The following is a 72,089-nucleotide window of genomic DNA, read 5'->3' on the forward strand; positions in this document are numbered from 1 at the left end:
CAAGAGTCTCTTAAGGATAATCGACCCCCTCAAAATAGTCACATGTATCCAAGAAGGGAGCAACAATGGTGTTCCATTTGCTTAGGTCCACATAGCACTAGTGAGTGCCCTACGTTTAGAGTAAAATTTAATGGAACTTGCAACGCATGTGGTAGGTATGGTCACCAAGCTAAGGATTGTTTAATGATCAAACGTATGATGGCAAATAGACTACCTGTAGCCTGGACGGATGCGCCTCGAGCTCCTGTATTGATGCCTACTCCACCTGTTGAGCAACTACCGCAACACATGGTCCCTAGATCTCAAAATGTTGTACAAGCTACACCGTTACCACCTCCTGTGCTAGGACCGCAGCCCCCGCATCCAAGAGTCGCCCCTATGAACCAAGTGGGTTGCGAGCCATCAAATGCTTATGCAGATGGCTGTGAGGAGGAAATAGACACTAGTATTGCCTACGGACTTGATACATTGGAAGAATATCCTATATACTACATGGAAGATTGTTGGGGACAAGTCAAGCCGGTTTATCAAGCTGCTGCTCTCGCATCCAGAGGTCAAAATATCAACACCCAGGCTAGGAGGCCACCTCTTCAATGCTACGAGTGTGGTGGACCACATCGAGTAGCGGAGTGCCCTATTAGGCTGCAAAAGAATGCTGCACATATGCAAATGAATCAAGGGAGCACGTCTGCAATGCCAATACTCACATGTAATCGTTGTGGCATAGATCACTTGATTGCCCAATGCCCCTATAACCCAAATGCGCCTAAAATCACACCCCTGAATTTGGTCGAAATTGCTAGTGTGACATCACCAATACCACCCGTCGCACCCGCTTATGCGATTACACGGTCCATGCTTCAAGGGCCAGGACATATCCTCGAAGAGAGAGATACCGCGTCAGTTATCCAAGCAAAGAAAAAGAAGACACGAAGGAAGAAGTCGCAGAATACGGAAAATTCAAAGCCAAGTTCCAAAACAAACATAGGAACAGGAGATGACCCCGTGTATATGAATGACCTCGAGGATGATTCAGATTCAGTCGAGACAATGGAGACTAGAACCAATACCACAAAGGGAAAGACCGACAAAGAAAACCGTAGCATGGAACCAAATGAAAACCGAATAAGAGAAAACCATAAAGAGCCTCTGAAAACACCACAAGTGTTTCCAAATCCAATCCAAGACCCCCAAGATAAACCGCAGGGGCAAAAAGGGAAGAATCGTAAAAAGAAGATTGGGATGTACCCAAACCCAGTAGACGAGATTGAGCAGGTGAAACATCTAAGAGGTTTAGTGGAGGAGACTCAAAGGAAACTAGAACCAGAACCCATGCAGGTCAAAATTCATGACACAGTGTTTCCCACGCAAGTTCATCCACCCCACATGAACCATAGACCGTTAGCCATATCTAGTATCATCCAAGAAGGGAGTGAGGACAGGACATCAGAAAGTGAGCATACACCCTTCTTGTTGGAAAGGATGTTTAACGAAGGAATACCTGATCCCATTGAGGAATATGAGATTCCATCCTCACCAGTTCCTAATCAAGGACCTACACCCTACAAAACGCCAATGAATGTTGCCAAACTAGTGGACTTCATGTCTTCTGAGGTCCGAACCACGATCATAGCAAAGCTGTATGGAGATCCTGAGTTATTCCTTGCACTTCGAGCATTCCTTAACGGAGAGCTACGAACGGGATTACCGCAGTTTGCGCAACCAAATAGGCCTGACTCGATTATGATTGATGAGGAAAATCATGTGCAATCACTTGACTTAGATGGACACGAGTCTGTGATCGACGTACCCATTAACGAATTAGGGCAGTATTTTGAAGGCGACGAGTCTAATGCGACCCTACCCATCACTACCAAGGGATTAACTATAAAGGGAATTCTTGATGGTGGTGCGGGAGTTAGCATCGTTACAAAAGATTGTTGGGAATCCATGGGAAAACCCCGCCTCAGTGTTACTAACATTGTGGTAAAGATGGCAAATGGTACCATAGCCAAACCTATGGGGATGCTCAAGGATCTTAAGATCAAAGTTCTAGGACACAAGGTACGACATACGTTCATTGTAATGGATTTCTCTAAACACCTTATGTCATATGAAATGATTTTAGGACGACCATTCATGAGGGAAGCACAAATGGTTCATGATTGGTCTAAAAATCATGTCTATTTGCAATTCCAAGACTCTGTCCTTAGAGTGGATTTGGTGACTGGTAAGGTACACCCCTTAGGGAGTAAAACCATTATTGATCATCGCTCTGACACCACAGTTCACTCGGCCCCACTACAATATTGTTACACTTGTAAGAAGGATACAGACATTGGCCAAGATTCTCCTTACATGGATGTGTTACCGGGTATGACGGAATCAGACAATGTGGATTGGGTACACCTAGCATCAACCATAGACACTTGGGGAAATAGGGGGACGACCTGGGTAACACCTGAGGGGGATGAAATGCCTATACCCTTAAATATGCTACAAGCAATGCATATTGCTTCCGACAAGACTCATCCTAATGTAACGAAGAAAACATACAAGTGGGTCCCTAAAGCTTCTTTAGTGACCATAGCTAGTGCAAAAAAACAGAAGCCTTGTAAGAAACGTACCACTCGCTCCAAGAAAAGTAAGAAAATGTTGCGATGGATCCCTAAACGACTATTGGAAGCCCAAGGCTACTATCAAGGAAATGATCAAATCTGGGTGCCAAAAAGTAGATTGTGCTCTTACCTATCACCTGACCCAAGTGAGCCCAATCCCGTAGCTCCAAAACGAATCAATGATCGTGGAAAGAAAAAAATCACAGAATGCTACACACCCGCTCCCGAGCTAGTTTGGGTACCAAAGAAAGAACGATTTGTTCCACCTAGCTCAGGAAGCTTAGGGGGGAGTCCCATGAAGCTTCTAGCTCCTCATGTAATACATCCATAGAGGTAAAAGCTTCTACACAACCTCCATCTATAGTAGTGGACCTCCATGAAGCTACAAAAGAATCCACACCTCCCAGTGTTCAAGAATCACCTAATGAACCACTTCAAGTTCAATCCTGGGAGAGTACCTTACCACCCTTGCAGCTTGACAAGGCACCTAGGGTAATAGAAAACTACTGGCAAAAATCCTCATCTATTACCAACTGGAACAATTGGTTTCAAAGGGTGACAAGCTCATTTCAAATGGTATGATCTACCCAAGGAAGGGGGGAGTGTTTGCTGACAGTCATCATTCATTTGTTTCCCTCTCAACCTTTTTCCCTGACCTCTCAATTCCAATCTTAGGGAATGTACATATAAAGCTTTATACTCACAAAAAAAAAAAAAAGAGCAAGAGCAATTAGCAAACGAGTATGCACAATAAAAGTCAAAACATTGACTCAGACCTACACATGTCACATCTGGTACAGTGAAACAGAAACCTATGCCATAAAACACCTTTGATCCTCATCACTTGAGTGATGGAGGGTAGGTAAGATTAGTACGATCGGAGTGTTTCTGTTTTAGAGTTGAGTGATTAGCAAAGATCTCTTTTCCCACTAATGTGCCTCCTGGAGGTAGTCCTTTTGTTTTCTAGTGTGTACAGGAGCATGTTGCTATTGATAGGATTTGGACCTTCATGGAACCTTCAAATCAAGCACGACCATCAACACAAACAGGTGTTTCTTGTCCATTAGCATTGCCGTTATCTTTTTGCATCTATGATTGTCTGCTTTGATTGTGATTGGTAGCATAATATTCAGCGCATTGGCTTAGTATCAAACATTTAATTCAATGCAATCTTTTGTCATAATCACTTGTTTAGGTGTAAAAATCAAGCAGTTCGACTAAGCTAGTTTGACCAAGCTAGGTATTAGAAATCTTCTCTTAATACCATGGGAAATGCCTTCCTAATAAGCAATGGTTACGTAGGTTCTTAATCCGATTTAGGCAGCATTGTATGAAATGTACTAGGGCTTTCTAGTGGGCTTAACCCTATTGACCTTTAGCTTAAGTATTATAAAGGGAGTTTACTAATGTGATGAGCCTGGGGAGGGTAACAATGTTATATGACCCCCCAAAGTTACAAAATTTAAATGCTGAAAATGAACAAGCAAAAAATCAAAGTGCCACAATGTAAAATTTTAAGCTGGAAGAGAAATCTCGGCTTGATTTGGTACTTCACTCACATGTATTGCCTATGGTACTAGAGCCCTAGAGGTTCCCACTGTGGGCGCTTTTCCTTGAAAAGCAAAAAACCCAAGGCATACAAAATAAGCACACACATCATAATTGAATCAATGTGAAAAGACCTTGGGGGGTCAAAGAAAAAGTAATCAGTCAGGGGATGATTTCATGAGAAATTCCTTTTATGGTAGCTTAACTACAAGGTTTTCTAGATATAGCCTCTAGTCAGCCCTCGAACATGAATACTTGGCTCTCGCGATTAAACAACTTAATTGACCACAGAAAATTAAGAAGCTTACCCATGGTATTAATATTCGATCTCTAGTGCTTTTCGACCGTCAAATTAGCGACCCCAGACTTGTTTAATTTTCTACCTTTACATCTGTTTATGCATTTGATTACATTGCAATTTAATGTTCATTGCTAACAAATTGTTTGAAATTCTTTTACCAATCAATTTTTCTACCTAAAACTGCATATGCTTTTTAAGAGAATGCAATTACTGTGCCAATGTTGTTTGATTTTGCAGTGACTGAAGAAGGCTAAGGACATTCATCTCAAATGCTCTTCCACCTCGACGAACCAGCTTCAACTCAATAGCTTCCGAGGACGGAATCTACATCAGGAAGGGGGGCATGTTAACCCTCACGGCACACGGACACCCTATGATCTATAAACGTTGTATTATTTAGAGTCAGGTCCCGGGCTTGTCGGTCCAATAGGAAAAGGGTAAGAGTGATCGCCGTTGAGAGGCGCACTTTAACTTGGACATTCAAGGGATTAGTTGGTTAAGCATGGGCGCCCAAGTGTGAATGGGGTGAGCTCCTATAAAAGCCAACTAAACCTAATTTTTACTCATTCTCTCATTTGTGCAATTGAAGAGTGCTCTTGCTCCATCTCCATCTTCTTCTTCTTCACCTCCTTGTGTGTGTGTGTGTTTTTAAGAAATTGCCAACTTGCACGTTGATTTTTGGAAAATCCGAGTAGGATATGATTTTTTTGCATCACACGATAGTCGAAGAGCGCGACGAGATGAACAAATTTATGTGAGACAAGCCCAGACAGATTCAGAGCCAATTGAACACTAGAAGCTCTTGAAAACAGCCTAAAAGTCTCCATATTCTTAATCTTTGAGCCTAATCCTAAACCATTAGCCGAGCCTAAACCCATTCAATTCTGGAAGACAAATCAGATGGCCATTGGAAGAGGAAGTTCCTAAGCCATAACGGGAAGAAGCAGAAGGCAGAGTTAAGCAAGTCATTATCACTTTTCTTGATTAGCACCTGGATTAAGCCAGGTTTCATCTTGCAAGGAGCATTAAGCCTCCATTAGTGATTGATTAATCATGGATTCTGTCGATTAATTGGAATTAGGCGAACTGTTTGTTTTGAATACTATTGTCATTAATTGTGCCGGATGCACCTCTTTTCCCGCACCTCTCACAGCCAGGGTCCCGGTGCCTTCCCGGCTCACCTTTCACACATTTCTCTCTCTCTCTCTCTCTCTCTCTCTCTCTCTCTCTCCGTCACTATATTGCATGGGTTTGGGGCCAAAAGGGGATCTAGGTCCCAACTTTGGGGGCATGGAGTGACTTTGATCTCAAGCGTGTGGTTGCTCGTAAATTAAGGGTGGGTAAACTAGGGGTGATTGGTAAACTAAAGGTGAAGCGATATGGTGACCGTTTGTCGTGCCAACATGGTCATCAACACACGTTAGCGTGGTGGTAGGGCTTTTGTGTGACAACCAAGAGGTCTCGGGTTTGTGAACCGCGTCCCGTGAGGCCGGTAAACTAGGGGTGAACTCGGGGTAGACTAAGAGTGAACTTAGTTCATCCTTGTTCATGAACTTAGAGCGCCTTCTCATAGCCCTGATAAAACTGCTCTTGAAAGTGCAACTGAGTTGAAACGTCATCCCCATACTCCATCCAAAAACGCTACTGGACCAAAAAGTGCCTCTAAACTGGAGGGTGATTGAACCACCCTCTACAATCGCATTTGCGCAGCTTAACGGGCTACCTCTAGTTCATCTTAACGCTCCACCTACTGCACGAGCCATATTTAGCCCTGTTTTTTGACTGTTCGGTTGCAACCAGTGCCTTCTCCCTCTCTAGAGCTTCTTTTGCCAGTTCGCTTGTTTTGTATGGGCACGCCAATTGATTTTTGAAGGGCCATCCGATTTAAAAGGCCCTTCCGTAGAGCTGCAGTCCTTTCCTGCCTATGAGAAGGCGCTCTTAAGACCCAGGCCGGGCGGCCGGTCTATATACATTCTTGGCTATTTTTGGATTGTCCAATAGAGAATGGCGGAGGGGCTAACGGCCGAGCAGATTCAGGAGTTCAAAGAAGCGTTCGACCTCTTCGACAAGAAGAGAGATGGTGCGCTCTCTTCTGTTAGATCCATCTTCACAAAACCCTCATCTCTCTCCGCAGACACCTGCATTCCTCTGCCGGTCTCACACACATATGCACATCAATGTAACACTACAAACTTGCGATCTCTCAAGAGCACAGGGAAACAATGGACATCCCCGTACATACATGAAACCCTTAAATCAAGGGAAGCTATGATTCAGCTTTCTGTATGTGTATCTCTCTTTCAGGCTCCATTGCAACTACGGATCTCGGCACTGTCATGCGTTCCTTGGGGCAAAACCCGACAGAAGCAGAGCTGCAAGATATGACCAGGGAAGTGGATCCACAAGCAAAGGGCACTGTTGATTTTGGTGATTTCTTACCGCTCATGGCACGCAAGATGAAGGTTAACTTAGCCTCTTGCCAGAGTAACATCAGAGAGTCAGTTTATTGACAATGTAGCGTCCATGATGCGCTTTCTCTCTTGTGTCAGGATACTGATTCGGAAGAGGAGCTGAAGGAGGCTTTCAAGGTTTTCGACAAGGATCGCAATGGCTTCATATCCGCCCCGGAGGTATTTATCTTTCCTCTGTAAGTATTCTGCTTGATTGTTTTTTGTGCTCTTGAAAACTCATTTCTGGCTCTGAATGCAGCTGCGGCATGTTATGACTAACTTGGGCGAGAAATTGACTGATGAAGAGGTTGATGAAATGATACGGGAAGCGGGCATTGACCCTGAGGGTCGGGTCAACTATGACGAATTTGTAAAGATGCTCTTGTCAAAATGATTTGGACTTGGTGCTTTTGCTTGCTTCTTCCATTCAGCACATCTAGATTCATATACATTTGGATTGGTAACCTTGTTGCTTTGGCCTTTTTTGTGATTTGTATTTGTATACCGGCTTACATCGAACTACCTTCATTTCATGCCCATGTATTTTGAGAGCAATGGCATCTTGATGTCCCAAAGCTATTGAAATTTGTACTACCTCCTCCTAAGTTGTTGGCTTTTGATACCACCAATGCATTTACGAGTCACACCCGTTGCTCTCCAAGAGTTGTTCCAAGCATCATTCAATAAAGACAAGTTTTAATAACTTGGGGTTTGATTTGTCAATGCAAGAGGTGACTATTACTGTTACCTATGCCTTAATTACGTCAAGCTTGTGATTGGCATCACTCTTTAAGGATGCTATCTATATTGTTGATTATCTCACGTTTTATTTCTTGCACTAAATGCTCAAGTCTGTGAAAAAAACATGTCGCATGCGCATGGACTGTGATATATGGTATGCTTCCAATTTGCTTTGGCTCTTGTGTAGCTTATGTATTGTGTAAGTTCGGTGAAAGTATCATACATACATAAAAGATTATGTTTCATAAAGCCTATCAATGGCATCTGGGCCAAGAGTGCATTGAAAACCTTCTTGTTAGTTATGCAATTAGTTACAATTGTCTTTGTCTTTTTTTGCTTTTAAGATGGTTCGATGGGATTATATGGTGGTGATAGGTATATGTTGGTCATATGCTTATGAAGCCAAATGTACTGGACTATCTCACGACCAGCAAGGAATTCCTGGAAGTTATGTTGCAAAATTACCACTTTCTATTAATAGTTGTAGCAAGTATCTTTCACTTGCATGTATGATAAGAAGCATGAAAAGCTTGTGCATTTCCTTATTCCCTTATTGCATGTTTGATAAGTTTGTGCCATATATTTTGAGGAGAAAAGGAGAGATTTTCATCCTAACTATTTATAATACTAATGCTCCTTGCATTGTGTTGCTTTAGGACTGCAATCTGAGTATCAATGTATTGATTTAGCCATGCTTACCTTTTCAGAAAGGTCTATTAGGTCTCCGTCACTTCAACAAAATAGAGAAGCTTTTCGAAACATCTAAAATGCAAAAGTGAAGGGGAAGATTGTAGTAAATGAAAAGCCCCTTGACAATGGAAAGTCAAAACTTTCTACTCTCTATACAAGATAGGCATATGTTCATCTCTAGAGTTTTAGAGTTTCCATATTCATTCATTCTTCTTTGTATTGGCTTTTTAATTCTTGCTAGAGTGTCCATTAAGTATGTGTATTGATTTTATTGGTTTGGAAGCTAACGGGTTTGTAGGATTTTTAGAAAGTTACAAACAAGGTCGTCTACTCTAGATGAAGGCATTGCCTTTCATTGATGTTTGCATTAAAAAATAGAAAAGAGTGAAAGGACAATTCAAATACAAACCCATGCTTCGATAGCATAACCCACAATTTTAAAACAATGGAAAAGAGTGGAAGGACAATTCAAATAGAAACCTCATGCTTTGATAGCACAACCCACAATTTTAAAAAACATAAAGTAATAAAAAGAGATGCCACGCAAAAAAACATTACATGCTTTTTATTTGTGAACTAAGCAAAGAATCATGTTTTCGTACTAAGAAAGTGTTGTGAAATAAACAAGATAGGGGGGTGAGGCATAGATGAGTGCGCATGTAGCAAACTAAAGTATTTGAAATAGTACAAGATAGGGTTTTAAAATAATGGGAGTAAGGTGGTGAAATGGTAACCAAAATTGTCATTTGTTCATATGACATAATGGGAATGTTGATTATGCACAAAGTGTGGTATGGGGTGGACTCATAGATCATGGTGTTTTATTACATGCAACTTAAATTTAATGAAAACAAACATATGTTCACATTATCATTTATTCATATGAAGTCATGGGAATGTTCATTATGGTATGGGGTGGACTTATAGATCGTGGTATTTTGTTTTATGCAACCTAAATTCTATGAAGACAAACATATGTTTTAATTATTTATAGTTTGGATTTGCAAAATTAGCTTCTATCATAAGTTACTTAGGAGTTTACAATACAATGGCATTACTGTACGAACGTTTAATGTTTTTGACAGTCATAATCAATACAATATTGTCTAGCTCATTGATTGAGATGATTTCATGATCATGTATTCTCATTCCACCTTGAAGAAAAGTGACATACCTAAGGTACACATAAGGTGAAATAAGGTAATCAAATATTTCTATTTGTATCACGACAAGGTATATGTGAAGCCACCAAGCTCATATGAAGAGTTCAATTGTTATAATGTTATTTCAAGTAAACAATGCTAATAATTGTTCTATTTAGTGATTTCTAAGAAAGGGTGTGTTGTTAAATTTAAAATACTTTTCCTATGGGGAATAATTCAAGAATTGATTGCATTTAAATGAGTAAGCTGAGTAAATATGCCAAACAAGTTTTATAAGAAGATAAAGATTGGATGGCTTATTCATGCCTATAGTGTTTAGTATATTAGTAGTGCGATCTTTTAAAATAGTCAAAAGACCAACGGACATCTTTGTATTTCTTTGTGAGTGTACTATGTTTCTTGGATTGTTTAAAACCTACGTACCCTTCAGATGAAATGCTTTTCAAAACATCGTTTATAACTATGATCAAGCCATTGACACCTTCATGGGGAATGGCTTCATTGATATCAAACGAATGTATAGAGAATATTTGTGTAGGTAAATTTATAAGGAATTCAAACTCACTATTGATCAACCAATAATAGTTTGTCTGTGTGAGCGAAAGATTTATACTTAAGATGGAAGTGCTTGTTAATTTCAATGAAGCCAGTGTTTATAGCAGACAACATAGTTGAAATTCTAGCTGTAATTTGTGAGAACAATTATGCGCATTTGTAATCCAAAGAAACTCATTCCTGTGAAGCTTGGAATGGTTAAGCGAGGTATCTGCATAAGCATGCATAATTCAAACAACACATAAAATTCATCACCCACAAGATAGCAATGTCTCACAGTCTAAACCAAAAGTGATATTCCTCACAAATGACTTGTACTTGACTAAGGGGACTTGAACAAAGTTATTGCATGCATTGTTTTTCACTCCATATGAATCAATTCTTTCATTATCATTAAAATACAAGAATAAGAGTTTAATAGTCCCATTAAGGGTGGAACGATAGTAGAACTCACTGGGACATAGTAATGGAACACTCACAAAAAAACTTCGTTCGTAATCAAAGCGACAAAAGCCTACTTCCATGTATAATTTTTTTGGCTTGAAGGCAATGATCTCCATGACCATATGCAAGTTGGAAGTTCATCCGACATGGCCCTTACTTCGTGATGACACACCGTTCACAACAGATTTGGCAACCTACCACAGTAAAAAATAGAAACTCTGTAAATAAAATATAGCTTCAATTGGAGTTAATAAGGCCTATGATTGCTAATCCCTCCTCTTGCAATAAGATATACATACATACATCAAAGTTTCAAAAGTATATGTCCATACATCAATAGATACACACACGTATACATACTCACTTCTAGCTAACACTAACTTCACAAAACCATGAGGTATATATACCTCTTCCTTATTTGATTCACCTTATGTGAGGTAGCATCTTGAAAAACATCTATAAGGTTTCTAGTTTTTGAAACCTTAAAGATTGTATAAAGCTTAATCAAATTGATATGATTATTGAAAAAAAAATGTAGTATTGTCCGACCGTGGCAAGTATTGGTATTTTTGGAACCGTAATCTAGACTTTACTATGGTTAGAAATTTTCAAAACTGAATTCTGATAAAAACTGACATAGTTATGGCCACTAGAAGTTTATAGTGTTGATTAAATTAATTAAATAAATTGAAACGTCTTGGTAATCGTTGCTGTAAAATACTTTTATCATAAAACCCTCTAGATATTTACAGATATTTATAGATATTTCAAACTTAAGCATGTAATGGGTCAGAAAAATAGCAGGGTCGATTTGGAGCATTTGGGGGCCGTGTGGAGCAGTGATGAACTTGCCCATGCCAGATTAAGCAGTAGATGGTGCTAGGGGGAGGTTGGGGGCTTCCTTGAAGTGCAAGGAACTGCCAAACACAGCCTATGGGCCCTAAAAATCTATAAAAAGGTCCCCCCTCTCCACAATTAAAGGCAGACTCAGAGTCCTGATAGATTTTTCTTGCGAATAAGAGAATACCTCTCGAAAATTACTTAGAGAGAAAAAAATCTTTGTAATTAATCGAGGTAACTAATTTAATTTCAGTTAATGAAGAAAATAACTTAGTTTTGACTAATTTTTCTAATTAAACTATTAATTAAAAAGATTAAGCACTCTCTATTTTTAACTACTCTCTAAACTATCATTAGGCTGCTGATCACTAATTTCTTAAGCTTGATTAGTAATCTAATTGATTAATTATTGCATATTAAGTTGAAAATGATTAATTTATGAAGAAAAAATAGTTTTTAAGCCTAAATAATTATAGTATATTTTTTGGAGCTTGGTTATGCTATGTAGAAGCCAAAGATATTAGATTTTAATTTTTTGAGTAATCTACCTAATTAATTAGACAAAAATTAATTATTTTTAATCATATAGTGGAGAAAAAAGTAGTTAACACACTTAGGTAATTAAATCATAATTATCATAGCTAGAAAACCTTGTTAAGAAGCCAAGGTAATTAGGCCATGTACATAAAACTAGTCTAGCTAATTAATTATGTTAAAATTATCTATTTTTAAGATGAAAATTAGCTAACTCACTTAGATAATTATAAAGTAATTATCAAAGCTAGAAATCACTGTTAGAAAGCTGGGATAAATAGGTCATGCACAAAAAATTATTTTAGCTAATTAATTATGCTAAAAGTATCTGTTTTTAAGCATAAATTGAAGGGAAAAATTAGCTAACTCACTTAGATAATTATATAGTAAATATCAGAGCTAGAAATCACTGTTAGAAAGCCAAGATAAATAGGCGATGTACAAAAGAATTAGTTTAGCTAATTAATTAGACTAAAATCATCTATTTTTAAGCATAAATTAAAGGGGGAAATCAACTAAATTACTTAGATAATTATACAATAATTATCAAAGATATAAATCACTATTAAGGAAGCCAAGATAAATAGGCCATGCACAAAAAATTAGTTTAGCTAATTAATTAAGCTAAAATTATCTATTTTAAAGCATAAATTAAAGGAGAAAATTAGCTACCTCACTTAGATAATTATCCAATAATTATTAGAGTTACAAATCATTGTTAGAAAGTTGGAAAAATTAGGCCATGTACATAAAATTAGTTTAGCTAATTAATTAGGCTAAAATTATCTGATTTTGACTACAAATTTAAAAAAATTAGCTAATTAGTTTATATAATTACACAATAATTACCAGAGATAGAAAAAAACATTAGAAAGTTAAGATAATTATGTTAAGTACAAATAATCAGTTTAGCTAATTATCTTAGCTAATATTGTCCGATTTTCACTATAAATTAAGAAGAAAAATTACGTAATTAGTTTATATAACTATATAGTAATTACCACAAATAGAAAATAGCATAAAAAATCCATGATAATTATCTTAAGATTAAAAATTTATATATATATTTATTTAAGTGAAATTATACTAATTCTCGCTGAAAATTAAAGTGAAAAATTAGTAAATCATATTAGATAACTATATGCTATTTATTAGAGTTGGATTACATGATAACGAATTCGTGATAGTTATCTTAAGGTTAAAAAATTAGTGTAGATATTTATCTAAGTCAAATTATACTAATTCTAACTAAACATTAAAGGAAGAAACTAGTAAATCGTGTTAGACGATTACATGCTATTTATTAGAGTTAGATTACATAATAAAAAATCCGTGATAATTATTTTAAGGTTAGAAAATTAGTATAGATATTTATCTACATTATAAAGAAGCTGTGATAATTATCTTAAGGTTAGAAAATTAATATAGATGTTTATCTAAGTCAAATTATACTAATTCTAGCTGAAAAGTAAAGGAAAAAATTACTAAATCATGTTAAACGATTACATTCTATTTATTAGAGTTAGATTATATGATAAAGAAGCCGTGATAATTATCTTAAAGTTAGAACATTAGTATAGATATTTATCTAAGTCAAATTATACTAATACTAGCTAAAAATTAAAGGGAGAAATTACTCAGTCATGTTAGATGATTACATGCTATTTAACAAAGTTAGATTACATGCTAAAGAAGCCATGATAATTATCTTAAGGTTAAAAAATTAATATATCTATTTATCTAAGTCAAATTAGCCTAATTCTAGATAAAAATTAAAGATGGAGATTATATAATTAAGTTGAAAAATTAAAAGATAATTATCAAATGTCAAAAATATCATTATCTACTTTTGATCATTATACCATAGTTAATTAGTCAATTTAGAAAATTATAATTGACCAAAAGTTCTAATTTTAGCAAAAGATTAATTAAAATAAATAGACTTTGCGGTCAAAAGTTTCTAAGAAAATTATAGTAAATGTAAACCAGTGATATAAAGTTGCAAAAATGAAATCTTTAAGAGAAAATAAATAGAATAAATATTAAGCTAAAATAAAGCAGATTCCAAGCTTAAAATTCGATGAGAAAATTAGGAAAAAGATACAAAAAATTGTAAAAAAATTAGGAGAGCTTAGAAAACCCTTAGGGAAGCTTTGAAAAAAAGTTATCATATCTATATAAGCAAATAAGAAATTACCAGGTCAAGAATTTACCAATTAAGACTATAAATTTAACCTTGACTGAGTTACGATTGAATTACAAAGGTTAAGTTTAGCTTTCGGATAATTTACCTAATGATTAGACGTCCTTTTTTATAAGGATAAGAAGTTATGACACCCAAAAGGACCCGAGAAAATCCTATATCTGACGATGAGGATGAACTCCAAAAAGAACTAGAACGTCACACGACGACAAAGCCGAGCCTAGTATTAGGCCTACTAATGAGAGTGTACAGGCCCCGGTGCTACAAAAAATGCCAAATCAGTTCCAGGTGGGCCTTTGTTATAATTTAAGTTTTGAATAATTCAAGTTCTTTTTTAAGTAATAACATTGCATACATAAAAGAGAGAGTAAGGAATTAGGAAAGGTGAAATTGGCTTAAAAATAGAAGGCATCTTCCAGAAAACCAACGTATACTTGTTTGTAAATTAGGAAAGAAATGTTTGGATTAGCCTGGATTGAACTAGGAAAGATATGTTTGATCATCCTTAAGACAGCTTATCTCAAGACACCTCCGACTCCTTTGTATATTTTGATGAATAATGATGACTTTCCAGCCATGGATAAGTCAGTTACCCCCATGAACGATGAGTTTCTACTTCGTGTCATGTCTTGATGTTTCTACATAAGTTAGGATACCGTTTTTATCCTAGGGGAGCCGTCCGGTTGTATGAGCAACCGGTTTGGTGTATGGGCAAGCTCATTAGACCCTTCTCCCCGCATGCATTCAAGTACATGGGTAGTATTTTGATAAGTGTCCTCCTTACCCTTGAGAGAGAGAGAGAGAGAGAGAGAGAGAGAGAGAGAGAGAGAGAGAGAGAGAGAGAGAGAGAGAGAGAGAGAGAGAGAGAGAGTGTTGAGCCAGCAGAGAATCACACCCACATTTTTGCTCACACTCATCATTTTTGTAACCATTGATTGTAATAAATGTCTTTCCGACATTGATTTTGAATTGAGCCATTCATTAAGTAACGGGACTCAATTGAGCTCGTAATGAGCTTCCACATGCTGCAAGCTCATTAGACCCTTCTCCCCGCATGCATTCAAGTACATGGGTAGTATTTTGATAAGTGTCCTCCTTACCCTTGAGAGAGAGAGAGAGAGAGAGAGAGAGAGAGAGAGAGAGAGAGAGAGAGAGAGAGTGTTGAGCCAGCAGAGGATCACACCCACATTTTTGCTCACACTCATCATTTTTGTAACCATTGATTGTAATAAATGTCTTTCCGACATTGATTTTGAATTGAGCCATTCATTAAGTAACGGGACTCAATTGAGTTTCCAGCTTGTAATCTCGAAGTAATTTCACTTGCTGATGTAATTAGTTAGAGATGTTCTCACCTCCAAGGCTGAGGTATATAAGCCAAAGTTTTTGTAACCTAAGGAGATTCAGTTTTTATTGATCAAAGTGAGTTTTTGAGCGCCGTGACTGTGTCTGAGAGAGAGTGAGTGAGAGAGAGAGAGTCTTATCTACATGCTACGCGAGCTACGGAGCCGCCATTGGAGAAGCGACACCACCATTGTGTTAGCAACGGCAAGAGCTACGCACAGATACCAAGAGTGCGCGCTATCGGCTTCTATGTGTGGTAAGTTCCTACGAGCTTCGGTGTGAAATAATTTGTACCCTTGTGTTGGAGTTCAAGTTGAACCTGTGGGTCAGAGTTCAAGGCACATGCATGTGGCAAGGAGCCAATCAGACATATCTAAAACACTATGGATGAGCTCATCAATACATTATTGTTGGCCTAATTATGGATATGGTATGTTTCAAAGTTCATTATCTAGGATTATTTGGACGTGATGCATTCACAATTCACAAATGAGGACATAGTGTGGTCTACAATTCAATTTCCAAAGGCAAATGATGCTCAAAAAGGTATTTTTTTGAGGTAAAAGGTTGAGGGTAGCATAACCGCTAGTAGAGTCTTCAAGTATTCGGTTGTCCATGGTAGCTTCTTCATCAACTTGGTTTTAGTATTTATGTCCACTATGAGTTGTGGAGAGAGTGTTAAAGTTATGGCATCTCAAGTGAGCTGTTGAATGTGATCCCATTACTTATTTTCACTTTTAGGTATCTATTTTGGCTTCTTGATCGACTTACTCTCAACATTTATGTCCACTATGAGCTACACGGAGGGTGTTAAAGTTATGGCATCTCAAGTGAAGTGCCCCAAGTGATCCCAGTATTTATTTTGGCTTTTAGGTATTTATTCCAATTATTTGTCAAAGTCTAGGTAGGGCCATTTACTTAGGTGGGCATAAATGCAACCCATTTCCTCCATCGTATCATGCATCAATTATTCATTGGCAAGGTTGGTGGGTTCAAGAGAATCTCTCTCTCTCTCTCTCTCTCTCTCTCTCTCTCTCTCTCTCTCTCTCTCTCTCTCTCTCTCTCTCTCTCTCTCTCTCTCTCTCTCTCTCTCTCTCTCTCATGCATTCTCCCCGTGGTCTCTATGCTTTAGCATTGTAGACTTTGACACTTTGAACCCAGGGGTTCAAACAATGATAACTTGAACTCCAATACATGGGTCCAAATTATTTATAGGGAGCCTCCTTTTGCCCTAGGCTCACTGCCACTCACAAGCCTCTTCCTGATTGAAGCTAGTGGTGGCAACATTATCTTGACTGGAAGGCTAGAACCCTTGGCAGTGTAGTCTCTACCACACCAAAAAACTCTTTATTGTCTTTCCCTGAGTTATTACTATTGCTTCCCTCATTATTCTTGCCATTGCCTTTGTCGTTGTAGAGCTTCTGTCTTTGCCTTTGGATCTATAATCTTTAGACAAATGACCATGCTTCATATAGTTATAACATAGTTTATTATTCTTCTTTCTAGATTTTGAAGCAACAAGTGCTTCACTACCTGGAAAATAGCATGAACATAGTGAGCATTTCATTAGAATAGATTCCTAATGAGAATAACAAGAGTGCTTGGGTGGAGAGAGCAACAAAAAGTATAACACCTAGCTAGATAGCATGAACAATACTTCAAAAGAGAGAAAATTAAGCAATTGACAATAGTTGAGGACCGGATTTTCATGGAGCCGGTCCCCCCTCCAAAAGGCTTTGTATTATGGTTTCTCCCATCAAGAGAGACATTTTACAATACAATTCTTTGTGTTCCTTCAATACTAGCTAGTGCTACATAGATGGAAACTTCAAGCACTAAGCACAACACTTATTACACACAACATCAATTTCCTCACGGTCTCAGACCCAAGACCTCACACACATTCGAAGATGGTGAGAGCTAGCGGGGTATGAGAGTAGATTGAGAGGAAGGAGTATTCTTACGAGAAATATGTACATCTCCTCACATAATCACTCATATTAGCATGGATTAGCTTAGTAATTAGCATGGTAGAGGAGATGAGCATGCATTGAAACTTGGCTCTTGGTTGGATTTGCATCACAAAGCCAAGAGTTGTTGGTGTAGGCCTCCCTTCTCACAAGCTTGGAGTAGGTGGTAAGCTTTCATTAAAGCTTGAGAAGGAGAGAGAGAGTCTTCTTGCTTCACATGGATTTTGTGAGTGTGTAAGTGAATAATGCCTTGAGAAAATCAGCCCCCTCTCTCTCTCTCTTGGTCGACCCCTCTTGCTAATTGCTCATGTTCACATCCTATTGGACCTCCCTAGCCTCAACCAATGGAAATTAAGCATCATAAGTGATAGCCTTCTGACATGTGTCCCCCTTTCCCCTTTTTTGAGAGCTTTAGGTAATTACTAAATGCAACTAAACTCTCATTGGACCCCTTTGCCTCCTGGCCAATAGGAATCAGGCAAGCCATTGGGCTGTTGAATGCTCATTGGACCCCTTGGGAGACTGTCCAATAGTCTTCTAGAGAGATTAATTCTAATTGGTTCTTTTATTAAGTGTTTTTAAATTAATTAAACTAGATTTACTCTTGCCTAATTCTCATTGGTCCACCTCCAAGGCCATCCAATAGGATTTAAGTACACCTTGTGGGCATCTAGGCTAGGGAGATGACATGTGTCCCTCATTCCCTTTGTGTAAAGGGAGCTTGTGTGTGTGTGTGTGTGTGTGTGTGTGTGTGTGTTTCTCTCTCATACCCTACTTCTTGGGCTCGCCCCCTCCTTTTTAGGCCTTTAGAAAGACTTTTGGGACACACACAAAGCATCCAATTTCCCTAGGCTTTTGACCTTTGGACACAACCTTTGAATTTTGGAACCTTAGCATTTTGGAAGTCTTAATGGGCTGAACCTTAGGGTCTTTTAAGCCCATTGTTGCACATTTCTCTTTTGCAGATGGCCCCCGCTTCGGATCCCTATTTCCCCTCCTTTGGATCCCTATTGTGGCCGGTCTACTAGCTTAACCAATATTCTAGCTTTTTCTCCCCTGGCACTTCCCCATATAGTTAATTAATGATCAATTTAACATGAGAAAATCATTTAGGAGAATCAGGTAGTGATTATTTTGACACTACCTTTGTTAGAAATTTGAATTTTGCTTTGAGTTATCAGCATGTCTTCCTCCTCAATGAGAAAAGAGTTAAGATCATCAATTTCCAATGTTTCCTTTGTGATTTCTATAACCAAAATGTCCTAGAGACCGTTCCGTACCCCTCATGCAATTTTGTGAGTATCAAATCAGCTAATTGAGTATTGATCACTGCAATTTTCATAGCTAATAGTTGATTATGGATACTACATTAGCCTTTATAAGAAAGATTGCATAGAACTTCCAATTGAAAACTTGATGGCAAATAGCTGTACAAGAAGTGTGACCACTCGCATTGTAGAATCTTGATCAAACATTTTGACGAGCTTGAACCACATATCATTAGCAGTCTTCAAAGTCTGTATGGTAGGAGAACATTCCTCTATAAGATATTTAGCAATGGCTAACATTGCCATTCTCATTGCTCACATCCAAATCAACACATGATTTTTGATGCTCATCATCCTGAATGTGAGTGTACCTGCTGTTGGGATCCCTCATAGGATGTGGCTCTGAGCCATCTACAATGTCCCATAAGCCTTTCCGCCTGAAGTAGAGTTGCATGATAAAATGTCAATGGACGTAATTATATCGGTGTTCAGTTCGTCAGGTTGATGTTCGATCTTTCTTATCTCCACCCCTTGGAGTTTGAAGATCATTGCTAATATATATGCTGATAATAATCCCATGCATCGTCACAATTTGTGGGATTGGCTGCAGTCTGTTGACCTATCTGATGGATTGGTAGGGGATGATTTTAACATGATATGCAACAGAAATGTTAGTATCTCTATTGGCACCATTATAACCGGAATGGAAAGTGTTGAATGGGATGCACTAACCTCAGTCAAGTGGACTGATTTCTGGTTGTCAACTCATGCAAGAAATCCTAGGTTCACTTACCATTCCCAATCCCACACAACCTCTTGGTCTAGATTAGACAAAATTTGTTTTTTGGGCTCAGACTGGCTTCCTCCCTCTGCTCACTTGTTTGTTGATATCCAAATGCCTTTGTCAGGTCATTTTCCTTTGGTACTAAGTTTATCTGATGCAACTGTTGTTAATGCTTTAAAATCTTGTGGTCATGCGAGCCGCTCATGATTAATAACTTGCTGTTAGAAAAACAAAATTTTCAGAGTTCTGTGCATGAAACATTAATTGGCTTTGGCTATGTCTAGATATGGCCTGGATAAATCGGTTTTGACTTGTATTTCTTTCTCTTCAGAGATGCAACAATGAAGATCTGTAGGCAAGAATATGGCTCAACAGACAAGGAGCTAATTTATGTATGCTTCAGAGTTGATAAACATAGTAGTGGACAAGAATGTAGACACTTTGAAGGATGAGGATATTGCAGGGCTGCTTCAGGCCAGAAAAGTGCTTAGAGACTTTGAAGTTGAGTAGGTAGTTGGAGCTAGATTCTTGTGCAGGCAACATGAGCTTAAAGACATAAAATGCTTCTCCAAGGTGTTTTTTGCCAAGCGTAAGGCTAAAAATGATAGACAGAATCTACATCGGGTAGTAAAACAAGATGGGAGTGTTATCACTGACTCATGCAAGAATAATGGAGGAATGCCATCAGTTTTACCAAAACATTCTCAATAAGAAGGAGGATTTTTCTCCTAAGAGGCAGCAGTCTATGGATATCTTGTTCTCAGTGGTGGATCCATGCATTGAGGAATGTAATGCCAGAAGATTGGAAATCCCCTTTGATGGAAAAAATTACTATGGGCATTGAAGAAGTTCGGTAATGATAAGACCCATGGTATATGTGGTCTGAAAAAGGAACTTATGAGAACGTATTGAAGCTCACTGATCCCACTGGTTGTGGCAACTATTGATAAGATCTAGCTCACTCAATGCATGGACCCTACTTTGTAACAAGGGATCATTGAAGAAGACATTTCCTGCCTCATTATCTGACTAGAGACCCATCACCATGATGGGTATACAGAATACCCATCACCATGATGGGTATTCTATATAAACTGATGGCTAAAGCCATTGCAGTGAGAAGCTCCCCATTAATTTTAAAGAAAGGCATTCATGTCACTCAATCTGGATTTATTGAGGGTAGATCTATACCAGATAATATACTGACAGTGATGCTGGGAGTTGAGGCTTGCCAAAAGACTAATAAAAAAATGGTGCTAGTTCAGATGGACTTTGCTAAGGCCTTTGACTATGCCTATGGGATTTGCATCATCCACAATCTCTAGCTGTTCTATATTGGAAATCTCCTTTGGAGGAAACCTTGAAACAATGTAAGCCAAGAAATTTAAACAACATTGCACATAGTCCATAACTCACATAAATGCCACTTCATTGCCACTTTAGAAATTAAAAACGCACCATAATTACAATAAGACATCTTGCAACATCACTTAATCACTTGTTTAAGCGGTTGCTTCATAGTACAAAGATACACCCAATCACCTTTCTTAAATGAGACCTCGTGATGATGCTTATTAGCCTGCCTAGAATGAGATTCTTGAGCCTTGCTAAGTTGAAACTTAATACTCTTAACAACCTCACCATAAGGTTGGCTACTAACATTAGCGTCACACCAGGCTTTTTCAACAAAGTTTCAAAAGGCCTACCAAATGTACCTCATACGGAGTCCTTTCAATGGTACTAAAAAATGTGTGCCCTCTGGGTCCTTTGTTGTTTGTTGTGGCTACACACCTTTGTTTTTCTTTTTAAGTGCTCAGCCTAGAATTGGTAATTTCAAAGGTGGGTTTTGCTGATGACACAATTACTTTCTTACAGGATGACAATCTGAACATTGGTAAATGTCTAAATTACTTGAATTTGTATTCACTGGTTGTTGGGTTATAGTTAAATTTGGCTAAATCTCACCTCATTGATATCTCATCTAACAACTTTGACAACCTGGTACGGACTAGGAAAAGAATTCCAAGAGGAACAATGTTCATGCACTTGGGCTATCCAATAGGGATAAATGTAACTTGTAAGTAGTTGTATGCATGGGAGGAAGATAGATCAGTACGTAGGAAAACTGCATCGTGGCACGGTGATGAATGGCTCTTTTATGTACGTGTCAAAATATTGCAGTCTATTTTGATTCCTTATTTATTGTACTTTTTGCCACTTTTGGACTGGCCTGATTCTGCATCAGCGAAATTCAAATCTCTGTTCCTTAAATTCCTATGGGGATCTACTAGTAAGGCTTAGATTGCCTGGGAACATTTGTCTCATTTTGTGCACTGCATGGGAGTTCTAGGGGTGATAAACCTTAAGAATCACATGCAAGTGAGAAGAGAAACCTTAATTAAACACGGGGTGAAGTCTGATACTTGCTGGTCTAAGTTGCTGTGGTGGTTGATAAAGAAATCGATCGTGTACTTCCATGGCACATGGGACATGCATACATGGGATAAATTGTTCACTTCTGCACCAATCAAACTCTGTGGTATGACAGGGAATGCACTTGTTCAATCATGGAAAACTGTTTGTAATGATCTAATGTGGCCTGTCTATATAGGTACAGATGAAACTCTCTAGGCATTGAATCTTGTTTTTGGAGCTTTGTGTTTAAAGAATGTCTTGTGATGCTATTAGGAAAGAAGGTCTTGACCCTATTTAAGAGGGCAGTCTGCTCAATTAATCAAATATTGGACTCTAATAGCTAGTTTATGGCTTTTCAGGTTGCCAGGTACAGATTCAAATTGGGACATGGATTTAGAATTCCATGGGTCCTACTCGGTGCTTATGTGTTCAGTCTGCCAATGCCTTCCAATTTGGATTCTTCTCAGAGGTTCAAAGACTAGAAGATGCCTCTTCACTCTGTGCACTGGTGGAATTTTCCTACCAAATTTTTTTACAAGATGCTTCAACCTAATCCAAATGAAATCCATGTGAAATGTATTTGGATGTGGGGACTCTCCAAGAGTTGCAAATGGTGGCTACAACGACTCCAACAGGTGTGGGGTTACTGATGTGCGTACAAGCGTAAACTCTTTCTATGGAGAGTTCTTATGGGAGCTTTGCCAATAGGGAAACTATTGTCCCCAAAAAATGTAATGAATGGATTATGTACTAATTGCAAGAGGGTGGAATCCAAAAGGCACATTTTCATGAATTGTGTGTATGTCAGATCATGGTGTAAGACACTAAATGTATGTGTATGCTGCACTGGAAGGTTAAAAGGTCTCTAAATTTTAGTTGATCTTTGGTTTAATTGATGTGGATGATATTGGCCTTAGATTTGTATGGTGCACCTAAGGGTTTGGATGTTAGTGACTATTTGGGAAGCAAGAAACACGCGGTTTTTGACGGTTGCTCCAATGGTTATACTCTGCCTTGGACCTATTTGAAAACTAGAATTCTAGAGGACTACACTGCTTTGCCATCTCACATTCAGAGGCAGATGCATGAGTTCATCCAACGAATGTGTACAAGATAATATAGATACAAAGAGTTTCCTCTGTGTGTGTGTGTGTGTGAGAGAGAGTGAGAGAGAGAGAGAGAGATGGAGAGATGCAAAATGCGACTTTATTGGAGACAGCTTGCTGGATACAACTCACACTCGAACTGGAGAGGACAAAAAAGGGCTAATCAATATATACAGCATGGTCAAGAGGAAGAGGGCGGCGTCTGAGCGGCGGCGTGGTTTCGGCGGAGGCTGAGCTGGCGGAGGCGGTCACCGGCTGCGCTGAGAGAGGGGGAGGAGGAGGAGGAACGAAGGATGGCGTCGGTGGATTTCTGGTACTTAAACTTGGTGATGGAATCGCCCTTGCGCAGCAGCCTATACAGAGAGGCACCAAGCACACCCCCACAGCAGGGCCCCGCCACAAACACCCACACGTCCTTGTCGAATGTCCAACTCGCAAAGGCAGGCCCCAGCGCCCTTGCCGGGTTCACCCCGCCGCCCGATATAGGACTGCACATATACACAGGAAATAAGTGATCCATCATTCCTTCAATATATATGTCAAAGAAAGCCCAGCCGCCACTTACCCAATCACTGCCAAGTCTATCGCGATCGCCGTGCCCACTGCCATTCCGGCAAACTCCCCTATCTGCCACCCACAAGCCCCTTCAGTATCAAGACGTGCATCCATATCCACAATGCTTCATCAATATCTTGCCAGGAGCCTCAATGTTAAATAACAAAGACTAATCTCTCGTTTTTACTCCCATGTTCATTTTGATGATACTTGATCATGCCCACTAACCTCTCTTTTTCTCTTTCATGTTGATGTTCAATAACAGACACTCTTACCCTAATTGCTACTAAAACGAATTAACCCAACTACTCCTAATGGCTTAAAAAAATTTGAAAGGTATTCCTAATGGCTTCAGAAAGATTAAAAGGTATTCCTAATTCAAAGATTCTGAAAAACGATGCGTTAGTTTATAGCATATAACAACAGGCAATGACAAAGCACATAGATTTGCAACAATATTAACTCAAAAGAACGGATACAACATTGAGAGAGAGAGAGAGAGATCGATCAACAAAGAAAACGCTAAAGGAAAAATGAAAGAGAAGAAAAACACCTATTTATATGGGCACAAAAGGTCTTTTGATTTTCCACCTTCATTTTTCTTTTGACTTTTCACCTTCATCTGTCTTTTCATTTCCTAAACTCACCCTTCATTTATGCACTTAATATGTTTTGAAAGAATTTTTATTTTTTTTGAGATTAGGGAGACCTAATCCTATACTCTTAAAGAAATCATTAATATGCTAGATTCCTAAAAATTAAGGTCTAAAGAAGTTATAGGAAATAAATAAAAATGAAAAGCCAATTGTATGCAATTTTGTATAGCTAATGTATCAACTTTTGACCTTCTGTCTTTCATCTTTTAGGGTCTGTCACCCTTCAACTCAAACTTGTTTGAATTGAAGTGAGTTTTTTATTTTAGATGATTTGGCGTCCTACTCAACTCTTCTCTCACAACAATTCATATATCCACACTAAGGTCATTTTGCATTTAGATGCTTTGGCATTTAGATTATTTGGCACAGGTAGTCAACTCTTCTCTCACAACAATTCACATATCCACATTAAGGTCATTTTGCATTTAGATGTTTGGCATCTTACTCAACTCTTCTCTCACAACAATTCATATATTCCGAGATTGGGGAGACCTAATTTGCTCTTAACTTGTATTAAAGTTAGGAGTTGAAGACTACAACTGACCCCTCTCCTCTCCATGTTCCTCTATATTTAGAATTAGGTGCATTGAGCCCATTATGCACCCATCAAAGCAGTCAAACCAGCCTACATTCACTCCTCAACCCTCGCCCTCTCTACTTTCTCAATCCCTAACTCTAAAGGCTTACCATTGTTCCCTTGCCTTTTCGTCCACCCACTAGAGGTCTCTAGATTTCCAAAATTTTCAACACTAGCATCTTTTTTTTCCAACCACTTATACGAAGAAGCATGTCTTACTTGTTCCTCTTTCCAACTCACATAATTGTACTATCACTTTATACTTTTTTCTTGGTTACATGGGTCCCTACGACCTCAATTCTTGTCATTAATATATCTGTCTATTGTTCTCTTTATTTTACAGAAAGGATTTTAGTGAGTAGCCATGAAAGTCCTTGCTTGCTAGTAAATGGAGCTCATTGTGTAATGGAGCTCCAACTCATCTTCAAATTTATGATCTTTACCATCATATCAAGCTTCAATGCTCCTAATCAACCACTTCATTGCACCTCATGAACTTAATTACCTAAATCTTGCACCAAATGTTCAAATTTAATATTTATATTTGCATCAGGTGCATGTTCCTTTGTGCTTAGGTGCTACCAATTCAGCCATATTCTATATATAAGTTGTCATAAATGAAACATTACCGCTCGTGAATCTGTGTAGACTGATGAGGCAATGAAGAGGAGCATGAAGCCCCCAAGCATCTCAGCACAAAATGAGTGCAAAACTGATGATTTGGGTGTCACCAACAAAAACCCCTCTTCTGGAGCACATAAGAACTCCACTAGCAGAGATGCAAGTGTTCCTCCCACTAAATGAGCCGACACATACATTGGTGCCTGCGTCAAACAATGAAATCATGTCATAATGTTTGAAACCATGCTACTTGAGACATTGCCCTTGCAGCTTGAAGGATTTTGCTAAGTGAGTAGAAGCGATACTTATGTTTATGAACATTTTCAATTCCATATCTAGGGATATAGAGCTGAACTAAGAATTTAGAATATAGGATTCGATAATTTTAATTGAGATCATACATCTTATTACTTGGATATTAGGATTTAGCAAGCTACATCCATGTAGAAGGTGCAACTAGATAGGAGGGTAAGTAATATGTACGAGTGACAAGCATAGAGAATATAATTAGTACTCTAAATTAAAAGAGTGAATCACCAAATTGCACTAGTCATTTGCCAAAATGCCTTCTCATAAGGTAAAAGACTAGATAGCTTGATCAATGGCATAAAGTGTTGCTAATTGTCGAAGCTTCTTTGAGGCCCTCCTATAAATGAGTGCACGTTGACTAATCAATGATATCATGGAATATCTTGAAATATCCCAAAGGAGAAATTGGTGTCATATATGAAAAAAAGTAGTTAATTAGTAACATAACTCCACAATAGTGAAGAATGCATTGTTGCTTAGTCAATAGACCTTGGATGCATGTCATGCAGAAATTGCCCTTAAGCTTGTTGATAATCACATAATTGCCCACAAAACATCTTAGTCTACATGAGTTAGGGCATAAACATGATGAATATGCATAAAATATAAATTTACCTATAGTATGTTGGGGTTAGGAAGTTGTTTGATTGATGAATTAATGACTGACAATATAGCCCCAAATTTTATGGGTCAGCATGTCTTGAACCATGAGAATTATAATGGAAATGGGCTTTTAAAGCTAGTGAAGGTGTATAATTTCAGTAAGGAGTGTGCGATAATTAGTTGGAGGAGTGGTTTAATCAAGCTGGGGTATATTTATTGATTATATGCCATGCACTAGCATGCGTTTTATGTATACCAGACGTAGTGGGAAGTGATTAATGGCAGTTTGAGCGACGGTGACGGTGGGGTTGATGTGGGAGCCTGAGACGTGGCCAATGGAGAAGATGGACACCATGACGGCCAGTCCGCCCAGCAAGGAAGTGGCCAATGACGTGGCGGCGCCGCCGCCGTAGAAGTTGACGCTGACGGCGCAAACTGTGAAGACCACAAGGAAGCTGGCCATGGTCTCGCCTGCAAACTGCGAGTAAAATTAAAAAAAAGAGGGAAAAACATCAGAAGGGAAGCATTAGCATGTTATTCTTTTTCAGATGGTAGATCGGCAAGATCAAAGGTTGGTTTGAGCAGATAGGGTTCCACCTTTCTCAGCAGCTCGATGATCTCAGCGGTCCGTGCGCTAATACCGGCCTCGTCATCCTGAGCTTTAATGGTGATGGGCAGCAAGGGGTCTTTCAGACATTTGGTGTCGGTCAGGGGGGTTATGATATCGTACTTGGAGTTTTCGGGGCCCATTGTGAGGCACAGGCTATGGATCTGGACGGCTGACTGGTTGGCGCTGCAGTAGATTGATCAATACAAAGCTGGCAAGGCACTGCCCTGCAGGAGCATGCAGCAGCCAGCCATATATATACAAAAGAAACGAGATTGATCCTTGTATCATACAAAGTAAAGAAGACACGCAGAGGCTCCGAGTACTGAGTCTAGAGAGACAGAGAGAGATGCAAAAGGCGAGGAGAGCTTTTTGGATAAAGCTTGCAGTACTAGAATTGGGGAGGACAAAAAAGGGGCATCCATTGTACAAAATCGTCAAGAGGAAGAGAGCGGCGAATGGGTTGCGGTGGAGACTGAACTGGCGGAAACGGTGACCGGCGGCGGTGAGGGAGGGGTAGGAAGAAGAGGAGCGAAGGATGGCGTCGGTGGCTCTCTAGTACTTATTAAGCTTTGTGATGGAATGACCCTTGCGCAGGAGCCTGTACAGAAAGGCGCCGGCCAGCACACCCGCGCCGCCACAAACAGCCACACGTCCTTGTGGAATGTCCAACAGCTCGCAAAGGCCGTCCCCGGCACCCTTGCCAGGGTCACCCCGCCTCCTGATATAATATAGGCCTGCACATATACACAGGAAATAAGTGATCGATCATTTCTTCTACTTGTCTTTTCTTCTTTTTGACACACAAAAGAAGCCCGCTAGCCGGATGGCATGCAGCCAACGTGGCCCTCACTCACCCAATCACTGCCAGGTCGATCGCGATGGCTGTGCCCCCTGCCATTCCGGCAAACTCTCCTATCGGCCCCCCACAAGCCCCTTCAGTATCACGACGTGCATCCACATCCACAGTGCTTCATCGTGCCTCGATGTTCATTAACAACTAGCCTAGGCTTCAGTAAATCTTCACGTTATTTTGCAAATATGATTTGAGTGACTATGTGTGTACGATTTCTAGAATGCACTCTTTGAATGAAATCTTGGAAGATTCCATTGAAAGAGAAAAGCATGCACAGTCGACTTCTCTCTTTTATACGTTGTGGCACCTCTCTTTCTCTTTTGAGACGTTACTGCACGGAAGTCCATTTGGAGGAAGGCCTTTCTGCATGATATTCATAGAGAGAGAGAGAGAGAGAGAGAGAGAGAGAGAGAGAGAGAGAGAGAGAGAGAGAGAGAGAGAGAGAGAGAGAGAGAAGAAGAAGAAGAAGAAGAGAATTTAGAATTACAACACCTTCCTCCAGTGCTAGGGGCTAGCACTGGAGGAAGGTGTTGTGTTTGGTTTTCGGGGGGGGGGGGGGGGGGGGGCGCCTACGGGAGGAGGAGATTTAGAGGGGTAAGAGACGAGGCAGTAGTGAAACTTCCAGAGACGTCGTGTGTGGGGAGAGGACTGCAAGGGAGGAGAGAAATGTTCTTGACTAATGCATTTTTTTAAAGGTAGCATATGCTACACATTTAGAGAGAGAGAGAGAGAGAGAGAGAGAGAGAGAGAGAGAGAGAGAGAGAGAGAGTATGTGTTACACATTTTGAGAAAAAAAGAGAAGAGAATCTAATCAGATTTGCTTGTCGTGCAACTATGGAATGACACTTTCAAAAAACTATTTCAGGTTGGTGGTTAAAGTTAGTTCAGACCAAACATAAGACTTCATATTAGACCACATAACCAGTGAAAGATAAGACTAGAATTGAAAAGAGATTGACATTGAAACTAAGAAGTGAAACTAAAGCTGTATTATTCAGATCATACAATTGTGTACAAATGTAGTTAGTGAGACAAGTAAGCCTTTAACTTAATGAGACTTACAAAGTATGAATGGCTCTTAAGACTAGGCTCAGGATTGCAAAATCAGGGATTCAGTACTCCGTCCCTACAAATGAAGTATGGGCCCTATTTTTAGCTCTTTGGGTGACTGCTTTCTGTGCCACTTACTCATATAATTGGTTTTGGTAATTACTAGCCTAGGCGCCTGAGTCTGGTAGCCGTTCCAACCATTTACAATCCTTCTTCCCTTTCTTAGATTTTGATGTATACCAAAATTTGCCAGTGAGTAGTCAACTAGTGTCAACCCAGCAAACACAACACTTCTTGTTTGGTGCCTTCTTCTTTGGAGGTTTATATAATACCTTGTATGATTCTAAAGCGCTTGGCCTAGGACCCTTGTTCTCCTTCTAATCAGGTAGTAGAGTGCCTCTTGCTCTAGCTGGTCTTTTCTAACTGTCATCATTTCAGCTTCATAAGGCGTTAATGCATTCCATGTCTTTGTCTCAGGGTCTTATAGAACTCTTTTCCCTTTGGTTAAGCGAGCTTTGGCAACTAATGACAATTTGAGGTAGTTTTAATCCACCCTTGAGGTAAGGGTTGATTACACTTGACCTGGGATTCAAAGAGAACCTCGACCATCTCTCTAAACTATAGTTATGAGAAAGCCTTGTTGGCCAGCTCCTTTTTTGGTATCTTTGATGCTTCTACAGTGAGGTACAGGAGTTGATTGGTTATTTTAATTAACCATCGGATTTGATTCTTCCATTGGCCCATCCTAATCTGAAAGTTTTGAATTGATTGAAGCAGACAAGGGACTAAATATGTCTTTAGGGCATCAGTCGGGACTTGTTTCCATGTATTCCATTATGTGGTGGTTTCTTCATACCACTCTTTGAGCTCTTCGATATTTTTGATTTAGCTTTGTTGATTTGCTGGCTCAGGTATGATGAATATAATGTAGGAAAAAACATGGGTAGTTCAGAGTCCTTAGTTGGAAGAGCATAGGGCAATGTAGGTGAATATGGAATAAACTCTAAGAAATTCATTACCACTTGATTTTCCTATTGCATCATTTTTCTAGTGATTCTGACAATGTGGAAAAGACATTTGAGATTTCTTTCCTACTCTCCCAAACTCATTCTAGTTCTAGTCCCTTTGCTAGAAGCAACATTGTTCTCCGGTAGCATTTGAACTTTATGGTCCAATATCTTCATGGCACTCTGAAGCTAGAGCAATACTTCTTTGATTTGTGCCCTAATGTCTTTCATACACTTGTATGTTGGTTTATTCTCCAAGAGAATCTCTAGTTCTAACCTAAGAGATTTCACATTAATGGTGGAGTGATTTTGTAATGGGGATTGACCATGAGATCTTCCTTTGTGAAACACCATTTAGGGATTCTGTTGAGGACTTGAATGCAACTTGGATGTGGAGGTAGCTAACAAAGCTATTGATTTCCAAGAATTAACCATTCTTCTAGGTCCCACAAACAACATATGAAAGCGTTCCAAGGTATAAGCATGTTAATGTGTCACTGAAAATGCTGTCTTGAAAAATGCTAACTAGGCTTGTGCTTGTTAGCATATATTGAAAACCAAAGAGCAAGCACAGTTTGAATTTAAAATTTCCATAAAAAATATTATTCATTCTCTCCCTTTTGCCGTGTGGCATGGTTTTTAGTTACTCAAGACGACGTGGGGTACTGGACTTTGTGTGTGTGTGTGTGTGTGTGTGTGTGTGTGTGTGTGTGTGTGTGTGTGTGTGTGTGTGTGTGTCCAGCGAAGACTCCCTCTCTCTCTCTCTGTCGTAGAGCATCGAAAACTCTCTCTCTCAAAGAAACAAACGGTTTGTTGAGTCCCCCCCCCCCCCCCCCCTCTCTCTCTCTCTCTCTCTCTCTCTCTCTCTCTCTCTCTCTCTCTCTCTCTCTCTCGTGTTCGTCCCTTGCGTAGAGCATCCTGCCTCGAAGTTGAGTTGTCAAAGCTGAGCTCTCTTCCTCGCTTTGGCAAAGAAATGGAGAACCAACATACAATATTATTGTCGCTAGCTCCAAAGTTGGAAATGGAGGTGCGTTGTAATATGATGGTAAGAAAATATTTTAGGTAACCCACTCGTTTAGTTGGTCATATCATTGCATGTTTGGAGCTGGCATTAGGGAAATTTTGGACTCTCAAATGGGCCCTATAAGGACTTTGAATTTATTCCTCTAGTCCAAAACGGGCGCACGGTAAAATTTTTACAAATGAAATCAAAACTTGTTGGACCCTTTGAAAATTTAGAATGTACTCATCGAGATCTATCCATTGATATATAGCATGCCATGATATTACTTATAGTCTATAAGATTCCAATTTTTGATGTGACAACTACGTCTTATAAATGGAATCTCTCCCCACATTTCAACTTCAGTGGGGAGGCCATGCCATAACTTCTGTAAATCAACTTCAAATTTGTCGGAGTTTGGGGATTTAGAACCTACTTTCTAAGATCTTTCCAATGATATGTTGGTTGATAGGGTTTTGACAAAGCGTTTATGTACTTCACTGGGTTGCCCACTTTGGACAAGAGAGGCAAAGTCAAACCTCCTACTAGGGCCCCTATGAGAGTCCAAATTTTCCCTAATGCATGTTTGGAATTAGAGCATCAACTGTTGATAGCTACTCAATTAAGTGATTTCAAATAAGTAATGTAATGTCAACACACCCTGTTACATGCATGTTTCATTGGATGCATGTCACAAGCAACACCTTCATAGCCCTATTACACATGAAATTAAGGAATTGTTCTACACATTTTGGAGAGAGGAGACTTGTGTTTCACCCAAAAAGGAAGATGTTTGTTGAAAGAGAGTGATAAGGAAAAGCTACATAAAACACTCTGTGAACCTCTTAGACAAACCTTAGGTGATTGATCAAATACTTATGTTGTAACTTATGCACTCTATGTATTGCATCTCTAGTGTATAGTAACTTGTATATGATGATCAATAGCATACTCATCTGCAGATTGATACTAGTAACCACACTATACATAACACTCAAAATTCTTGTTAACATGCTAGGTACAATAGGTAGTATGGCATGAGTATGCTAGTTAGATTTCCTAGTAATCTACCTAGCATACAAAGTATGGTGGTTAACACAATATGTTATGCTATTTAGCACACCTAGTATACTCTTAAGCATGCTGAGTATGTTATTAAACACAACATTTATACTAGTTAGCATTCCTAGTATGTTGGATATGCTCTTCAACATAATGAGTATTCTACTTAGCATGCCTAGTAATCTACCTAGCATATAGAGTATACTAGTTAAAACTTTATGCGAGTTAACATACCTAGTATGCTCACTAGCATTCTGAGTATGTTGTTTGACACAAGGTCTATGCTAGTTAGCATTCCTTGTATGCTAGGTGTGATGTTTATCATAATGAGTATGCTAGTTAGCATGCTAGTAATCTTACAAAGTATGTTGGTTAACACAACATGTATGCTAATGAACACCCTTTATGCTAGTTAACATACCTAGCATGCTCGGTAGCATTTTGAGTATGTTGTTTGACACAAGGTCTATGCTAATTAGCATTCCTTGTATGCTGGGTGTGATGTTTAGCATAATGAGTATGCTAGTTAGCATGCTAGTAATCTTACAAAGTATGTTGGTTAACACAACATGTATGCTAATGAACACCCTTTATGCTAGTTAACATACCTAGTATGCTCACTAGGATTTTGAGAATGCTGTTTAACACAAGGTTTATGGTAGATAGCATTAGTATGCTAGTTAGCATGCCTAGTAAACTCCTAGTGTGCTAGTTAACGCAATATGTATGCTAATTAACACCCTTTATGCTTGTTAGCAAACCTAGTATGATCACTAGCATGCTGCTTATACTATTTAACACAATATGCATGCTAATTAACACCCTTTATGCTAGTTAGCATGCCTCGTAACCTATCTAGTATACAAAGTATGCTAGTTAACACAATATGTATGCTAATTAATACCATTTATGATAGTGAACATACCTAGTGTGCTCACTAACATTTGTATATACTGTTTAACACAATGTTTATGCTAGTTAGCGTTTCTAGTATGTAAAGTAGTATGCTGAGTATGTTGTTTGGTGTAATGAGTATGCTAGCTACCTTTTCTAGTATGCTAACTAGCATAATGGGTATGCTTGTTAGCATACCTAGTATGCTAATTACAATGTTGAGGATGATCAATTGCATAACTGGTATGCTAATCAGCACACCTATTATTCTTGTTAGCATTGAGGGTATGTTGGTCAGAATCTAGTCCATGCTAGCTAGCATACTTTCCATTCTACTTAGCACACATTCTATGTAGTTTAGCATGCCTCATATGATAAACAACATATTGATTATGCTTGTTGGGTAAAAGCATGTATTGGCGATACCACTTTTTGCACCTTTTGGTGGTACCCTTTGAAAAAAGTGGGGATCGGTAAATTTTTTGCAAAACAATTCAAAACTTGTCAGACTTTATGCTTTTAGATTCTACATGAAAATATATATCCATTGATATATACCATGCTAGTTTATCTTACATGTAACACATGAAAATGGGGCTTGTAAAGTGCTACCAAAGGAGTGTCCAAGACACCCCTTTTTGGTACCACCAATACATGCTTTGGCCTTGTTAGCATAGCTAGTATGCTAGTTAGCATCTTGGGTATGCTGATAAGAACATTGTCCATGCTAGTTAGCATACGTGCATGCTATGCTATTTACATGTGCTTGTTGGCACATTGAGTATGCTAGCTAGCATACTTATTATGCTAATGAAAACACTATATATTGTAGTCAACACACCCTATTACATGCATGTTAGGATGTTGAATGTGCTATTTGATACTCCGATTTGTTTTCATGAACATGTCGGATGTCCTAGATAGAAATGTGTATATTCCTGTTTGGATTTATTGTCCTAAGTAAAGATATTGATCAAATCGGCATATTACAGATTGAGCTCTATCATAGATTCAAAGAAAAATATCCGGATTGCAAGATTGGCATGTGAATGTTTGAGATGTTGAAGCCATTCTTTTGCAAGCGGCTGAAGGATAGATACACATGTTGTTGCAAATACCGTATGCAAATGTCTTTTTTAAAGGACTCAATGAATAGCATGCACTCTCGTGCCTTTAGGTTGCATGATTGGGGTTGCGACTATCCATGAAGTATTTGTGCCATAGGTGCGAACATAAGCAAGGATTGTATGGTTTCACATCACACATTTAAAGGTGTCACAAAACATGGGAGTCAATTCTTTGTTCAAAGCCATTAGATGCAGTTTTCCATAGAAGAGAATGCCTGATGGGAGACTGTAAGATATGCGGGGTCAAGAGGTTAGAATTATGCTGCTTGGAGACAACAAAGCTAGGTAAGAGTACTACTGTGAAAGTATTTTCATATGTAGAAGCGAAAGACAATCATGGAAACATTAAAAAAGGAAAAGATCTTTTGCACAAAGAAATGCAATGCTGAGTGTTTTTGCAACTCTTGAAGACCAAGTTGAAGCTCTTCATCACTCATAACTATGTAGCTCGATGGCAAGAACAAAAATTTAAGGATTGTGTATGGGTAAAAGCATGGTTTGGTGGTACAAAAAAAGAACCTATTTCATTTCTACCAATTAAAAAGTGGGGATCGGTAAAATAGTTCATAGTTTAGGTCAAACTTCTCGGACCTTGTGTTTTTAGATTCTTCTTTTGAAGTTCTATCCACTCATATATATTATGATAGGTAGTTTTGCATGTGACTTGTAGAAACTGTAACTCAAATATTTGTCAAAGGTGTTGTCAAGGATAGTCCTTTTTGTACCACCAAAGTGTGCTTTTAGCCGTACTTTGGTTCTGGATGATGTTGTTGTCTCAGTTGTTGATTTGGCCACGAATTATGCCTTCAAGGAGCAAAATGAGATTCAATTAATGCATTGGCACCCTAGTTAGGTAACCATTTTTGTACACATAATGTACTACCGCAAGGTAGGGGAGGTAGTCAAAACAATCTACTTCTTTGTCATGCCAAGAGCAATGCCTGGTGGTCAAGGACCAGGCCCAAGGGGCCGGCTACAAGTGTGGATAGGGAATGAGGCCCAAGGGGCTATTTAATGGGAGGTTGGGAGGCTCATTCCTAGGAAGTCCCACCAGTGGCCTTTCACTGGTATCAGACAGGGGAGGGGAGAGCTATGGAGGAGGGGGAGGACTCTCTCTCTTTAGATCTCTCTCTCTAGAATTCAGAATGAGGCATGGCCTCTCTCTCGCTTCACAGTTTTCTCTCTCCCTCGTTTTCAGCAGCAGAACATGCATGGTCTTGCATGTGAGTGCAAGCCGTGGTGTGCAAAGAGGATAAGCAAGAGGACAGGGTCAAGGCACACTGCGTGTGAAAAAGCTCTTGCTAGGCGGGGGGGGGGGGGGGGGGGCAAAACCACAACGAGGGAATCATAGGCATGTGGACAGGCGCGCTTAGCGGGAGGAGAAGGAGACAGTTGACTATGTCGAAAGCGTCAGAGTTGGGCTCGCTAGGGTCGCACAGCAACAGGGAGAAACTCCCATTTCAAGTGCACTCACGTTCAACCTCTGTACTGGGATTTGCGTCAAAATTTGCTTTCTAGAAAAATTTTAGCACGATGTATTAGGAGCAATTTTGGTGGCCAGAAATTGTCGAATACTTAGAATGACTTGTTAAGATACAAGTGCAGCTAAACAACATTACAGATGGTTGTTTATGCATATAGCAAGGTTATGAGTTGTTAATGAAAAGGTTTCATTGTTTGTACCTAAAAGTGATTACTATTTCACCTTCTATTATGGTTCAAATGTTTCAGCACGGCAGGCAAATGATTGCAGCTAAAAGTATTTTGTTTCTTTTTAGAACTATTTACATTCCTTTTTAATGTGTGGTAGGAGCACCATATTTTCCATAAGTATTGGCAAGGATGATTATGGATAAACAGGTTCGGATCTGTTTCTTGCTAAATACATACACACTAGGTGTTATGGGCCCTAGTGTTTACCAAAGGCTGATTTGGAACGACATGAATATTCATCAAGTTGTTTCTTATGAAGCATTTTGTACTCTATGTGCAGTATCTGTATGAGATTACTTTGGGTCTACCAATCACCAATAGAGGTCATGGCTCGGTTTGGGTGGTTGTGAATTTTTCAAATTAACTACAATGGTTATTCAGGACATTGTTGATTCCTCAGCAATATTGTACGATATTGTGATCCCCATTTACTAGTCATCTAGGATGCCTATCTGTAAACCATGGGGAAACACACCTCAGTATTGTTAGTTATCCAAGGAGATATGAAGATTACAAAATGTAATCTTGTGCTAAAAGATGTGCAAAGTGCGTTTATTAGCACCAAGAAATCCAATTAATAAGCACTTATTGCTCTACTTGGAGTTTGCTTACCATAAGTTAAAGCATGTTAGCAACTAGGCTTAGTCTTTTCATGTATAAGTCAGATTCTCAACCGTGAACACTAACTATGGTGGGGTTGTTTACTAATGAAATTTGAGAACAAGTCAAGGACTTAAACTTGGCCGATAAGTTACGTCAGCAAGTTAATTTCAATGAAAATGAAAAGAGGTACTCTTTTGGTACATCTTAGTTGTGATTACTCATTTAGCTACTAAGCGAGTTCTACATGGAGTTTACACGCTATATTATCTATGCGACGGTTACACCAAGACGGTTGCAACACGACAACAATATGGAAAATCAAGGTGCTACTCTTGGTTTTATTGAACATCCTACTAAACCCTATTCTGGTCAAGCAAACAGTTGCATCCCTGCAAGATGTCCCTATGGAAAGCATTAGTGCATCATCACTCTTGTTTTCGAGGACGAAAACGCTTCTCCAAGGGGGGAGTAATGTTATGCCAAGGGCAATTCCTGGTGGTCAAGGAACAGGCCCAAGGGGCCGGCTGCAAGTGTGGATAGGGAATGAGGCTGAAGGGGCTATTTAATGGGAGGTTGGGAGGTTCATTCCTAGGCAGTCCCACTAGGGGCCTTTCACTGAATGTCATGCCAAGGGCAATGCCCGATGGTCAAGGACCAGGCACAAGGGGCCGGCTGCATGTGTGCATAGGGAATGAGGCCCAAGGGGCTATTTAATGGGAGGTTCATTCCTAGGTAGTCCCACCAGGTTCCTTTCACTGGTATCAGAGCTCCAGTCTATTCTAGGCAAAGCAGGTCATGGACCTCTAGTTTATGCATGCTCATGCAACCTAAGGGGGAGTTTTGCAAGAAGTTGGAGGCGCGCATGGCCGCTTAGCAGAGAACAGGGTCAAAGACGAAGAAGGCTAACCCATGTGCAGGCGCCCTTGAGTCGAGGAGGGGAAAAAGCTCGACCCTCACCAAAGCGGGTGCAGAGGAATGCAACAAGATCGCGAGGCCGAGGGGAGTACAACTCAACCCTGGCGTGTTGCAAGGCGAGCACCACACAGCCCGTGGGTGACCGTTTTCTCTCTCGCGTTGCTCTTTGCGCCATGGTCGACTGGGAACTCCTTTATTTTCATACACAGTTGCCTAAAGGCCTTTGGCCTTAGGGCAAGACACTTTTTAAACTAGGGCAGGTGCCCACGGCTTTCCACCCTGTATCCTCGACGAGTACGAAAAGTTTTCACAAGGGTTTAGGCAAAGTACATTGTCGGCGAGCTTTCACAAAGGTTTTGGCAAAGCACATCGTTGACAAGACGATTTATAGTAGTGCAAAATTTTTCCTTCCTTTTCAAAAGCTTCAAACATTGCTACTTGGCAAGGGTTCTATGAGAAGCCTGTTGGAACACATCCCGATTATAAAGACCTGCTAGCGAAACAACTACGGATCCAATGGATTTGAGCAAGCACGCCTTGACTTTGAAGGCAACTTTATACCTTTTAATTACAATTACAAACCTAATTAGCAAGGCTAGTTATTGCAGACACCGATACATCATACGGCTACGACTAATTTTTAATTACGGTTACGAACCTAATCAACAAGGCTAGTTATTGCGGATGTCGATACATCATACGGCTACAAGATTTTTGATATCCATGTGTTCTTCCCTTTATTTGCTAGCACCACAGCAAGCAAAAATTGATTCCACGTTTGATTTTTTGGATACAGGACTTTTCGAGAATCATCTTTTTTATTTCGAACTTCCTTCAACCGCATCTACTCCCCCTCCTCAAAGTGTGCTTGAAGTTTTGGAGGATACTAGCAATCTCATCGATGAAAACGAGTACGTTACACGACGTGAATTTAAAATATTTGAAGAATGGTCTTGCAAATTGGCGGTTCGTATCCAATTGCTTGCTACACAGGTGGATCACCTTACAGAGCTAGTCATCTCGTGCATCCCATGGGCTACCATATCTACACATGTGAGAGTTGTCAAATCAGTCTCCACCAAGGTGGAAAAGAGGAGACTTTCCATAGTAGACTTTCAGAAAGCCAAACTACAAAAATTATGTTTCAATTGTATGGGACAACATCAACGGAAACATTGTCCCCAGGTGTACTGGATTCTTAGGTCTTTTGATGGATTTTGTGGCTAAGTAGTCAATAAATTTCTTACATGCTCTTTAGAGATTATTTGAAGGTTAGCTGTATATGATACAATACCTTGCCTAGTATAGCATATTCATTCAAGATATAACACATAATGATTTCTTTCTTTAAGCAATCTCCACATGGCCATTTAGCTGAAAGTGTTCAACAAGGTCGATTCGCTTTTATCATGATATTTGTATGTTAACAACCACTATGAGCATCAACATACTTATGTGAAACACGGCTTCCATAAGTGAAGAATTTTGTATTGAGACTTCCCACGTTTGGCATATGCTATGAGCATATGCCATGAGCATACCAACTTGGAAAGGATTTGACACTATGCTTGCATGATATTTCATTACATACCAAACGGGCATGAATGCCATATGAGAGTGTATATGATACACGTGACAACTCTCTTTCGCTCATTTGAATTGGCTATGAGTCGGATTTGAGCAAGTTTCTCCTTCACAAGTTCAAGACATCTGCTTACAATCGGAAGCCAGGTTAGACTATGTTAAGATTTGCTTGATTTTTCATGCTTATGAATTTTTGTTGGAAAGGATTGTCACCTATGCAAAGCAAAGAGCTTTGCCAGTCACACCTCACAGCATCCCTACCAGTACCGACTGTGCAAGGCACTCATGATTTTGGCTTTTATGTTGGAGCCCGTCTCACTGTAGCCAAGGGTTTACAATTTTTCATGCAAGGCATGCTACCCTATAGATTATGTGTCTCCTATAACACCAAAAACTCTATCAAGGAGATAATTTCTCGATTGTTTCACATGATTTTTGGATGCTGTCACCGCACAACACCACTACAACAAACCTACAACTAGGACTTAATTCACAGGAAAAGTGCCATATTCAAGCCATCCTTGTACAGTCATGACCCCTGCAAGGTAGGTGGGTCAGGATGTGTTTTGTGTTTTTCTATTACCTCTCTCAATGAAAGAGTTGTACCAAAAAATTGTGGTATGCTTATAGGATCAGCTGCAAGCCAGCCATAAGATGGGTAAGAGCACACAGATTGGGTACACACTCTAGAAACTTGAGGAAAGTTCCTGAGCCCAGCATGCTCTCCTTTCCTCTCTTTCATTATTCTAGAATAATGAAAGAGAGGAAAGGAGAGCATGTTGGGCTGAGGAAATGAAAGAGAGGAAAGGAGAGCATGCTGGGCTCAGGAACTTTCCTTCTAGAATAATGAAAGAGAGGAAAGCAGAGCATGCTGGGCTGAGGAACTTTCCTTAAGTTTCTAGAGTGTACCCCCTTCTATTCCCATTGTGACATGTGTGTGTGTGTGTGTGTGTGTGTGTGTGTGTGTGTGTGTGTGTGTGTGTGTGTGTGTGTGTGCACGTGTGTGTGTGTGTGTGTGTGTGCACACTGAGTGAGTGTGTGTGTGTGTGTGTTGTTGAGAGAGAGAGAGAGAGAGAGAGAGAGAGAGAGAGAGAGAGAGAGAGAGAGAGAGAGAGAGAGAGAGAGCACGTGTGTCAAAAGGGTGTGTAGAGTCAGTATGGTTATTGTTTTGCATGCAATACTACTAGGATTTGAGGTTTTGACATTGGTGTGTTGAATTTTGAGGGGTTAGGGGTGTTGTGTGTGCATTGAGCTATAGAGAGGTATGTTATTTACTTCTAGGTGTATTACGTTATTCCCTCCTCCCATGTCCTTGTGCCCCCATTGAGGAGTGTCATCTAATTGCTCCTTGATCAAAGTAAAAACGAGTTTCAAAGATGATAAAGATGGCAGCATGAAATTATAGGCCAACTTTCACATGCAATAAATCTAGATGAGTGGATAGTAAAATTTGAGCTCTACATGTTATCTTTGCATATATAGAACAATGGAATTAAAATGTAGACTATACCCTTGGTGATGTGAGGCAAAGCTAACATGTCGTTTGAAGCTTTGGAAGGTAAACGTAGGAAGGCATGGCCGGCTTTGCAAGTGCAATTTCTACATGATTTTTGCAAATAGGTCTCTTTGGTGGATATGGATGTGAAGTTAAAGCCCCTCAAACAAGACATAAGTAAAGATTTCAATATATTTCTTGACAGAAGAGTGTTGGATAGAATTAGCGGCAGCTGTGCAATTAGCCAATAGTGAGTATTTTAAACTGGATAAATTCATGGCATGCTTGGACCCCAAAGTGCAAGAAAAGGTGAACTTTGAGATCCAAGAGAATTACAATGGGGTTGTGGTAGTTACTTGAGTGAAGAGCTATAAATTAAGAAAAAGATTGAGAAAGGTGCACTAGGCTATGAGATGATGGCCACTACCAGCCACATGATTTGCATGGTGAAGCTCAAATAGCCAAATAAATCAAGGTATGGAAGCTTTTCCACAAAATGGGTGCATACTGTTCAAAGAGAATGTAGGATTTGCAACTTAGTGTCATGGGAAAAGGGAAACAAGAGGTGGAGGAAGTAGAGCTAAGTTTTTGTTGGGTCAGTGCTTTTGTGGGGAAGAGGGGCACTATGCTTGTGATGTTTTGCATCCATCAAGGAAAAGAGGAGGTACACATCTATTTTTTGGCAAAGGAAGAGGGAAAGGGCAACCTAATGGACTTAGAGAGCAACCAATTAATAATATGGCGGCTCTTCTCTCTCCAAGTATTGAGAAAGTTCCCTATATTAACATTATTGGGTTTGACAAGAAGGATGATGTGAACATGTTGGTAGATAAGAGTTCTTGTGGAGAAAGAGAAACACAGATGGAGTGAGAAACTCACACCCAAAAGGAGAAATAAAGGTAAATACAAGCAGGGAGAAGGCAAAGAACAACAAGAGATGAAGACATCACAGGATCAATCGAGCGGATTTCCAATTGGGGCACAGTCATTGAGAATACAATCTGGTGAGTGATCTCAAAGACCAAAGAGCAAACATCATTTTGTGTCAAATTTTTGCATTCTAGATTGAGGAGACAATGGTCCACTAGTCTTAGTACGAGGCTTCCACAAGGCAAAGAAGTAGTGCATATAGTGCAAAACATGGCATTGAGTGTTGGAAATCCCATTGATGTACTTCCTCTTATTTATGCCCTCATTGAGAAGAAGATGGAAGCTCATGCCTACATTGATGGTGAAGCTCGTGTATGCATCATGATGGAGTTTTCTATGAGAGATGCGGATATTAAGGTGGTTGCTAGGATAAATGTGTGCATGAGGACAAAAAATCATGCTAAGGAATTATGCTTTTGCATAGCTCAAGATGTGAAGGTGAAGGTTATGGAATTGAGTGCCTCGTCGAATTTTATGGTGAAGAAGCTTGTGATAACGGATATCCTATCATTTTGGGGAGACTATGGCTACTTGTCATGGGAGCTAAGTAGGATTGGGGGAGTGGCATGTTTATAGTATTTGATAAGGAGAATGGACACTAGGCAGCGATTGATTTGAGATTAAGAGAGGCACTTTCATCCAATGTCAAATGAAGACAATGAAGTTTTGATAATGAGCTACGAATACAAAATGTAGATTGCATATGACAAGGGTTAGATAGGCATTAAGAGAAGAACGGGGTGATGATGATATTTTGGAGATTGGTGTAGACTTGTTCGGGGTTTCCACACACACATCCAACACAAGGAAATGTTTGCCCTCCCATGTTCATGTTATAGATTTCGTAGAGATGTCTATGAGAGTCAAAAAATAGCTAGCATGTCGTAGAGATTTGGTCAATATATAACCGCAAATGTCACTATGGACATGTACTAACGGCTACAAACACTTCTTATTCAATGGTGATGAGGTGTTTCTGGTTTGTTTATCATAGATACAATGCTCACACATGCAAAAATCAAAATAACTTAAAACAGGAAAATAACCAGAATGAGGTAGTGTTTTGATTCAGTTTTGCCATAGCCTAGCGGGCTATGCCACAACTTAGTAAATGGTAGCTCTTTTATGGATATACAATCCTCTTTTAGACATACAACAAACATAGAGTAAAGGGTTCCATGCTTTGAACCCTAAAAATCACAAGATTTCCCTTCTTGATAAACCTTGAGGCATTTCCAAATATGGTTGTGTAGCCCAAGTCGTAAAGTTGACGAGCACATATCAAACTCTTCACTAACTTGGGAGCATGTCCAATATTTTTGACTATGAATTCAGTGCCATTATGCATACTAACTTGATGGATCCAAACACCATGCATTTCAAGCTTGTATGCATTATTGACCCTCACTTTACCACATATATGTTCTACATAGAGAACCATTCTCTATGAGGTGTCAAATGGAGATTGGCTCCATAATCTATGACCCATTTCTAGTCAAAGCTAGCATATTGTGCAATAAGGGAATCTGGGCTAAGATCCATTGTAAAAACTAAAATATTTGAGATATTTTGGACCTCAAGAACATATGCAATCTTAGGAGACTCTAGCACATTGAGCTCATCAATTTTAGCTTTACCCTTGTCTTCAATATCAGACTTCTTGCTATCTTGGGAAATTTTCTTGTCTCTTTGCCATGCACAACAATCTTTTTATAAATGTCCTTTCTTGTGGCAATGATAGCATTCAGCATTGCGAAGGGAATCTATGAACTTGGTACAAGAATTCCCGCAATCTTTGATTTGGCACGGTTATGAGTGGGACCTCTCTGACTTTTTCCATTGGGAATATATGCCTTTTAGGCTCCATAGATTTTTGCATATCTCTTCACTGAGTAGACTGAAAACTACAACATCATAGGCCACTTCTCCCTCAAGTGCAGAGTTGTTGATTGCTATGAAAAATATGTCCCATGAAGAGAGTAAAGAGCACAATCAAAATATGGACCATACTTTGTTGTTAAAATCAAGTCATTGCGAAATCAATTGATGAAAAATTACATTGAACACAATTAAGTGCTCAAAAACTATGCCACCTTCTTTCATACAAAGCTCAAAGAGATTCTTCATCAAGTACACCTTGTTACTCTTGCTTGTGCTCTCATATGTATTGCGCATAGCTCATCTCATTCGAGCTTTAAAAGTAGCTTTACCCACTGTGTTGAAATACATAGACTCTATGAAGTGTAGATATATAATGGACTTCTTCCATTGCACATCTATATAGCCATCACCTTCTTAGCACTCAGTGATTGGCTCTAATTGGTCCTTTTGGATTAACACATCTTGGATTTTCTCTTTCCACCTAGAAAAATGTGTGCCATCAAACTTTCTAATTTTGTAAATGTTATTCTCAGATAGGGATGCCATATCTACAAGATTGAGCACTATGGGAAAAATGCCAAAGGCTATTGAAAGAAAACATAGAGAAAAATTAACAAAACCTCCTTTGTAACAAGAGAAAAATCTCAAGCCAAAATGATGCTCAAAGTGTCATAAAACTCATAGCTAGACTTGTAGGAAAATTTGGGTAGAGTCTCCTTTGTGTGCAGAGTGAAAATTTGACCAAATGATGCATAAAAAGCATAAAACTAACTCAAGAGAGTATAACTAGGTATAAATAATCAACTATCACTACTAACAACTTCCATACATAGCATCAAGAAAAGTATCACATAAGATACATGATCTATAGCAAGGATACCATAATGGGGAAGTTCAACAACCACTATCATCGAAGGTATCTCAACATTTGACAATACTCCAGCTCAAAAAAACCTCATGTAGGGCCCTCAAAAGGATAAGCATACACACAAGACATAGCCACAGGCTCAGAAAAGGCTCTTCCAGTTTGATATCAGTAACGGCTAGGAAACTACAAAAATAAATAAAAAATGGCTCCACATGGTATACAATGGTCAATGTTTGTAAGTCAACATATATGAGTAAGAACGTGCACAAAGAGGTGTCAAAAAATTATGCAAAGTAGTAGACCAAATCCCTACATGATTATCTTCTCTCAAAAGAGATCGATGGCACTCTAAATGCTAAGAAAAGATGCATGTGTCAATGCATAACATTTCATAGTGAAACGACAGCCAAAAGCACTACAAAAAGTGCTTGTGAACGAATTGTACTTGTATCTAGAAAACTTGTAATATTTATGTCAAAAATGGCTGATAATTTGGAGGAAATCAAGATCTATGATCTCTCAATGAGAACCCAAAGTTTTTTCAACAATCGAAGACGCATATGGCAAGCTATATTCTCTCTAAAAAATATAGAGAGTCTAGGAACACTTGTGAACTACAAAGTGATGTGTGGTCAGCATGCTATGTGCGCCCTTATAAGCCTACTATTATCCTATGAGAAACCTATATGCTAGTGTAGATCTAAAGCTAATGTTTTCTTCAATTGCAAGACAAAAGTGCCAAAAGAGGTGATGCTCAAAACCAAATTGAAATCGATGGGCGCAAGAGCTGATACTGATCCACAACACCAAAGCCGATGTACTCACCAAACAAGCATTTCAAATGTAGAGTGTAAGATTTTGGATGCTGAGGAGAAAATTTCCATGTCAGTGGTGGGGAAAAAAAGGTCAAGGCCAAGATGGTTCTAAAGAAGGAGTCTATGCTGAAAGTGGGCCAAGCCTCTCTCTCTCTCTCTCTCTCTCTCTCTCTCTCTCACACACACACACACACACACACACACACACACACACACACACACACACACACACACACACACACTCTTGCTATATCAAAAACTCTATAAATATAGAAAATGGACTCAAGGCACCACCGAGGTCGATGTCAAAATCAAAGAAGTTGATGGAGTAGAGATTTCGATTCTCTCTCTTTCTTCTCAAGCCAATGTTGAAGCTCAAAATCTTGTAATGTATGTGATTTTGTTTAAGTCTTGCCGTTGCAAATCTAAGAGAGTCTCTATCTCTCTCTTGCTCTCTTTCACTCCAGTCTAATGCCAATGAGAGAAGCAAAGAAAGCGATGTGTGTGTGTGTGTGTGTGTGTGTGTGTGTGTGTGTGTGTGGGTGTGTGTGTGTGTGTGTGTGTGTGTGTGTGTGTGTGTGTGTGTGTGTGTGTGTGTGTGTGTGTGTGTGTGTGTGTTGACAAGCACATCAATATGACAATGTAGTGGTCAGTCATATATGTTTTGCTAGTCAGTCGGATTCTGGTCAGTCAGATGTTGGTCAGTCGGATTCTGGTCAGTTAGATGTTGCTGCGTCAGATTCTGGATTACTGCTGAATCAGATACTGTTGAGTCTGATATTATCTGAAGTCGGATTTATACTGAGTCGGATTTCTGCTTAGTCAGATATTTGGCCAAGAACTTCTTTTGGGCAGTTACACCTGTTTCGTGTTGGATAATTCATGGGCTTAGAGGAGGACTTGGAGAGATGATCTCTCGAGCTGTAAGTCTTTCTTGAAGATGAATACGAGTTCTGAATTTGCCCTAATCTCTCCTCTTTGCTCTGTCTGATCTTGTCTCTGTGTTATTCTGCTGAGTCTGATTCTTGTATTAAGCCTTATGAGGACTGTTTAGCTTGTTTTTCTTCATGTGTTGTCGAACCCCAACACATTTGGCGATCCTGCTGAGTATATCTCTCTACTGCGTCTGTTTCTATGCTGAACCTATTTCTCTGCAGAGCCTATTTCGTTGTTGTGCCTGATGTATTACTGTGCTGGCATTGCATGAGTTGGGTTGTGTGTTCCATTGGGAGATGCTGCATGTCAGAGAGACCATTTGATGTTGCCTCGGGGGGCATCATCCATCCCCAACATTCATCTGTAGATTGAGATTTTCAGTAGTTCAGAGAATCGGGGGACTGTCCCTAAATCGTACCATTCACTCTAATGGAGGCTTGAGAGTGGGTCTAGTGCTGTGGCGTGTTGACATTTTGGGCCATGAGCAACATGAGCGATTACGACTGTAGAGCAAATGGTGGACAATGTGGTTTCTTGGAAGCGCAAATAGATGAAGCAAAGTACCAAGTGAGAGAGGCAATAGGGGTTGTCTCATGAAGGGCTGCAAGATAGAGGATCCCATTTGCTGAATCTGAACGTGCATATTCAACGTGACGTTGTTGAATCAAAATGTGAAGTTACTAAATTCAACTCTATTTGTGCTGCTGAATCAGAACTGTAGCTGGGATTTATTTCAGACAACTTGCGCAGTGCAAGAATCCTTGAGAAGTTTGGAGTGTTTCAAGTAAGAGTTATTTCAAATTTTGCACAAAGTTTACCTGAATTTCTAATTTTAGAAGTTGTATAGCATGATGAAGCAACTATGTGTCAAGATGGGAGTGGATCTAGGTATTGTATCCTATGCTCTCCACTTCAGGATTACATGTAGTCTCAGTTCAGTGTGGTGCACTGAATATGAGGGCTAACTTGTTATCTGATTTTTTATTTTTGGAAATGGGTAAAAAGAAGAAGAATAAATGTGAGGTTTGCATGAGTAGGCTGCATGAGGTGGATGCTTGTCCGTATGTGGTTGATGAGTGCTCAAAGGGAGAGAATTGCAAAAAATGGTGCATGGTCAGATTGTGTAGAAAGATTCGCAAAGCTGTAAAAATTTTGCATAAAGCATCATGCTTTGAAGAGATGGAGAGGGCATTAGACAAGCTAGATGACCTAGAGTATGAGTTGGAGAGTGCATATGAGTGGCTTGCTGATCATAAAGGGGAAAGACGTAAGTCATGTGCAAGTAGGAAGAAAGTGAGTTGTTTGCGAGAAGCATGTCAGAAATTGAGGGATGTTTTTGGGGAGGTTTTTGAGTTGAGAGAGGATGAGGATGATGAGTGGGAATACCCAATGGGCGTGTCAACATGTCAGGGAAAGGTAGTACAAGTGGGAGGTGTGAGCCAAAGGAGCCACCAAGGACCCATAGATACCCCTAATCCGACATCATAAATTCCACCAAATGGGCAAATTCTTCACCACATACATCCAAATAACAACCATGATGTTAAAAACATGTGTAGAAGCAATGTTTTTGCATCAGATAGTCTCAGATTTGAAAATTCAGCTTGTAAACCATATCAGATTTCAATTCCAAGTCCTTCTAGAGAATACTCTGATGTTGCAAAAACCATTATTTTTGCAATTTTTCTTGACCTATTGAAAGATGGAAACACAACATCAATGCATACTTCCACTCACCAAGATAGGACTGAACATCACCAAAAATCAGATCAGGGGAGTCAATCTGAGTGTCCAAAATCAGATCAGGGCAGTCACCCTAAATGTGGAAGACTTCATGTTTTAAGTAAGGGAGATGGCATTGATGCTGATATGTTTGTTGTTGATTCTGAGCAAGTTTTTGATCCAATTTTGAAGCCTGAGACGTACTATGGAAGTGATCCTATGGACCAACATAGAGATTTTCTGATAGGTGGAGTGGAATTTTTTGGTCTAAAAACAATGTCGCAAGTACTTGATTCGAATTCTGATGTGATGCAGCAAACTCCAAGATTTCTTGGAATGCAAAAACAGATTTGTTTGATTTCAGAGACAAACTCAGATTTTTATGATGTTTTTGGGGAGGAACTTGAGCAAACTATTATAGGTTTGCCAAATTTGTGTGAGGATGATGCTACTACTATGTTTTATTGCTCTGAATCAATTCAGATTAAAGCAAAAGAAGATCAGATTGGTTGTTTTCTGAATTTGCAAATTCAAGAAAGTTGGTTTTTGGAGCCTAACTCAGATTTTGAAGCAAAGTATCAGTGTTAATCTAAGATGTTGCAGATGTTGACGACGCATTGCTTGATGGTTGCAAAGAGGTTTTTTCATCTTGAACCAATTCCAGGTCATCATGAAGTGAAATTTGGTTTGTTGGAAGTGTTATTTGCTGCAAATTGGTGGCTAAAGTTGATTATGGAGATGTATCTCAGCTATTTGAGCTTGTTCCCAAAGTCAAAAGTTGCAAATATTCAAACTTGTGGAGTTTTTCAAGATCAGATTTCTATGTTTGAAGTACATGTTACTGATGTTCTCAATGCAGAAGTTGCCAATCATATTTTGTAGATGCACAATGTTGAGGCTGATGACTCAATGATCCATATTTCATATTGTTTAAAATAGATTTTGCAGATTGATGATCAGGCAAAAACAATTTTTTCCTTGACTTTGCAAAAGTCGCATGGAAATCAAAGGGATATGATATTTTGGATGTTTTTCATGACAAAATTACAGAGTTTTCTGAATGGAATGATTGATTCCTATGGAAGGAGTTTTTCTATCTCTGATTTACCTAAAAATTCTTGATTTTGAAGAGAAGGACTTTATTTCAGATTTGGAGACAATCCTAACTCAATGTTGGAAGAGTTTTGTCTATTTGCAAAGTTTTTATGAAGCAGATATTGCAGATTTTCAGATGGATACAATATTTTGGATGCAATATCAGAATTCTGAATTTTTGATGCAGATATCAGAATTTGCAAAGATGAAGATGCTCTTGAAGCTGAATTTATTTTCAAGAAGATTCAGTATGATTGTTGATTATTGGTTTTACAAGTTTATCTTGTATGAGCAGGATTGGATGTGTTTGTATATGATGATGTCGGAGTATTGGCATGTTGCTATATATTGGTGCACAAGTAATTCACTTGATCTAGTGAGGTACTACGCAATACTTTGGGATATCAATGTAAGTTTTTTGGGAATTATTGGGCGGCGTCTATGTTACCATATACATGTGGTAGTGATGTGTGTGAACACACTAGGACCGTTGGGGCATTTTTTCCCTCTTTAGGAGGTTTTTTCCCCCGTGCATTGTATATACGCCCATCACTCTAGGGCTATCTATCTTTCCATTGCACACTAAGTAACACACTCTCTATTGTGTGCCTTGAGCTTTCTTCCTCTTCTCCAAGCTGTGTGCGTTTCTCTGCAACCCTATTTCCAACAATTGGTATCAGAGCAGGTCACGTCCTCCCGGGCTTAGTCGCCAGCTGCTCCAGCACACGCCTGCTCACTTTCTCCGATTACAGTGAGCTTTGGCGAGCGTTCGTAGGTCGACTGATTTGGACTCATTTCGGCCTGCGTTTCCACTACAGGCAGTACTGCACATGCTATTTTGTCATTTTGTGCAAAATTTCTGTCAATGCCGTTTCTTGCATTACAGGTGCCTTATAGTCTTCTACGGTTTGTGCTATATAGCACAGGTTGTTCCCACTCCGTTTCTCCTATTTTCGGGCAGTTTTCACATCAGGTGCAGCATTTACCATGGCTGACAACAACAACACAGATGTGTTCAAGATGTTTGCTGCTGAGGACAGGTTGGATGGGGACAACTACCCTATGTGGGCTTATATGATGCAACATGTTCTTGTGTCAAAGGGTGTCTGGAACATCGTGCAGGGCATTGATGTACGTCCTGGTTCTGAGGATGTAGGCGATGTTGAGGATGTTGCAGGTCTTGCTACAAGGATTGCAGCTGTTAGAGTTGTTTTGCCTACGGCAGAACAAGCTCGTTGGGATGTTAAGGATGCGCAGGCTCATGCATTGATTGCGTTTTCTGTGAAGGGCACCATTGTTCCTCACATCCGTTCAGCAAAATCAGCAAAACAGGCTTGGGATATTTTAGCAGGTCTTTATGCAAGCCGCAATGAGGCTAAAATTGCTTTGCTGCGTAAAGAGCTGGAGTCGAAGATTATGCATGAGGGAGATGATATGGACACTTTCCTTGCTAGTGTCAAGGATATCAATGAGCAACTTATTTTTGCAGGTGAAGTTATTTCAGACAGTTCCCTTGTGCAGACTATTCTTGATGCTTTACTAGATTCTTATCAGACTTTTGCTAGTACTTGGAGACTTATGACCCAAGGAAATCCAGAAGTTGTCAAGTTTGATGCATTATGCACATTGTTGTTGCAAGAGTCACTGTCTAGAAAAAACAGGACTAGACAGCGTGCAGTTGAACAGGCTTTTATTGCTTCTCAAAGAAAGGGTGGTAACAGCAATGCAGCCACTTCTTATGGTTCTGCTGCTAGTGGCAAAAATTCTGTTCATAATGCTTCTGCTGGCAGCACTTTGTCTGGCAATTCTGATGATAAGGGCAAAAAGAAGATGCGTTGCCATTATTGTAAAGCCAATGATCACTTGATCAAGTCGTGTCCTAAGTTGAAGGCCAAAGAGGCTAAGAAGAAAGAGGGTGGTTCCACTGCAAATGCTGGTTCCACTACAAATGCAGCCATTGTTGAGTCTTCTGTGAAAGGAAATTGTAATGCTGATGTTGATGCAGAATGGGCTTTTAGCATAGAGTGCACTTACAATCCTGTTGTCCATGATGCATGCTTGTCAGTTGCTGCAGATTCACATGTGTGGTATTTCGACAGTGGTGCTACAAAGCACATTACCTCACATTGTGAATTGTTTACCTCTCTTGAGTCTGTCCCTCATGGGAATTCAGTCACTTGTGCCAACAACGCCTCTTATCCAGTTCAGGGAGTTGGAAAGATTGTGCTTACTGCTGCTAATGGAAGTTCTTTCACACTTGTTGATGCACTTTATGTACCTGGGATCAAGAAGAATCTCTTATCTTTATCCGCACTTGCTAGACTTGGACTTGTAGTCAAATTTGTGGATGACAAATGTACAGTTCATGATCTCAGTTTTGGTGATGAAATTGTTGCATCTGGGCTTTTGTGCCGTGGGCTGTATAAGCTCACTTTGTATGACAAGTGTGGACAAAATTTTGCAAATGCTGTTGCAGATTCAAGGGCTATTTCAGATGCAAAACTTTGGCATGCACGTTTTGGTCATCTGAATTTTGCCAGTTTGCTACGTTTGCAGAAATCTGATATGGTTGCTTCTTTGCCGCCTCTTGAAGCACCTGTCAAACATGTTTGTGAAGGCTGTATTTTGGGTAAGATGCAACGTTCTAAATTTCCAAAGGATGGTTCAGTTAGGGCCATATGCAAGTTGCAGCTTGTGCATAGTGATGTTTGTGGGCCCATGCAAACTCCGTCCTTGGGCAATTACCTGTACTTCGTGACTTTCATTGATGATTACTCCACGCATGCATGGGTATTTCCGCTTAAAGTGAAGTCCGAAGTTTTTATGTGCTTCAAACAATTTCTGGCTATGGCTGAAAATGTCTTGAAATGTACTATGGGCACCCTCCGTTCCGATCGAGGGGGGGAGTATATGTCTCATGAATTTAATGCATTTCTAGCTAGTCGTGGGATAAAACACCAATGTACAGTGCCTTATACACCTCAACAAAATGGTGTTACTGAGAGGAAAAACAGGTCACTGACGGAAATGGCACGATGTATGGTCAAAAGTCAAGCTTTACCGCATTCTTTTTGGCTTGAGGCCATCATGTGTGCCACTTATGTACTTAACAGGTGTCCTACGAAAGCTTTGCAGTCTATTACTCCATATGAAGCATGGCATGATAGAAAACCTTCTATTGCGCACATGCGTGTTTTTGGCTGTTTGGCATATGCTTTGGTGCCACAAGTGCAGCACAGAAAATTGGATGATAAGGCTGTCAAATGTATTTTTGTTGGTTATAGTGCTGAAAGCAAAGGTTACAGGTTGTATCATCCGCAAACAAAACGTATTCTGGTTTCTCGGGATGTAGTGTTTGTGGAAGATTCTGTTCAGCCCTTGTTGTCATGTACCAGAGACAGTAATGTAAGCTCACAGGACATTTATGACACTTTGTTGCCTCTTTTCAGTGGTGGAAATACGAATGTAAGTTCCAATGAGAATGTACAACCTATGGGGGTTTTTGAAAATTTTCTAGATCAGCCTATTACTGATGCAGATGTACATGATGTACTTGATGAGGAAAGGGCTGAAAATGAGCAGGCTAGAGGTATGCCAAAATGGCTGGTGCACACTTTGCGTAACAGTAAATTGGATGCACCTTTGTCTAGTCGTACTCGTTCAGGCTCTCGCCATGCATCTTATGCATCAGATTGTTATGCTTTGGCTGTGTCTAGTTTACATGATGTTGAGGAGCCTCTATCTTTTGATGAAGCACAGAATTCAGAAAATTGGATGGCTGCCATGCAATCAGAATATGATGCACTTATAGAAAATGACACATGGACTTTATGTGATTTGCCTCCTGGCAAAAAGGTTATTGGTACGAAGTGGGTTTACAAGTTGAAACTCAAGCCGGATGGTGAGATCGATCGCCATAAGTCCCGACTTGTTGCAAAGGGTTATGCACAGCAAAAAGGCATAGATTATGAAGAGACTTTTGTTCCCACTTGTCGTATGACTACTGTGCGTTTTCTATGTGCATTGGCAGCTCATTTTGGTTGGGAAGTACATCAATCAGACATTGTTACTGCTTTCTTGAATGGTGACATATTTGAGGAAGTTTATGTAACGCAGCCTCGCGGTTTTGTCATAAAAGGACAAGAGGACAAAGTGTGGAAATGTAACAAGGCTTTGTATGGGTTGAAGCAATCTCCTCGTGCTTGGTATGAGAAAGCTGACACTCATTTGGTCAAACAAGGCTTTCGTAACAATCCAACAGAAAGCACATTGTATGTAAAGCGTGAGGGTGATGTACTTCTCATTGTGGTTCTTTATGTTGATGATTTGCTGATCACTAGACCAAATGAGAGACATATTGCTGAATTTAAGGCTGATTTGAATGCTACTTTCAAGATGAAAGATTTGGGGCTGTTGCATCATTATTTGGGTATACAGTTCAAGCAGTGTGATGGTGGTATTGCCTTGTGTCAGAAAAGTTACATAGAGACATTGCTATGTAAGTTTGGACTTGAGGATTGAAAACCTATTGCCACTCCCATGGAAACAGGTTTGAAGTTGAGTCTACATGATGCTGGTGATCCTGCTGATGTCACTCTTTACCAAACTGTTGTTCGCTGCCTCATTTATGTATGCAACACTAGGCCAGATATTCAGTTTGCAGTCTCACAGGTCAGTAGATTTATGCATAGCCTAGGGTCTAAGCATTGGCAGGCTGTCAAGAGGATTTTCCGCTACCTTAGTGGCACTTTACATCTTGGCTTGTTTTATCCCAAGGGGGGATCATTGCCGCCAGACTTACATTCTTTTTTGGACTCAAATTGGGCTGGTTGTTTTGACACGCGAGTGTCCACAAGTGGTTTTTGTTTCATGCTTGGCAGTTCATGTATATCATGGTTGAGCAAGAAGCAACCTACTGTTGCCACTTCGAGTTGTGAGGCTGAGTACAGGGTAGTCTTCACAGCTACGGTTGAGTGTGTATGGCTCAGATGCCTTATGGCTGATTTGGGTGTTGGACAAGACACTGCCAACACTATCTACACTGACAGTCAGAGCGCATTGGCAGTTGCGAGGAACCCAGTTTTTCATGCTCGCACAAAGCACATTGAGGTGCATTACCACTATGTCAGGGAGAGGCTCTCAGCAGGAGAGATCAGCTTGGCTTATGTGCCAACACAGGACAACCTTGCAGATCTTTTCACAAAGGCATTGTCTCATGAGAAGCTTGAATCTTTCCGCAAAGCTTTGGGCTTACTCCCCTTTGTGGACTGATCCTGTCCTCAGGGCATGGCACTTCCCTTTACTCGTGTGCCAGCTCTCATTCACCGCATCACTCCAGGGGGGATTTGTTACCATATACATGTGCTAGTGATGTGTGTGAACACACTAGGACCGCCGGGGCATTTTTTCCCTCTTTAGGAGGTTTTTTCCCCCGTGCATTGTATATACGCCCATCACTCTAGGGCTATCTATCTTTCCATTGCACACTTAGTAACACACTCTCTATTGTGTGCCTTGAGCTTCCTTCGTCTTCTCCAAGCTGTGTGCATTTCTCTGCAACCCTATTTCCAACACTCTAGTTGTTTTGTATGGTGTATGTTGTGTATCTTGGATTTAGTTCCAGGCACTACACTTTGCATCATATAGGGCTATTAGCACTGATATTTTGGGATAAGGCATTTGAATTTGATCAAGAGATGTGTGGATCCGAGTCGAATTTCTGAGAAATCCACCACCGGGACGTTCCATGTGTTGACAGGCATATCAGTATGACAATTTAGTGGTTAGTCAGATCTGTTTTGCTAGTCAGTCGGATTCTGGTTAGTCAGATGTTGGTCAGTCAAATGTTGTTGCATCGGATTCTGGATTACTGCTGAATCAGATACTGTTGAGTCTGATATTATCTGAAGTCGGATTTATACTGAGTCGGATTTCTTCTAAGTCGGATTTCTGCTTAGTCAGATATTTGGCCAAGAACTTCTTTTGGGCAGTTACAACTGTTTCGTGTTGGATAATTCATGGGCTTAGAGGACGACTTGGAGAGATGATCTCTCGAGCTGTAAGTCTTTCTTGAAGATGAATACAAGTTCTGAGTTTGCCCTAATCTCTCCTCTTTGCTCTGTCTGATCTTGTCTCTGTGTTATTATGCTGAGTCTGATTCTTGTATTAAGCCTTATGAGGACTGTTTAGCTTGTTTTTCTTCATGTGTTGTCGAACCCCAACAGTGTGTGTGCGCACAACCATTCACTCCATTCTCATGCAAACCTATTCAAACTGATACTATGAATTGGGGCTAATTTGGAGTAGTAAAACAAATCTCAAGGCCTACAAAAGTAGCACCAAAAGAAGGGCCGCACACCTAGTACTACTTGGCACGTGGGGTGTGTTGAGAAGCCCACACTCTATCACTACCGATTTTCTAAGCTTCCTCCAAAGCTTTTTGAAGCGTAAAAGACATTTTTCCTTGCTACTTAATTCAACATTGCCTACATGTTAGCATTATAAGCCAAGCTTTCCCCCGGATCCCCATTCCATGTTGCCTTTTTTTTGGAGAATCTCTAGTGCTACCTTTGGATTTGGTACTACCTGTGAGCTCCAAGAATTGACAAAATCTAGAAAATTTTGACAATTGTAGACCTAAATCCTCCCATTGTAATCCAATCTTAGCCTTTGTGACTGGGTCGTTGTGGGAAGCTTTTCACCCCTACTCTGATACCAACTATAGGGAAACTTGCACGCACATGCATGTAGGGAGAGGATAATAATAAGAGAAGGAAGCAAAGGAACTTTGGGGGAAACAACACACCTAGGAACTGTATGTGTGTATTATTTATTGGTTAGTGTATATGGAGTACAATAGTCAATGGTTAGTAGGGTGTTAGTCACACGGGCGGCCACATGCCTTCACTTCTACATGGATGCTAAAGGTCCTCTTCCCAAATCATCTACTATTATGAAGTATATTATTTGTGCCATTGATTAACATACCAGGTGGGTCAAAGCAAAGGCATTCAAGGAGATGAATGCTCGTACAGTGGTGGGGTTTGTGTTCAGCTATATTTGCAACTATTTTGGGGTACCCTGGTTTCTTATTTCTGAAAAAGTTGAATGATTCCATAGTAAACTAATGCATGATTTGGTTTAGAATTTGGACACTCAACACATATTTTCCTCACCCTACCATTTTTACTACAATGGATTGGTTGAGAGTGCAAATAAGAAATTCATCAAAATGCTCACAAAGTATATCTACAAGAAGGTAGAAGAGTGGAAATCTAATCTTACAAAACTCTTATGATCTCACATGACTTCTGACAAACTTTCTACTAATTTCACCCCATTTGATTTGGTTTATGAAAAAGAGCTAGCTATACCTCTACAAAGGTTAAGGATTCCATAGAAAACTAATGCATGATTTGGTTGACACTCACCCTACCATTTTTACTACAATGGATTGGTTGAGAGTGCAAATAAGAAATTCATCAAAATGCTCACAAAGTATATCTACAAGAAGGGAATCTAATCTTACAAAACTCTTATGAGCTCATATGACTTCATACAAATTTTCTACTAATTTCACCCCGTTTTATTTGGTTTATGAAAAAGAGCTAGTTATACCTCTACATGCACACTTGGGTGCATTGAAAGGTATATGGTGAGTTGACAATACTCAAAAGGATTCTCTGCAAAATAAAATCACTTGTCTTGAGACCTTGTAGATGAAAAAAGAAGCTACAATAGACCTTTATGTTAATCAAAGGGAGAAACAAGTTGCCAAGTTCAACCAAAGCTTGCAAGAGTAAAGTATACATAAGGGATATTTGCTTGCAATTTGGTGATGAAGTATGAGAGATATTTGAATTTCACCTTTTAAAAAGAGGTCCAAGAAGAGGTGGAATGTCTTGTATAAGGTACAAAAGGCATTTCCCAATGGTACCCATCAACTTGTGCAGATGAATGGTAAGCATCTCAAGAATCAAGTCAATGGCGTGCAACTCAAGTTGAGAGGGATTTGCTACTAGATGATGTGCATCAGCTAGATTGTGATTTAAGGGGTTGGGAAACCCACGTGAGGATAGTATAGAGTATATATAAATAAGACTTTGTACATATGATAGAATACAATGTTTTCTCTCAATAAAAATTTTGCTTAGTATTGTAGTTTCCAAGTTCAATATACATGCTTTTGGTTCATCAACATGAATGTTCGACAAGGGGGTTGGGCAATGTCGGTGCAACCAAAGGGTGTTGGTGCAAGAAATGATGGATAATATGGCTATAAATAGTCAAGAATGTGTGCCAGAGTGTTTAGATAATTGTGAAGGCCCAATGTAGGCAAGGGGACCTACATATGTAGACCTGAGTATGAGGAGTTAGGATGCTAAACCCTTTCTTAATAAAATGAAAACTGCAAATGACATTACATACTTGTAAATTGTAATGTATCCCTTATTGCATATTCCACCTTCATCTAAAATCGTCAAGATACTTGGCAACAATCTTACCATAGTGCTTTTTATTGAAGAGGCGAGCAACATTTTTTCAATTTAGTATGAGATCGTAAGGTGCCAAGGAGGTTGTTGTGTTGCACTCCTATTCCTTGCCGGGGTGAAGCAAAGATTTGGGCATGCATATCAAACATAAGAGAGGTTAGGAATATAAACCTAGCAAGGAAAGATACATAGACACACTTACTTGATGGCTTGTACTCTCCTTTTGATTCCTCCTAATCCATCTTCAAGTCCTTGATGTCCCTTAGTCTTCTTTCTCTTTGGAGAAGACCTAGACCTATTTTATTTTCTTTGAGTTGTTGAGTAAGATTCTTCATGGTCTCCTTGTTTCCTTTAGGGTGCTAAATATACATTGCATGACTTTTTGGTGTAAGCTTACATTTTCCTTGCATAAAATGTCTCTCTCTCTCATTTCAAAACATCATTTCTTGTGGACAACTACTTGGTGTAGCCATACAAGCCATTGGGTCTATCTTTGACATAGTTCACTAAGGAAGTTATATACTTGAAAGGTGGAGTGAAGTTTGTGACGGGATACTTGGGATACATTCTACCGTCCCAGCCAAGGGTCCACATTTTTCATGCCTTGAAATTTTATGTTCTCCTTTGAAGCTTCTAAAATAATGTTCTATTTGTTTCTCTTACAAAGGGTCTCATACTCTCGTGAGAGCTCTCTATGCATATGATATACATCTCTCCAATTCCTTGTAGAATTTCTTCATGGAGAAGCTATAAGAGTGGACTAAGACATGACTAATTGAAACTATCTGCAGAAGGAGGTGAGGCAGTGTATGGGGAGGAGAATGAGCTGAGAAAGAAAAGTTTAGTTTTTAAGAATGCAGAAGATTGAGACATTGAATTCTTGGCGGCCATCATAGACAGTTAAGTGTTATCATGACTAGATTAATTTTTGAGTTTGTTAATAAACGTAAAGATATTTGATTTTTTTTTAAACATGTATGAAAAAAAGAGAAAACGAATTTCCCATTACCTCTCTGTACGTTGACATGGCATTTCTTACAATGCCCAAATTTGAATCCAAACTTTTTCTAATGCCTCTATGTAGCTCTCATCACTGCTCTCTTGTGGAAAATCAAGAATCTTTTTGATCACCAATAATAGCTTCTTGTCCAAACTAAGAAGATCTAAACTCCATAGCCATCATCTTTTCCTATCACTTTAGTTTGCATTACGTATAGAGAAACTAGGTTCTCTATGGTTACTTTTCTGTACATAGAGGCATGTATCAACTTGCCAAATGTGTACAAGGATTTTCCTTGCTTGTTTCATTGTGTTTAGCACACTGCTATATACATATGGTGTGTTTATGGTCATGTAGCTACATAAAAAGCACACTTTGCTTTCACATCGTGTTGGCAATAGGGACATTGTTTTAGCCGTATCCCTTAAATTGTTATGAATCATGCCAAACCCATTGAATTAGAGATTAAACACATGATTTAGAGTGTTTTCTCCCAGATGTTTCATGTGAAGATTTTGCTTGAGTGAAGAGTTATGGTCAAAATATAGTTTGCTGACCATAAGTCTATATTTTGGACCCTAGGCTCCTTGGAAAGCCACTATATAGACTTTTCCGATGGGGAAACCCACTTTCAAAAATAAATCCCTTGGATAAACATGCTAATAAATGTATCTAAACCACCATTTTCACTTCAAGATTGCGAGTTATCAATCGTTCTTTGCATTGGATGACCTATATGTATAGGGTGAGTTTTGCAACCAGCTTTCAATCCTTCATTCCTCTCACATTGGGAGTGCAATTCACCCCATATTTATTATTACCTGGGATTCTGAAGGTAAGTATATGGGTAATGCATTTGGCTTTGGCATGAAGCTATTGATAGCGGTTTTTCGGCTCTCCATAATTGCCATAGTAAGTTACTCCACCCTACCAAATTCACCCAAACGGTATGGCTATCCCTACCATTTCACTGTACATAGGCGTGTGTGAGTTAGGGGGCTTTTCCCATATCTTCTTAAAAACCCTCAGCTAGCTAGTTACTGGGCTAGTTGAGCCAAAAAAAATTTAAAAAATAAAAGTATATTATGGCCTCTTTGTGTGTAAATATTTCATTGTATATATGGCCTAAATATAGGGATTTTTTATAATTATTTTGGTATTTTATTTAAATATTCTACTTAGGTGTGTGTTTATTAAACCTATGTACACCTTCTTTCATTCTCTTACACCATAATTATATTTTTTGCCAATATTGTACATACTCTAACCTCATATTTTTTCTTTATACAAATCACTCCCACATTTTCACCCTCACCCTCGTGAAAACAAAAAATTGATTTCTACTCATTGGTTACTTTTATTATATTATTTACTTCCATACCTTTTCCTCTTTCACCCAAAATAATTCAAGGAGGGACCATATCATATGATTCCAATATCTTTTCATATCCATAACTCCTCCATATTTTTATTATTATTTTTACTCATTATTCTAACACCATGTGCTCATTGAGCTGAAGTCCATGAATAGTCCATACACTTGTCCCACCATGTATATATTTCTTTATTCACCAATAATCCTCCTCCATGCATGGGTCAAGGGCAACTTGGATGCTTTGTATTATAATATGACAAAGGAGGGGCTCACTCTTGGATGCATTGTACAAATTCAACAAAGGAGGGGGCCACTAAAAGACTTTTGCAGGCATAAAAAATAGGCTTTTTGGTGAGAATTTTTGCACCTATCTCCACTTCGAATTTGGAGCGGTGGTCAAAAGAGAAAATGTAGCCCACGCTCTGAATAATCACCTCAAATTTTGTCATGATTTTTGGAGCTACCAGCGGTGAGCTATGATTTTTTGAGTGGAGTCTGCCCACTTTTCTCACAAGTAGCCCTTAGTCGTCTCTCACCCTTCCACACACCTACTCACTCTTACACATCCCTCCCTCTCCTTCCCTCACTCAAACCTGCAATTTCCATGGCTTCTCCCACCCTCTTCACCATTACCCTTCTCTCTCATCCCTATAGTTCTTTTATGAACCTCTACATACATACACCCTCTCCATGTCTCTCTCTATTGCTTCTATGTTACAATTTCATTTACCTCTCTTAAAAATATCTAAAATTCAGCATCTTAACCATGATAACTTCTGCAAATTGAGTATTTTTCATCAACAAATCCTCTTTTCATCGTGGTGGTCAACCGTGGCGGCGGCGTAAAGAAGCGAAGAAGAAGAAGAAGACCAGCGGTCATTTTTTCCACAATCTACATAAGGGTGAGTTCAAGCTTCTTCAAAGCTTCACCATCTCAATGATTCTCTTTTAATTCACCCCTCTTTCTTCATCAAATCAACTCACTCTACCCATTGTAAATGTAACATTAATTTTCTAGTGATTACTAACGACTAACATACTAACACAAAATAGCATTGACCTAACCATAAAAGACACCTCACCTCAAGACATGTGTATAGTAACACACTCTCTCTCTCTCTCTCTCTCTCTTTCTCTGTCCTTACTTACTTTCACCTTATCTACCATCAATAATGCTCTCTTTTGAGCCCACACCCATGACTCAACCAGACAAAGAAGGCCCGCAATGTTTTGATATTCAAAAAAATCATAATCCTGATTTGTTAGCTTGTAAATTAGGATTTCCAATAATCTTTATGAGGGGTCTCCAACCTATAAATAGACCCCTCTCCTTCTTGTAAAACAACCTCCAACATCTCACATAGCACCCCAACACTCTATGCGTGAGGAGAGACTTAGGTGTAGCAACCACTTGTGAGCTTCACTCTTGGTGTGAGAGAAGCCTTCAAGCTACACATTGCAAGTGAGAGAGCGTGAGTTCCACAAACCTCAAAACCACTATTGTATATGCTCCTTCATCATCAATAAATTGAGGTTTGGTGCATCAAAGGCGTGATTCGATGTTCAAATCTTCGTCCTTCCATTTGTGCAATACGGTTTGGTGAATTCAAGGTGACTTGTGTATTTGAGTTTTTATCGGTTGATCTTCATTTTATAAAGTGTTTTAGTGTGTTTTTCATTGCCAGTTTTGTGTCCATTGTAAGAGGGTATTGTGGTGAGAGGTCTCCCACACCCTAAGACAGTGTGTGTGTGTTTTGGCAATGTTTTAGCAATCACTACGCATTGAGTGAGTTTATACAAGTTCTACGATAGCATCATAACGAACCATCTCCATTTGCAAGTCACAAATAAGGTATTACGCAAGATCCTTTTCTCTCTCTCTTCCCTTTGCTCTAGCTCTCTCTGGTCCAGTTTGTGTGTGTCTTGATGTGAGGTTGTTTGTGTGTGTTGTGTGGTGCATCTTCTTGGTTGTGCCAAAATCTCTCTTGCGCCCTAGTTCGCATACCATAACTAGGTGGTGCCCCTATCTTGTTTGGGTTTGGCTGTGGGTTTGTTGTTGTGTTGTGCTTGTGGTTGCCCCAGCCCCAATTGAGCAGCACGAGAGCCTTGAGGGGTGTTTAGAGGTCGCCTCTCTTGTTGCCCGCCCCGGACCGCCTCACTATAAGTACAATTGATATAAAAAGGAACTGTGGGTATTGAAACATTGTTTTTTGGTGATAATCTCTATCGAAACACTTACACGGATACCTTTAGTGCTTTCTTTGGTAAACTATGGCCACACTTGAACTTGTGTAAAAGCACTTTCCCTCATGATTTCATATGAGGAGAAAGTGTTGAGGTTTTCTAGCCCATCTAGTACCCATGGCTATGGAATCATGAAGGTATCTTAACCAAAACATGGCCGAACATTACCGTTCTGTATGGGATGCTAATGACTTAATTCTTGGGAGTTTGAAGGTAAGTATATGGTTGATACTCTCAGCTTTGGCATAAATACTGTGCTATGACTTGTAACATAAGGTTCAACTTGGTAAAAATGGAGTCTTTTTTGATACCATATTTTGGTAAGTATATGGTTGATATTGTGGGCTTATACATAGCTACCGAGCTATGGCTAAAACAAGTTAAACTTCATTATAGTAGGTTTCTTTTTTGTGGACTTCACCACTCAGATTAGAAGGTAGATTATACCACTCATTTTGGAAGAAATAGATAAAGATTGCTAAAACATACAAAGTCTAAATAATAAAAAAACCCTAGCTTGCTTAAAGTAATTAAATTCTGTAAGATGGACATGGATAACAACTGATATGATCCATTGATACCTGTAAAACACATCCAAGGCTAACTGAATTGTTGTCTTGTATGGATGGATGCAGGTATGGACTCTATCTTATCTTGGAGGGTTTCTTTTCTTTGGGAAGCAACATTACTGTTATGAAATACCCACTGAAGAATGGGGAAGTTTTTTTACTACCAACCCCACTGAAAGAGGACCTCTTTCTTACAATCATTATACTTAGATAATTCTGTTACTGAGTTATTTTTGTACAAATCAGTTCATTGTTCCTTGGCCAGTTGTCTTTTGAATGTAAAAGTTCAATTATGTCTTATTAAGTAAGATTTAAACAGCTACACACACACACACACACACACACACACACACACACACACACACACACACACACACACACACACACACACACACACACACACACACACACACACACACACACACACACACACACACACACACACACACACACACACACACAAATCGGTTTCCACAAGGGGGGGGGGGTAGAGCTAGCTCTTTTCTATCTTGAGGGGGTGTGGTGGCCTAAGTCCATGCCTCATTGCTCATACTATGCCACACCTCACTCTTGACCCATGTTCCACATGGTCTGTCCAAAAGTGGTGAGGTAGCCAGCATCATCAAGTAAACCTGTGCTGATCAAGCTCTTTGTAATTGCGGGAACATGTCTCACATTCTTCAGCGTGAAAGAAGAGCCATTCTAAAACTTCAATTGAACATCTCCAACACCTAAGATCTCACATGTCTGACCATTGCCTAGCCGAACATGATCTTTAGTGGTCACATAAGAGGTAAACCACTCCTTGTTTGGAGACACATGAAGTGATGCCCCTGAGTCTATAATCCAATCACTCAGTGCATTTCCATCAGATGCTGTAAGAAGAGCTGAGTCCATTGTATTCTTCAAGAAGTAGATGTCTCCTAACACTAGATTGTCATCCTCTGCAACAGTTTTTGTCACATTTATTTCTTGAATCTTCACTGAGGACTTGTTCTTCTCACCATGGTCTTCAGCTTTCTCTTTGCCTTTTTCTGCTTTCCATTCTCTGCAGTCTCTTTTCATGTGACCCTTCTTGCCACAATGGTAGCATTCTATGTCACTCTTGCCTTTAGCACTGCGGGACTTGCTACGAGACTGATTCCTCTTTCCACCTTTGTACTTTTCTTTGGTCCTTCCCCTGACAACTAAGGCTGTTCCTTTGCCTTTGTCCATTGTCTTTCTATTGGTTTCTTCAGCAAGCAGACTTCCTTCTACACCTGCTATGTTCAAACCATCTGGAGGTGCAGAATTACTCAAAGCTGTGCGAAAAGTGTCCCAAATTTCCGGCCATGTGATCAACAGGAACATAGCTCTAACAGGTTCATTAAACTTGACACCTTGAGCTGACAACTGACTATAGATTGTGTTGAATTCATTCAGATGATTGGACATAGGTGTCCCTTCTTTCATCTTCAAGTCAACAAGCTTCTTAAGCCAGTATACCTGTGAAGCTGCACTCTGCTTCTCATAAAGATCACTCAGCTTTAACCATGCTTGATAAGCCGACATCTCGTCTGCTACATTGAAGTAAACGCTTTCTGCCAAAGTCAGCATAATGGTAGAAAGTGCCAATTCATCCATTTCGCTCCATTCATCTTCGTCCATATCTTCTGGTTTTATCCCCTTGAGCTTTATAGGTTTTATCTGCTTCTTTTGTACCAACACGTGCCAAATCTGCTGCTTCCACAATGGGAAATTGGTTCCATCCAGCTTCTTGATATTGTAAAGAGCAGTGTCCTGTGATCCAGCCATAGCTACGCTTCACAGTAGTTAACTTTCCTGGGAAAAATTCTGCAGAGTTTCCCCTGTAAATTGACCTCTGAACCAATATCAACCTGTCAAATGAACCAAGAAAGCTTCATATTCTGCATAAATTTCGGCAGAGTCTCCTTTGTAAAATGGCTCTGGTGTACTAAAAAACAGACCAAAAAACAGCTCAAAAAACCACTGTCTCTCTGACACTGTAAGCTGTGGGTAAACCTGTCCTGCACATGTACTGTCTCTGACTGTCCTGTCACTGTCCTATAAGCATAGACTGCGACAATGCCTCAACGGCAGTAAAGCAAAGATGCAATCCCAACTGTCTAACTCACAGTCAATACATCCTAGCTGCCTATCTAAGGGTGCTCGAGGGATCGCTCCAAGACCTGTATCACCGAAAGGATCTCAACATTTGAGAATCCCCCAGCTCAATAAAACCTCACTCAACCCTCAACAAAGGCTGTAGTAAATCTGACAGTACATAGACTTCCCACAAAGTCATACATCCACAAATTTCCTAGTATATGCTGTAACCGCTGCGGCGGTTGTTTGCTGCGTGACTCACAACAAGCAAACCCTCAACAGACATACATCATCTCTGACAATACATCCCATGTGGAAGTACCTGCAATGTCAGGATGAAATCTAGAATATCAAGCAGCAAACACAAGCTACCTGATGAACTAGTGGATGTCGCCTACAGTCTGTGTGTAGATGTGCCCGTGTCGTATGTGACACGCCTCCAAGAACTGTGAGCCGTCCTTCGATGTGTAGACAGCCACAAATCAACACTCTGGGAGTGTCGATATGCTCAGCACCTGCAGTCATAGGCCGAAAAACCCCAAATTTGCAGAGTCGGATCTGCACCCGCCGAGACCACGTAGTCGAAAATGGCCTGCGCAGACCTTTGTCGAAGCCGAACGGTGGCCGAGATGACCTCAGAATGAAGATCTGAGAACAGCAAGCCCTTTTGGCTTTCCCACAGGATTTGGGGCCGTGTCTTCGCCTGTCGAATTTCACTCCAATCTGAGCTGGTGACTCTAGCCTCTTGCAGTGCTGCCCCGAGCCTCGATTTGAGCTCTGATACCAGTTGAAGGAGTACGAGCGGAAGTGCGACGCGAGAGAGAGTGCGAGAAGAAGAGCACGACGACATGGTGAACTCGCTCTACTATAATGTGTAGAGCATAGTGAGTTCTTATTAGGTTTTAACAAAAGAATATGTGTACATACTTGGCGGCCCGCCCACTTACCTGGGCGACCACATTGGGCTTTATACCCCAACACAACTTTCTATTTATGGAAAAACATGACTTTGAATGAAATTAAAAGTTCTACAAGAATTTCAATACGAAAACGACATCTGATCATTAGAAACTGCAAAAAATAGCAACTTTTGCCATTTAGAAACTTGGATCCAAAACTTTAAAGGGGGATTCCTTTCGGTCAAGGTCATGTTTTGTGGAAACTTTCACAAAACATGACTTTGACCGAAATTAAAAGTTTTACAAGAATTTCAATACAAAAACGACATCTGATCACTAGAAACTACTAAATATAGCAACTTTTTCCATTCAAAAACTTGGATCCAAAACTTTACATAGGGATTCTTTTTGCAAGAAAGATGGAAACGTTACACCCCAACAACCTCGATGAACCAAATTGTCAAACGGGATCACAATCTTAGAATTTCATCGACAATAGCCTTCGCCCTTTTGTCAATGAGCTCTCAAATTACAACACTTACTACATGGTACATACTCATTGACAACCACATAGGTCAACCTTGCCATTGAATGCCCTGAAGCAATTTTCTTAAGACCCACGTCTTGCATGCATCAATTTTTCCATGCATTGATCGCATATGCATATGTAGGGCCCTTTACATGGCCTTGCATCGGGAAACTCTTTATGGCCATGCACAACACACCCTTGATGACACACTGTTGCCTAGGAGGGCTCAAACTAGGAGGAGGGGAGGTATTCTCGAAGCATCCCAAATGCACAATGTGAAACTAGAGAGAGAAAGGGCATTGTTTTCTTGCTTCTTGTAGTGACTTTCACATTTGATTTCTCATCTTTTGCCACAAGTGTTGATTTTATGTCCTAAAAGTGAAAAGACTAAAGAGCAAGGGACAATTGTTGAAAATGATTCCTTATGTGTGTGTATATACGCAAATAATAAGGTTTTTGATAAAATAATAAGAATACAAAGTGGAATAATCCGATGAAAATTTGTAAATAAGGATTTTTTGTTGGAATTTGGCTTCTTTTATTTATCTAGCTAGTTTTTGGATTTTTTGGGTCATGTTTGCTATTTTTCTTTATTTTTTAAGGGTTTAAATTGATTTTCTAAGTAATAAATGATGACATAAGCAAGAAAATTACAAAAAAAACCAGACACAAAAAGATGGATTTAGGGAAAATATAAAAAGTTTTAGAAGGCAATTTGGAGCATTAATAAGCAAGTTATCATCAAAATTGGAGATGTTGTGGAAAATGTTTTTAAGCTACAAATGCTTGATTGGACAAATAGGCCACATGGGGGTCATACAGTGCCCAAATTTAAATTTTTTTGACACATTGATCATTGAACACATGAGGTAGGACTAATTGTGAGATGGGGCAAAAAATTGAATGGGCTATGTATAGGTGAGGCCCACTTATTTCCTCATTTCCACTTGTAAGTTTGAGAGAGAGAGAGAGAGAGAGAGAGAGAGAGAGAGAGAGAGAGAGAGAGAGAGAGAGAGAGAGAGAGCGAGCTACCTTGGAGCAATTTTTCTTGCAATTCCCACGCCCTGCATGCTTTGAGCCTCAACACCAGACATGAGAGGTATGTTCCCTACCTTAGTACACTACAGTTTGACTCCAATGCATGTCAAAATCAGCAAGGGAAAAGAACGGTTGTTTGACCTAGGCTGACCCAAACCCAAAAGTGACTACTATGCCGGGTTGGGACAACCATTTACCAAGAAAATCAAAAGGGGGGTTGATTTTAGGTAGACTAACAATGCCCCAACTCCAAATGTCAGTTTTCGGTTGCTAGAAAAACCCTGCAGCAAAAAATCATGATTTTTTCAAGAATTTAGATTGAGTCCAAACTTGTCCAAGAGTTTTGGGGCATCATACCAACTAATTTTGGTAAAGGAACCTGCATGGAAGAACTAATTTTCAGTGTTTTCCAATGGAATATCTCATTTGACTTGAGAAATCGCCAATACCAGTACAAGGCAGTGGTGGAAGGGTAAAATGGGGTGAGAACTCACCAAGGGCTTCAAGAGACTGCTCATAAGCAATGGGGAATGGTGCATTGCACTATACAAAGTCGAGGAGTAGGATGTCAAATTCAGAGGATCTTTTCGGAGGACGTAGTGACCCCATGGTCTACCTATAAATGAGTTCAATAATAAGTCATCATAGCAGTGTTTGAAATAAGTATATAAATGTGTATGAATCACTGCTTAATTGAAAAAGTCAATTCTTGTGATAGGTAGTAAAAAAATTTCTTTTTTTTCCACCTACCTTGTATCGTGTGATGTTGTGAGTTGCACACTTGACTCCATGACCAACTAAGGGTAACATCCACTCTTGAAAGAGATCAACTAAATTGGGGAGACTTGGGATGCTTTATGAAAAAATTTCCCATGCACAAGCCCTAACTCTAAGCTTGATTAGTGGATATAACTCCCAAATACAACACAATATCATCAGATAGCTTGCAAACACTAAGAACGAGGTGGGGTATGAATTTCACGTGGTTCAAAAGCAGAATGCAGAAGTAGTGCAAAAATTATGATTTTTGCATGACAGAGTCAAGTTGAAACTAAACAGTGGAATTTGAATTTGTACACATTACATCCTAGCTCATAAAGAGCCATTTCAAGACTGTCACACCTAATGGGATAGTGCAGATCCCTACAAGCAAGCTAAAGACCGAGCCAAATAACTAAAATTGACCTAACTCATGGCCAAAGGATCAAAATTGGCATGTAGAAGAAGGAATAATATTACTCTAAGAAAAGTAAGAAGCACACCCACCAAGTTTGGTGGCAAACATGGACCTAAAATGGAAAAAGATGCAAAAATTACAATTTTTGCAGGAAAAGTATTGTCAACAACTGCAGAGGCAATGCAATCTTGGGTACAGGATTAAAGGAGCATATGGAACATCCCTATGAAGCCAGAATGAAAAAAATCACATCCACATCAACCATAGAACCAAACACTAGAAGCAAATGACTGAAACCTTGCGTGCAACTAAAACTCTCATCCAAATCACACCAAATCAAATTTGGGCCCAAGAAAAGTAGTAAACATCAAGTCTATGTAGTCTGCACATCAAAAAACTCATAGGTGGATAAAACTTAGCAAAAAACATGATTATTGAAATTTTGCATCATTTATACATAAGTTTTATCAATTATTGAGATTTTGCATCATTTATACATAAGTTTTGAACAATTGGGACATTAATCAGCTAGTTAGCAACATGACAAAGAAGGATACATCACTTTAGTCTCTAATTTAGCTTTGAACTATGACAATTTTCCATAAAAGTGATGAAGCCTGAAGCTAAAAGTGAAATGAAGAGAATGAGTCGTTGGAAGAAGTTGGAGGTAATTCCACCATTCACCCTGCTCAAGGAATCTCTCAAGGAGGCCTCTACTTACATAGAAAGGGTATTGCTTGAGCTCAAGGGAGCAGCAGTCTATGAAGTAGCATACAGAGACACTGAAAACAATGTAGTCACCATCCCCATGATCCCTCAAGAGGCCTACAACTTGGAGAGCAAGCGGCCCATCAAAGAAGCCTTGGAAAAGACGCATTTTCTCAACTATTTCCATTCGTCCCCATGCGTAGTCAACATCTAGAGAGCCCATGTGTAAGACCCCCAAAATTTGGGTCGCTTTTGAAAATAAGAAAAATAGATTCTAATGTCCGTTTTGTCAAATTCTGATTTACGATGCTTGATTGACAGTATTGAAAGGTTCTAAAGTAAAAGCAAGGTCGTTTCCATGTTCCGGTAGGTCAGTAGAACGTTTGGTTCAGTTTTGAGAAAATCCGCTACTTTTAGCTTTTTCATGCTTTTACGTGCTTTTTTGCAAAAAGCAGAGTCAGATCCTTAATCTACCTGTTTCACGAAAGCTATGGTTCAGCTTTGTAAAAATCTACTTTTCGAGTGCTTTTCATGCTCTTTTTAGCTTTTTATGATTTTTAGTGCTTTTTAGTGAAAAGCGAGTCTGCTTTCTTATTCCACTGGACAAGGGAAACCCGTGGTTCAATTTCAAAAAATTTTGTTTTTTTTTTAACTTTTTACGTTATTTTTAACTTTCTGTGCTTTTTGACGTTTTTGAAAAGCAATGTGCTTTTTTAGGATGACCTAAGCATAGAAATATTAATTTTAGTCTCCGTCGGATTTAAAAATGATCATCCGGAGCAAAGACGAGATTAAACGAGTTTTTTAGGGAAATTATTTTTATAAAAAGCAGTACCGTAAATATGCTAGGGTAGTATGGCAAAGTCATAATTATATCGGGACATCACGGTGCGGCATAATCTAGCCACGGTTTCATTAGTTGGCCACAATGGGTCACTTTTTACTATAAAAATTGAATGGTAAGTGGGAGAGTTGACTACCATAAGCCAAGCCATGTTTTAGGCAAAGTGCCCAAAAGCTTGCAACTATTCCTCGCTGAAAAACTAGCGCTATTTTTTGGCTTGGGGCTCACTCCAGCTTTGTCCAGTGCTTATAAATTTGCCTGCAGTGCTCATTTTTGAGTGCTCTCTGTTACGTCTACTAGCGCAAGGTGTCATAATAATCAATACCTAATTCTCCTAAATGATTTTCTCATGTTAAACTGATCATTTAATATGGAGAACTGCCAGGCGAGAAAAAGCTAGAATATTGGTTAAGTTAGCAGACTAGCTACAATAGGGATCCAAAGGGGGACCCATCTGCAAAACAGCTATGTGCAACAATGGGCTTAAAAGACCTTAAGGTTCAACCCGTTAAGACTTCCAAAATGCTAAGGTTCCAAAATTCAAAGGTTGTGTCCAAAGGTCAACTTTAGGGAAAATTGGATGCCTTGTGTGTGTCCCAAAAGTCTTTGTCAAGCCCTACATAGGAGGGGGCGAGCCCAAGAAGTAGGGAATGAGAGAGAAACTCATACACACACACACACACACACACACACAAGCTCCCTTTGTACACAAGGAGAAAGAGGGACACATGTCAGCTCCCTAGCCCAGATGCCCACAAGGTGTACTCAAATCCTATTGGATGGACTTGGAGGTGGACCAATGAGAATTAGGCTAGAGTAAATCTAGTTTAATTAATTTAAAAACACTTAATAAAGAAACCAATAAGAATTAAGCTCTCTTGAATACTATTGGACAGTCTCCCAAGGGGACCAATGAGCATTCAACAGCCTAATGGCTTGCCTGATTCCTATTGGGCAGGAGGCAAAGGGGTCCAATGAGAGTTGAATTGAATTATTAAATTACCTAAAGCTCTCACAAAAGGGAAAAGGGGGACACATGTCAAAAGGCTATCACTTATGTTGCTTAATTGTCATTGGCTAAGCCTGGGGAGGTCCAATAGGATGCTAGCATGAGTAATTAGCAAGGGGGGTCGACCAAGAGAGAAAGGGGGCTGATTTTTGCAAGGAATTATTGACACACACACTCACACTATCTCATGTGTGAAGTAAAGAAGACTCTCTCTCCTTCTCAAGCTTTAATGGAAAGCTTATCATCTACTCCAAGCTTGTGAGAAGGAAAGCCTAAACCAACAACTCTTGGCTTTGTGATGCAAATCCAACCAAGAGCCAAGCTTCAATGCATGCTCATCTCCTCTACCATGCTAATTACTAATCTAAGCTATGCTAATATGAGTGATTATGTGAGGAGATGCACATCTTTCTGATAAGAATACTCCTTCCTCCTCTCAATCTACTCTCATACCCCGCTAGCTCTCTCACCATCTTCGAAGGTGTGTGAGGTCTTGGGTTTGATACCATGAGGGAATTGATGTTGTGTTTTGCATAGTGCATGAAGTTTCCATCTTCATTGCACTAGCTAGTATTAAAGGAACACAAGAAATTGTATTGTAAAATGTCTCTCTTGATGGGAGAAACCATAATACAAAGCCTTTTGGAGGGGGGACCGGCTCCATGCAAATCTGGTCCTCAACTGTTGTCAATTGCTTAATTTCTCTCTCTTTTGAAGTATTGTTCATGCTATCTAACTAGGTGTTATGCTTTTTGTTGATTTCTCCACCCAAGCACTCTTGTTATTATCATTAGGAATCTATTCTAATGAAATGCTCACTATGTTCATGCTATTTTCCGCTACACACATGTTACTAGGCCATTAAATGTTACATTGGTATCAGAGCACAAGGTTTCTCTTTTCTTGCTCAAGAAGGGAGGTCCTCAAGCTAGCTATAAATGGTTGGTACTATTAATTGCATGTGAGTAAGTAGAATAGGGATTTTTCAGCCTTTCAGTGCGCCTGCCTTTATGCAGTTAACGAGGCATCATCGTCGAGAGCTATGGTCTTAATAGTGGAGTTCTATGGGGCTTGCCTACAACTTAACCACTATTGAGCTATTAGAAGCTTGACAGGAGCCGGTGTTGTTTTGGTGTTGAACGACCCTCTCTTCTATTCCTTGCAATTAATGGTATTCGAGCCACGGTTACAGTAGCTTGAGTGCTTTTTCTAAAGGGGTAAAGAGGAGTAGCAACTAGGGTTTGAAGTTCCAAAGTACACCTAAAAAGTTTACACCTAAAAGTTGTTAGAATGGTTGACAATAGTAAAGAGAGTGAAATTAATGTTAATAACTTTGATTTTGCTAATGAGCAAGCTACTAATGATGCCCCGATTCTTGTTAACTATCTTGTTTCTAGGCTTCAACAAGCCATGGGCAATCCATCCCTCCAAAGTGAAGTGCAACGGTAGCTTCTTGCTCATGGGATTTGTCAAGCTCCCCACCATGATGAGAGAACACCTAGGAAGCCTCCTTGCGAGACTTCCAAAAGAGGTCTCTCTCCGATTCGGGAAGAAGAAGAGGATCCCTATAAAGGGCTCGAAAATTTTCTCCTTGTTGACGCATCTCTTTCTGAAAGGAGAATTCAAAAGCCTCCACTGAAG

The 72,089-nt window shown here is 39.6% G+C and overlaps 2 protein-coding genes and 1 long non-coding RNA gene across 4 annotated transcripts; 2 read left to right on the forward strand and 1 right to left on the reverse strand.

Annotated features, from left to right (window-relative positions):
• Nucleotides 1–6,391: 6,391 nt before the first annotated feature.
• Nucleotides 6,392–7,620, forward strand: LOC147460788 (uncharacterized). The gene is made up of 4 exons (XM_086499481.1): nucleotides 6,392–6,547; nucleotides 6,772–6,929; nucleotides 7,017–7,097; nucleotides 7,177–7,620. The coding sequence occupies exons 1-4, from the start codon at nucleotides 6,472–6,474 to the stop codon at nucleotides 7,309–7,311; spliced, it is 450 nt and encodes a 149-aa protein (XP_086355607.1). The 5' UTR covers nucleotides 6,392–6,471; the 3' UTR covers nucleotides 7,312–7,620.
• A 15,438-nt stretch (nucleotides 7,621–23,058) lies between these two features.
• LOC147460789 (putative aquaporin NIP4-1) lies at nucleotides 23,059–28,198 on the reverse strand. Its single transcript, XM_086508492.1, has 6 exons — nucleotides 27,760–28,198; nucleotides 26,893–27,639; nucleotides 26,552–26,773; nucleotides 25,392–25,586; nucleotides 23,540–23,601; nucleotides 23,059–23,462 (listed from the first exon to the last, which is right to left on the reverse strand). Exons 2-6 carry the CDS (start codon nucleotides 27,043–27,045, stop codon nucleotides 23,156–23,158), a joined length of 939 nt encoding a protein of 312 aa, XP_086364618.1. The 5' UTR covers nucleotides 27,046–27,639; nucleotides 27,760–28,198; the 3' UTR covers nucleotides 23,059–23,155.
• A 538-nt stretch (nucleotides 28,199–28,736) lies between these two features.
• LOC147460790 (uncharacterized) lies at nucleotides 28,737–38,394 on the forward strand. 2 transcript variants are annotated; one of them, XR_015187527.1, is made up of 4 exons: nucleotides 28,737–29,193; nucleotides 29,286–29,719; nucleotides 30,174–30,290; nucleotides 35,712–37,919. It is a non-coding gene; the product is annotated as an uncharacterized LOC147460790 (long non-coding RNA). The 2 variants fall into 2 exon arrangements; XR_015187526.1 differs by lacking the exon at nucleotides 35,712–37,919 and adding an exon at nucleotides 37,929–38,394 and having other exon boundaries at nucleotides 28,740–29,193.
• Nucleotides 38,395–72,089: the final 33,695 nt, after the last annotated feature.

This window comes from Adiantum capillus-veneris, chromosome 3 (assembly GCF_014529385.1).
Source record: "Adiantum capillus-veneris isolate H3 chromosome 3, ASM1452938v2, whole genome shotgun sequence".
In the NCBI taxonomy this organism is placed as follows: Eukaryota; Viridiplantae; Streptophyta; class Polypodiopsida; order Polypodiales; family Pteridaceae; genus Adiantum; species Adiantum capillus-veneris.

Excerpts from the sequence above, each read along its gene's own strand:
- LOC147460788 (XM_086499481.1), top strand. The coding sequence starts at position 6,472 with ATGGCGGAGGGGCTAACGGCCGAGCAGATTCAGGAGTTCAAAGAAGCG. Across the intron at positions 6,930-7,016 it reads TCATGGCACGCAAGATGAAG|GATACTGATTCGGAAGAGGA; the intron begins GTTAACTTAGCC and ends CTCTTGTGTCAG. Across the intron at positions 7,098-7,176 it reads GCTTCATATCCGCCCCGGAG|CTGCGGCATGTTATGACTAA; the intron begins GTATTTATCTTT and ends CTCTGAATGCAG.
- LOC147460789 (XM_086508492.1), bottom strand. The coding sequence starts at position 27,045 with ATGGGCCCCGAAAACTCCAAGTACGATATCATAACCCCCCTGACCGAC. Across the intron at positions 25,587-26,551 it reads ATCACTTCCCACTACGTCTG|GCACCAATGTATGTGTCGGC; the intron begins GTATACATAAAA and ends TGTTTGACGCAG. Across the intron at positions 23,463-23,539 it reads ATAGACTTGGCAGTGATTGG|TCCTATATCGGGCGGCGGGG; the intron begins GTAAGTGGCGGC and ends GTATATGTGCAG.